At 43.3% G+C, this 70,876-nt stretch overlaps 4 protein-coding genes across 8 annotated transcripts; 1 reads left to right on the top strand and 3 right to left on the bottom strand.

The window, feature by feature from the left end:
• Positions 1-17,780: 17,780 nt before the first annotated feature.
• On the bottom strand, positions 17,781-41,038 carry LOC107396172 (carboxypeptidase Q). The gene is made up of 11 exons (XM_015975731.3): positions 40,912-41,038; positions 40,364-40,490; positions 40,012-40,227; positions 39,810-39,926; positions 39,530-39,737; positions 39,231-39,438; positions 32,397-32,508; positions 31,072-31,163; positions 30,505-30,600; positions 28,939-29,044; positions 17,781-18,138 (listed from the first exon to the last, which is right to left on the bottom strand). The coding sequence occupies exons 2-11, from the start codon at positions 40,488-40,490 to the stop codon at positions 17,978-17,980; spliced, it is 1,443 nt and encodes a 480-aa protein (XP_015831217.3). The 5' UTR covers positions 40,912-41,038; the 3' UTR covers positions 17,781-17,977.
• Positions 41,039-43,807: 2,769 nt separating this feature from the next.
• LOC107396179 (syndecan-2-B) lies at positions 43,808-52,318 on the bottom strand. Its single transcript, XM_015975759.3, has 5 exons — positions 52,057-52,318; positions 46,178-46,301; positions 45,383-45,585; positions 44,812-45,034; positions 43,808-44,656 (listed from the first exon to the last, which is right to left on the bottom strand). Exons 1-5 carry the CDS (start codon positions 52,114-52,116, stop codon positions 44,493-44,495), a joined length of 774 nt encoding a protein of 257 aa, XP_015831245.1. The 5' UTR covers positions 52,117-52,318; the 3' UTR covers positions 43,808-44,492.
• Positions 52,319-62,048: 9,730 nt separating this feature from the next.
• On the bottom strand, positions 62,049-70,554 carry mrs2 (magnesium transporter MRS2). 2 transcript variants are annotated; one of them, XM_015975762.3, is made up of 13 exons: positions 70,362-70,554; positions 69,742-70,184; positions 68,976-69,040; positions 68,806-68,842; positions 68,556-68,668; positions 65,525-65,686; positions 65,327-65,457; positions 65,127-65,243; positions 64,381-64,450; positions 63,609-63,691; positions 63,359-63,476; positions 63,141-63,254; positions 62,049-62,938 (listed from the first exon to the last, which is right to left on the bottom strand). In XM_015975762.3, exons 2-13 carry the CDS (start codon positions 70,088-70,090, stop codon positions 62,879-62,881), a joined length of 1,419 nt encoding a protein of 472 aa, XP_015831248.1. In that variant the 5' UTR covers positions 70,091-70,184; positions 70,362-70,554; the 3' UTR covers positions 62,049-62,878. The 2 variants fall into 2 exon arrangements, with proteins under 2 accessions (XP_015831248.1, XP_054596406.1); XM_054740431.2 differs by having other exon boundaries at positions 69,742-70,554.
• LOC107396182 (integrin beta-1-B) lies at positions 65,899-68,302 on the top strand. 4 transcript variants are annotated; one of them, XM_070551765.1, is made up of 6 exons: positions 65,899-66,449; positions 66,772-66,976; positions 67,076-67,184; positions 67,288-67,594; positions 67,675-67,907; positions 68,018-68,302. In XM_070551765.1, exons 1-5 carry the CDS (start codon positions 66,205-66,207, stop codon positions 67,886-67,888), a joined length of 1,080 nt encoding a protein of 359 aa, XP_070407866.1. In that variant the 5' UTR covers positions 65,899-66,204; the 3' UTR covers positions 67,889-67,907; positions 68,018-68,302. The 4 variants fall into 4 exon arrangements, with proteins under 4 accessions (XP_070407866.1, XP_070407865.1, XP_054596407.2 ...); XM_070551764.1 differs by having other exon boundaries at positions 68,014-68,302; XM_054740432.2 differs by having other exon boundaries at positions 65,963-66,098; positions 66,204-66,449; positions 67,675-68,302.
• Positions 70,555-70,876: the final 322 nt, after the last annotated feature.

The raw sequence follows: 70,876 nt of genomic DNA, 5'->3' as shown, positions 1-70,876 counted from the left end.
TTCAATGAAACCTCAGACAAAGATTTAGTCACTCTATTCCAATTACGATGCTCTCTTTCCTCCTCTATGCTGAGAGGCTCTGGATCCTGCTCATTTACGTCAGGTTTACAATCTTTAGGAGCTTCTTCTTTGATTAGCACCATCTGCTGAACATCTGCAGGGAAAATGGAAACAACACCAATCTCAATGTTCATTTTCTAATCACATATAAAACTAGTTTTACTGAGCCACTTAAGTCACAGCCCGGTCCAGTCCTGGATGTTGTAAAACCTTGTGAAATGCCTTCATCGCTGTAATAAGGCATCTGTCTGGTGATATTTAGATGGCGTGCTGACAAACTGTTAATGATACATGATGAACATTCATGTGTAAAACAAGGAAACATATTCAGAATACATCAGATATGTCCTCCGTGAACTCATTTTGTAGAACAAATGGTTTTAGGGGTTTCCTGCGAACTTTAAAAGCTTTTGATGAACGTTCTTGTTGCTGTATGCCTGACTTCCTGGGTTCATGAAGACCTTCATGGACTCTGAGATGCTCTAGCTGAGGAATCGTATCTGTGCATGAAAAAAAGACACGGCAAAGAATCTTTCCTGTGAGAGCCGCAGTGTTTATTAAAATAAAGTGAAAAACTCCATGAAAACAGAGTTTCTACTTTAGAGCATTTAGTTATTCCTGCTTTTTTTGGGGGGCTAAATTACTTTGCAAAGTTTTGAAAGTTAAAACTTGGTGTTTTTTATGACTTCTTTTAAGTGACCCTTTGTAACCTTTATGCCATTCTTCTATTTTAAGCATAGTTTGTCTGTTTACATCCTATAGAACTGTCTGTTGGGTCAGCTTTGAAACACACCCGCTTTTTCAGATCAGCAAGATATTTATTTAGATCTGGGCCATGTAACATGACTGTATCACAGCTGTCGTTAAACAAACCAGCAGCTAAATGCTAAAGTATAGGATAACAGGAGAAACACACTGGATGTGTGACATGCGGTTATTAACAGAAGTGACTTAGCAGCCAGCTGCTAAAATCCAGTGGCGGGCGGTGCATTCCACACCTGGGCCTTCAGTGATTTCCTATTCAGTCCAATCTAAATTAAACACACCTTAAAATACCATCAATAGGACATCACAGCTGGAGAAACCTCTCTCACACACACACACACACACACACACACACACACACACACACACACACACACACACACACACACTAGTGGCTGGGTAAGACGTCATTTCTGGAGCCCTTAAAATCAAGCTCACATTCCCACACATTCCCAATTGAAAGTAGGAAACTAAGACCACGGATACTGTCAAATCTCAAAAATTAAAGATGGGTTTAAGAGATGAGACAATAAAATAAATAAGTAAAGCAAACACATTATTTGCATTTGTTTTGGAGAAAATTGCACCGCGAAACAACTGAACATGTTGGCGCAGCTGCACACACCACGTCATACACAATATAAATTGCATAGAAACAGAACACATAGAATTATTTCATTTAGCCATTTTATTTCGTTACCATTTATTATTAACAAAATAAAATCACAAAACATTAAAAAAATACTAATAAAATGTTTCTACTCACCAACATAAATGTCCAGCATGGATCTCCTCCTCTCCTGCTCATTAGAAAATAAAATCCATCCTTCTTTCTTTCCTCAGGAAAACCTCAGTGGCTCTGTACAGTTTATCTGTGTGCTTCAGGTCCATGAGTGGATCCTTTTCTATGGACATGGAGGCTAATGCTGAAAGACGTGTCTGTCCGGTCGTGTTTCTGGTGTACGTTTTAACGCGCTTTAATGCTACCAAATCCATCTGATGCGAGCAACAGACATTCCCAGCAGAATAGCCTGCAGCGGTTCTCTGAAGCTGTTAGCCATGGGTACCGTTCATAGTTGCTTGCCTGAAAATGACGAACAAATCCTTTCCCCTGCTGGGACAAGCCAGCTAGCATTGGAGTCGGACGACCTGTTCTCACAATATCCATTTTTTCTTGAAAGGTCCGTCTGGAAAATGGTGTGGCAAGTAAATCTGCCACCAAGTCCGTCCCTTCTCCTCTTTCAGCCATCATGTGTTCAAAAATACACCGATAGCTGCCTATAGATACAAATCTCTGTGTTTAGTTTTGATATTTTTGCTTCATGCCGCTAGAAAAGTTCTAACTACTGCTTATCCAATCACAGGATGCGTTCACGTCAACTTTTGCGTGAGGCCAGCTAGCTGGCCTGAGCCACGCTGACTCATGAGCTGATTGGCTATCGCAACTGGCTCGTCTCTGTTCACTTACAGCGGACAGTGGTCTTCTCGATTGATTCTGAAGGCCTAGAGCAGACTTAATCTGCCTGAAAACACAAGCTAGCTTAAATCTGATTGGATAACACCCAGCCTTGGTATTTCAACACTGGAAGCAGCGCAGCCAAGTGGGTATAATAGGATATAAAGAAAATAGACCAGTGAACTTTTTTTAATTTAAAAATATTTACCAAAGGAAAATAAATACATTTACGTTTTTGAGTACGTTTAGGCCAGCAGAGAAGGCTTTGCTGGCCCTGACTGCCCACCACTGCTAAAATCACTTCAGACTCTTTACGTAGTTTTTCTGCTCTTTTTACGTTGTCATAGTTGTCAACCGGTTAGCACGCTAAGCTACAAACAGTTGATTGACACGTTGTTTTAAAGCTAAATCTATTAACTACCAGAAAAGTGTAGCTAATAACGTCACACACATACAAACCTGGTCTGTGTGGTGGATCGTTGGGGTTGAAAACAGCACCCGAACCTTCTGTTTTGTCGCTCATTTTCTTTAAAAAGCGTCTTTTCCTGCTTGTAATCTGCAGCTGTCCTTTCACAAGTCTCCAAAGGTCGGCCCACTGATGTACCCAGTCGCGTATGGGCCCACAGGTTCCACATTTCTGTCAGCTTTCGTTTGCCTCGTCCATCTACATTTTAGTAAACGTTTGCCGTCGTCTACCAAGAACTTCCGCTAATGCCATTAACACGCATGCGCACTGCAAGCCTCCAAAGAAAACAATCCAACAGAAAACTTTTGTTTTACTGTGGAAATTTAATTTTTCAACTTTTGATTTGTTGAAAATAGGAGAAACATTAAATAAGAGACGTTAATATATAGAATAATTAATATTTAATGAATGAAACGGGTGTATAATGTTGTTCTACATATCACAAACAACTAAACAAGCTTAACATATGGGCAGGCATGTCAACAGACTCAGTAGCCCACCTGCACGCAGGAAGTAACAAAATAAGTAATGTTTAAATTTAGTGTAGTCAACTAGACCATTTCATAAGTGTTCTGCCTTCATTAGGTAACAGAAAAAGGTTGTTTTTTAAGGATTTAAGGATTAAATCTCAAGATCTTCTAGTTTTGAAGCAATACGTTTTCAAAATGTTTACATATACATCTGACAAAAGACCTGGTTCCCATTTAAAACTATAACAAAGTAACAGAGGTGTGACCAAATCACTACTTTGCAAGTCACAAGTCTTTCCAGTCAAGTCCAAGCCAAAGACAACCAAGTCCAAGTCGAATCCAAAGTCAATGATCTGGAAGTCCAAGTCAAGTTCAAGTCCTTAACTTTGAATTTTCAAGTCATAATCAAGTCATCTGTCCAGCTTCAATTTAATGACAATGATAATAAATGAATTCCAGAAATAAAGCTTCTTAAAGCTTCATTTATTTGCTCAAACAAGCAGGAAGTGCAACTGAAACTGATTATAAACAAAGTGCTGCTGCAGTTAGCAGTGAATCAAACCCAGAGCCAAGAATGATTCATGATTTTTGTCCATATCGTGCCACTTTAGTGACAAAATATCAAACATGCTCAAGTCATCATCAAGTCAACAGATGCAAGTCGATTCAAGTCGCAAGCCATTGGTGTTCAAGTCTGAGTCGAGTCGTAAGTCTTTATAGATTTTATCAATTCAAATCAGAAGTCATTAAAAATAATGACTCGAGTCTGACTGAAGTCCAAGTCATGTGACTCAAGTCCACACCTCTGCAAAGTAATAAACATTATTGTTTTAACTTTAAGATCAGCTACTGGAAGTGAGTAGGACCTGGCTGCAGACATCAGCTGGTGTGTCGAGAGCAAGATGGCGTGTCATTACTTTTACCGGAAAATCGACGAGTGAAAGACCTCGGCAGGAAGTTGGTCTTTTTTTGGCGGCCGCTACGTTGTTTTTTTTTTTCAACCATACTCGGCGGGTTTCAATTAAGCAAAGGTAAGGATAAGGATGATAGATAAAGAAAGAAAGATAAGGATGAAATTAACTAATTGTTGCAACCGTTCTTAGTGCTTAAATGTAGGCACTGTAGCGTTTAAAGCTTTACCAGAGAATTATTGCAAAGGCACCGTGTTTCATAGCTAATTGTATCAATATTAACTAGGGCCCGACCGATATATCGGCCGGCCGATATTATCGGCCGATATAGGGGTCATTAACTCTATCGGCTATCGGCCATAAAGATGGCCGATATGGCCGATATAGCGCTACCTATCCAGCAGATGGCGCCAGCTTTATGAACTCATGTTGTGGGCTCCACTCCTCGGGGGGGTGGAGCCACCGTCACAGCACACATGCAGCGGAGCGGCGGAGTCAAGCAGAGAGGAGACGGTGATGAGAAAGTAGGAGGTAAGTCTTCAGTTTTAAGCATATTTGTTGTGTCAGTGGTAAGTTGAACGGTAAAATAAGCAATGACAAAAGTATGTTTCCCCTCAGCATGCTTCCTAAGTTTATTGTGTGCCTCGTGGCCTCGTATTGAAAAGTTAACCTGAAAAAATAAAATAAATACTTTCGCAGCATTACGCTCTATGCAGAGCTCACGCTGCTTCCCCTTTAGTCATGCAGGGCAGTAAGTAAGTAACAATGGCCTTTTTCTGGTAGACATTCTGGAATATTCTCAGACAATTTCCTCCGCTCTTCTTCAGCAGTCTTTTCAAACTCACGCGGTTCACCCGCAGCTTGCGAAAAAAATAATGCAGACACCGAAACTGTCGCTGCGCGGTGCGGGCGGAGCATGCAGCGCTTCGGCGGCCCATGTGGCCTGTAGAATATGGCGTTTAAGGCGTGCCACAACCCGTGCACGCGCATTGGGTCCACAGCGCGCGTGTGAACGGGACTCGCGAGCGCAAATATACATGGCAGCGCGCGTGTGAACGGGACTCGCGAGCGGAAATATACATGGCGAGAGGTCATTTGTGCACTGAGAGGGAGCAAACTGTGCCTGTGAGCGCACAAGGATGTGCACAAGTGACAAACCTGTGTGCGCACGTTGTCAACGAGCACACGGCGGAGGAAAACGTGCGCGCGCGGCAGCCTCTGTGCGCGCTCGGCAGCCTCTCTGCGCGCTCGGTTTCTGACTCCTGCTCGCTCGGCTGTAAGGGCTTTTGGCACTCTGGAGGCGTGGCCTGTGGCAGATCTTCTCTGTCCTCTGATTGGTTAGTTTACCCCGCACTGTATCCTCTATCTATATAAAAAAGTCTGACATTCAGTAGTTGCTGGCATAGCTCAGCTGGGAAAGCGGGTGACTCTCGCCCCAGAGGATGCAGGTTCGAGTCCGGGCAAGGAAAATGCAGTAGATGTCATGTTAGCTTTTCTTAATTTCAGGTATTTTACAGTTGTGACCGTTCAACTGTCATTAAACGTCCGAATGTTTGCTGGGCAGTGTTTTAAAAAGTGCACATAAGCTAGATGGTTTTAACCATATAAAATTACATTTTTTGTGATATTGGAAAAATACATACTGAAATAAAACTACTGATTGAAAACTTTATGACTGTGGTTGTACAATATATGACTCACTAATACACTGCAAACTCCCTTAGAGTGGGGCTTCCAGAGAGAGAGAGAGAGAGAGAGAGAGAGAGAGAGAGAGAGAGAGAGAGAGAGAGAGAGAGAGAGAGAGAGAGAGAGAGAGAGAGAGAGAGAGAGAGAGAGAGAGAGAGAGAGAGAGAGAGAGAGAGAGAGAGAGAGAGAGAGAGAGAGAGAGAGAGAGAGAGAGAGAGAGAGAGAGAGAGAGAGAGAGAAGTTCTTGCCTCATTAATGAATTGTTTATTTTTTTCAGTATTTAATTGACAAATTATCCTTTCAAATAATTAATTGATGAGTTACATAATTGTCCATTTAGAATTGTTGAATGGACTGAGTCAAGTTTGGTGCACTTTATATATTTCAAAACATGTTTTTTTTATTTTAATGATGCATATAAATAATTTAAATGTTAATTTAATGAAATATTTCTATTTTTTCATTACCTCACCCTTGTTTTGACAAAAACGGGACCTTGCTGGATAATATCATGGAGAAACTATTTGTTCACAGTACATGGCTCAGTGAGGATCTGTGTACCAAAGGAGGAGGAGATACTCAGAAATCTGTCTGCAGATTGTTACAACCCAGACTGGAAGTGGTGGGCTGTAATAAGAAAGGAGACCAAACAGAGGAGTGGGGGTTCAACAACTGATTTATTTAACAAAAGTAAGGATTTACTAAAGCAAGTTAGTGAACAGAAAATGGCCATCTCAAGGTTTTACTCGGATGTCCCTCAGCAGGGTGCAGCACTGTTGAAGGTCATCTGAATGAAAGCTTGATATGCAGTTTCTTTATGAAAGTGTGTAAATATGCAGTGTGGTTGCCGTACATATGTTGAGGTTCTCAGACATCAGGCTTCTTTGCCCAGGCCTTCACTAGTGGGCTATTTTAAAAGTTGGTAAGGAGAAAAACCACAGCATATAGCTGATTGTTTACAAATGCAAGGAGGGGAATAACAATCAAAAACCTAGTGTTCTTGGACCAGATGAATGGAGCGCTCCACTTGCACTCAGAGATGTTATGGCTTCTGTTTCTATAACTTTACATGCAGACATTTGAGGTTTGCCAGAAAGAAAAGCTGGCCTGTACACTTTGCAGGGCACAATGTCATCAATGAAGAAACCCCTGTCTACCATGATGACCATCTCTAGTTGTAGCATTTTCAACACACCAGATTCCCAGGTTGGTCGCTGATAGTTCCAGCATACAGTGCTGAGACAAAGGTCACTGGCCTATGTGGCACAATCCAAATGAGCCTCTTCAGAGTGCAGTTGAACTTGAGGAAAATATATGACTCTGGAAGAGAGGGGAATATGGCCATTGACACCTCAGATCAGTGCAGTCAAGAATTACTGGTGTTTGGGTAGTCCTGAACGTGTTGTGATGCCCCCACCATCTCATTGGGTTTTCATTTGTGTTTAATTGTGTTTTTCTTCTGTTGTAGGCAGCTCGTTAAGCAGCCTTGGAGGCACCTGGGCTCAGGGTGTGGTGCTGCCTACAAAGCCTACTGTTTTTCTGCTTTCACTGGGTCTCTCCTGTGTGGTGGAGAGTCCTCACTGGCCACTTTCTGTTCACTAACTTGCTTTAGTAAATCCTTACTTTTGTTAAATAAATCAGTTGTTGAACCCCCACTCCTCTGTTTGGTCTCCTTTCTTATTACAGCCCACCACTTCCAGTCTGGGTTGTAACAATCTGCAGAAAGATTTCTGAGTATCTCCTCCTCCTTTGGTACACAGATCCTCACTGAGCCATGTACTGTGAACAAATAGTTTCTCCATGATATTATCCAGCAAGGTCCCGTTTTTGTCAAAACAAGGGTGAGGTAATGAAAAAATAGAAATATTTCATTAAATTAACATTTAAATTATTTATATGCATCATTAAAATAAAAAAAAACCATGTTTTGAAATATATAAAGTGCACCAAACTTGACTCAGTCCATTCAACAATTCTAAATGGACAATTATGTAACTCATCAATTAATTATTTGAAAGGATAATTTGTCAATTAAATACTGAAAAAAATAAACAATTCATTAATGAGGCAAGAACTTCTCTCTCTCTCTCTCTCTCTCTCTCTCTCTCTCTCTCTCTCGCTCTCTGGAAGCCCCACTCTAAGGGAGTTTGCAGTGTATTAGTGAGTCATATATTGTACAACCACAGTCATAAAGTTTTCAATCAGTAGTTTTATTTCAGTATGTATTTTTCCAGTATCACAAAAAATGTAATTTTATATGGTTAAAACCATCTAGCTTATGTGCACTTTTTAAAACACTGCCCAGTAAACATTCGGACGTTTAATGACAGTTGAACGGTCACAACTGTAAAATACTTGAAATTAAGAAAAACTAACATGACATCTACTGCATTTTCCTTGCCCGGACTTGAACCTGCATCCTCCGGGGCAAGAGTCACCCGCTTTCCCAGCTGAGCTATGCCAGCAACTACTGAATGTCAGACTTTTTTATATAGATAGAGGATACAGTGCGGGGTAAACTAACCAATCAGAGGACAGAGAAGATCTGCCACAGGCCACGCCTCCAGAGTGCCAAAAGCCCTTACAGCCGAGCGAGCAGGAGTCAGAAACCGAGCGCGCAGAGAGGCTGCCGAGCGCGCACAGAGGCTGCCGCGCGCGCACGTTTTCCTCCGCCGTGTGCTCGTTGACAACGCGCGCACGCAGGTTTGTCACTTGTGCACATCCTTGTGCGCTCACAGACACAGTTTGCTCCCTCTCAGTGCACAAATGACCTCTCGCCATGTATATTTCCGCTCGCGAGTCCCGTTCACACGCGCGCTGCCATGTATATTTGAGCTCGCGAGTCCCGTTCACACGCGCGCTGTGGACCCAATGCGCGTGCACGGGTTGTGGCACGCTTTAAACGCCATAGTAGAATAGGATAACAAGGGCGACGAATGAAGGAGTCCCCGTTTAGCGGCGCTTCGGCGGCACACGACCGTTGTCGCAGCTGAGGACGGGCGAGGGGGGGTTGGCAACAAAGCAATGAAACGCTGTGCAGGGAGTCCCCCCTCCTCTCCCTAGCTGGGAGAGGAGGGGGGGCAGTAATACGAGAAAATAAACATCCCTCTGCAATAGAATAAATCTATTGTATTTTTTCAGCCTTATATTTTACATAAGGCTTATACATTGCCACATACTAATCTAACGTATCTTATTTTTATTTCCCTAATACTGTCGGCTTTGGAAAGGATCAAAACACAAAAGTGTAAAACTCAAAAGTATTTTAATGCCAAAAATCAGGTAGCTAGGATGCTGAAACCAGCAGAGTATGACCGAAACTGAACCGTATGCACTGAGGAGTGAGAGATGACAGAAGACTAGTTATGAGGAGGAGCTGTGAGTGGGAGCAGAGGACAGCAGGGGAACATAGGAGGAACTATAAATGAAAATAATTTTAAAGAAGAAAGAATCCTAAAAGGGAAAGAAGAATAACTAGAAAAAAAAACCTGACAACAAACGGAAGACGCATACTAAATGAGAAAACCTTAACAGCTGGGGAACCAAACTAAAACAGAGCCATTGGTTTTGAGCCACAATGTCTGATATAATTTATTTACATGATAATTTTTTTACTTTTAAGTATAAAATGCCACATTTAATGTATTTTACTTTGTCTTAGTATCAACAGATATATAACTGTACTTTTATGCTGATTATTTTATTACAGATGGAAAAAGACGGTCGTAGTAAGGTGTGGGCCTACTTCACTAAAGATCCATCCGGTGATGTCATCTGCAGCATCTGCTCATCTTCAGTAGTAGTTTGTGTGTTCTGTTGTTTTTGAGATTGCAAAATAAATCTTATTTGCATTACTTGGAAACCCTAGTGAGTTATTGAGACAGTTCTTTGGTGTGTAATATAGAAATAAGTTAGCATCAAAAAGGCAGAGAATGAAGGGTTTAATCTTAAGAACATTTGTATCTATTTTTTGTGAGGGAGATTTATCGGCCATTATATCGGCTATCGGCCTTTGTTAAAAGTTTTATATCGGTATCGGTATCGGCCCCCCAAAAAAAGCATATCGGTCGGGCCCTAATATTAACACGCAGTCTTAAAACGAATGCAGGGAGATCACAAGCTAGCTAACACAAAAGCTACATAAATAAAGATATCAGCAATTGTAGCTTAGCTTTAACTTAGCTATTTGATTTTTCTGGTCTCCCTGTTTGTTAAAACAGTTAAAGTAATAATTTTAACTATATATAATTTAGATATGATATAAAGACCACGATTTCTAATACTGACTTGACTGAAACGTTATTAATACCATTTTTTAATTAAAAAGCGTAGATTTTCAGAGATTTGTAAGTGGTTTCAATCACTAGTTTTCATACGAGGCTAAAGTTAGCTTCCGATTCGGGAAATGGCTAAAGGGCTAATACACCCAATTTTTCTCTACTCTGACCATTTTTATTCTGCTCTAGCTCAAAACCTACAATACATACACTCTTCAAACCTGTTTTAGATTATTCTGGGCTCGTAGGAATGCATAAAACATAGTTTGTGATTTGTGAAACCTTCCTCTGATTTGTGAAACTTCAAAAAGACAGATTTATGAATTTATTTTTCAGCATCTGGCCCACACTGGAACTGGTCCTGTGCACCCAGAAATAAAATGTATTTTCTGGACAAGCTTAGCTTTAGATATCTCTAAATATTTTTCAGTTATTGTGTGTGGTGTGCTGGGTCATTCTACTGTGGTTGCACAAATCAGGTGTCCTGCAACAGGTACAATAACTTTGAAATAGTAGCCGCTTCTCTAATTAATGCCGCCCTCCTTCTGATTCTGTTTCAGAATAATCCTATCCTTATAAAAAATAGATATTTTTGTCGACTGACTGCTTTGATCGGGTTTGGTTTATATTAATATTACCGGATTTAAGCACATGTAGCTGCAAATCATTCAGGAGTTACAGGCCTTAAATATAGATCTAAAATGAATATCAGACTTCTTCAAGTGACACTGACAAAACGCCTTACATGTGCTTGTATTCTTCATTTGCTAATAAGATGTATTTTTATCTAAATTACAGGACAATCAAGGCTTTGAAAAATGGAACCCAGGCAGTGATTTCAGATGGTGAAGTCAAGGTAATGTTTAATTATAATAAATTAAGACTCTAAAATTGGACATAGGATAATGCAATCTCTTGTTATCTGTGGTAATGTTGCTTATTTTTAACTCTTGTCTCTACTCAGACTGTGTATAAGGATCTCTGCAGCGGTGGAGTGAAGTCTGGCCTCATGTATCTGTGGCACAATCCAGGTGTCTCGCTTAAATTAAAGCAAAGACTAAAGCCACTGATGTTCCACTTTGCTGATGCACAGGTAAATGTATACTGACTTACAATAAGTTGCATCACATTTATTTATGTGGATGCATGGTCAGTGGGCCACCTGGGTCCGTTGTCTAATGCTGAGAGGAACGTTTTGTTCATTTTTATGTTAACGTGTTTTATAGGTTGACGAGCTGACGGAGCGGATTGGTTCATGCTCAGGAATAGATAAACTAATAAAGAAGAGAGTTCCAGTTTCTGGACTTGGTGTTTGATGTCCTTGTTCCAGAGGTACAAAGCAGTCTTCAGCAGTGATTGGTATAAAAGTTACTTTTCGAAAACATTTGACAGTGTATGAAGTAATCCTTAACAGAGTTTGGTGGCAGGAGAATCTCGTCTCTGCTTTTTGCGGATGATGTGGTCCTCCTAGCTTCACCCAGCTCTGACCTTCAGCTCTTGCTGGGTAAGTTCGCGGCCGAGTGTGAAGCGGCTGGGATGAGGATCAGCACCTCCAAATCCATGGTTCTCGACCGGAAAAGGGTGGCTTGCCAACTCCGGGTCGGGGGAGAGGTCCTACCTCAAGTGGAGAAGTTTAAGTATCTCGGGGTCTTGTTCACGAGTGAGGGTAGGAGGGATCGGGAGATCGACAGGCGGATTGGTTCAGCGTCTGCAGTGATGCGGACGCTGAACCAATCTGTCGTGGTGAAGAGGGAGCAGAGCCGGAAAGCCAGGCTCTCGATTTACCGGTCGATCTACGTCCCAATCCTCACCTATGGTCATGAGCTTTGGGTAACGACCGAAAGAACGAGATCGCGGATACAAGCGGCCAAAATGAGTTTCCTCCGTAGGGTGGCCGGGCTCAGCCTTAGAGATAGGGTGAGGAGCTCGGACATCCGGGAGGGACTCGGAGTAGAACTGCTGCTCCTCTGGATCGAAAGGAGTTAGTTGAGGTGGTTTGGGCATCTGGTCAGGATGCCTCCTGGACGCCTCCCCGGGGAGGTGTTTCGGGCATGTCCTGCCGGCAGGAGGCCCCCGGGTCGACCCAGGACACGTTGGAGAGGTTACATCTCCGATCTGGTCAGGGAACGCCTTGGGGTCCTGCTGGAGGAGCTGGTGGAGGTGGCCGGGGAGAGGATGGTCTGGAGCTCCCTAGTTGGGATGCTGCCCCCGCGACCCGGACCCGGACAAGCGGAGGAAGACGGCGACGTTGAAGTAATCCTGCATGTTTTTCAGGTAACAATAAAAGTGTTGGAAAAATGGGAGGGGATGAATCGATATGCAGCTGAGAAAGCCATGCTTCAGCAAATTCATTTGTACCCAAAATAAAATGGTTGTGAAATCAAGTGTTTCTTTGGTTTTATTGTCTTTCACTCAAAATAAATACCAACTAGCTAAATAGTTATCAGCTGTAGTAGTTAAATTCTGTTGCAATGAGCTGCTGTGATACACAATAGGACAGTGTTATGGATATTTAATAACTAATTTTTGTTGCTGGTGAGAGAGGAGTGTTGCTGAAATGTTTTTCACTGCTTCTGGGAGTCCTGTACTTTAGCAATTGGTGTAGGTCAAAAGTTCATCTTGGGCTTAACAATAAAACTGAATATTTAGCCAGTACTATTTTGTTTGCACATTTTGAAAAGTCTTAGTTTAACGTGTTCTCATTTTATCCATATGTTTTTTTAATTCACTTTACAGCCTTTTATTGTGTGTGTGTATATATACATTTATGTGTGTGTGTGTGTATATCTATATGTATATGTATGTATGTATGTGCTACTGTCATAAAAATTCCCTGTCTGAAGAACAAAGGGATTTAATATTCAATTTTCATGCAACGCAGGTAACAACGTTACCTAAGTTTGCCGGTCCAGATCTGAAGAGAAAAAAAAAATCCGAAATAAAAAGCTTTTTCCGGTAAGTTTTGTTTTTTAAAAAACTACTTCCAGTGAAAGTAATGACTTCTGGTTAAGGTAATGACCCACCGTGTAATTTTTCTCTTAAATGTGTACAAATCGAAGAGAAAAACGACACAGTATGGTTTTGACAAATCCAAACTACTTTTGTGCTTTGTCAATAAAGCGTATTCAAGAAAAAAAAACTACTTCCGGCAAAGGTAATGACCCGAAAAAAACTACTTCCGGCAAAGGTAATGACTTCCGGCGGAGGTAATGACACTGGTTTTTCCGGATACGTCATTTCCTGTCACGGCAAAGACGCCAGCTGATGTCTGCAGCCAGATGCTCTTGCTGGAAGTAGGCAGGAGCTGTTTGTGTGGGATTCCACTAGATGGCGCTAATGTCAAATCAGCACCACATTCAGTTCGTGCTGCTCTGCACTCTGATGCATTCAAATGAAATAGAACAGATCAGTTTGACTGATGCCCGAGCTTTATTTGTACACATGCAAACAGTATATATATATATATATAAAAATGATCGGCATGTTGTTTCACTTCCTTTCCCAGAGAAGTAAATGTAATTCTACCGTGGCCAGTTACAGTTACAAACACTTTGTCAAAACCTTGACGAAAAAATAAAAAATAACCTAATAAGTCAAGCATTTTGAAGGATTTCAAACACTTGTGTAAACATTCTGATGAAACAGAAATCTGGCCCCTAGTCTGTTAACGATGAATTCTGTGTTCAGAGGTTTTGGTCCTTAATCTTATCAAAAGTTAAAAATAAAAATACTAATAAAAACAGACCAAATTAAAGCCATAAAGTTTAAACAAAATAAACAAAACTCAGAGATGATCTGGAGAAGTTACATCTAGATGAGAATGAATTAAGATTTTTTTAATGAATACAATCCTGCAAAAGTGGTAAAAAAAATCTGTGCACATGGACAGGATTTGTCACAAACTATGAATTATTTCGTTCATATTAGTTTTTATTTAAAAACAGCATTAGAAGAATCCACGCTGACACCCCTGAGCTGACTGCAGTACAAACACTTTAGCTGATCAAACATTGACTCTTGTGTTGACATAAACTCTGATGTTCAGGTGATCGTGTAGCTTTTCCGTAGGTCATGAGGCACATTTGTATGTTAAATGATTCGGGCTGTTTTGGCACCAGCAGAATGAATCAGTGTTGCTGCTGACACAGGAACAACTCACCACGCACGTTTCTGCCTCCACAAAAGATTTTACTCTCTCCGTGTTTCTGACTAACTCAGCTGATCCATTTTAGGTCTCCTGTTTCCTCTGAAAATCTCCCTTAATGAAAATGATTTTCTCTTCCCTTATGTTTGTCTTAAATTTTCCCTTTGTCCACATGAAACTTTCAAATTCTCTCTGTTCTCTTTTTCTTCTTCTGCTTTCTAGAAACCTCAGTATCTGTTGCGCGTTGTGGCCATCTTGACTCATTTGTCCATTTGTGTATTCTGGCAAATGTTTGCATTTTTTCAATAAAAGGAAAATGACAAAAACGATTTAATCATCAATACTGTTTGCTTTCACATCTCCATACACACTCACTGGCCACTGTATTGGGTACACCTTGCTAGGCCTGGTTGGACTCTCTTTGACTTCAGAACTGCCTCAATCCTTTGTGGCATAGATTCAACAAGGTACTGGAAACATTCCTCAGACACTTTGGTTCATATTGACATGATAGCGTCTCACAGTTGCTGTACATCCATGATGCAAATCTCTCGTTCCACCACATCCCAAAGGTGCTCTATGAGATCTGGTGACTGTGGAGGCCATTAGAGTGCAGTGAACTCAATATCATGTTCAAGAAACCATCTGAGATGATTCGAGCTTTATGACATGGTCCTGCTGGAAGTAGCCATCAGAAGAAGGGTACACTGTGGTCATAAAGGGATGGACACGGTCAGCAGCAATACTCATGTAGGCTGTGGCGTTGCAACAATGATCAGTTAGTACTAAGGGGTACTAAGTGTGCCAAGAAAATGTCCCCCACACCATTACACCACCACCACCAGCCGGAACCGTTGATAGAAGGCAGGATGGATCCATGCTTTCATCTTGTTGACGCCAAATTCTGACCCTACCATCCGAATGTCGCAGCAGAAATCGAGACTCATCAGACCAGGCAACATTTTTCCAATCTTCTGTTGTCCAAACTTGGTGAGCCTGTGTGAACTGTAGCCTCAGTGTCCTGTTCTTAGCTGACAGGAGCTGGTGTGGTCTTCTGCTGCTGCGTTCAGAGATCCTCTTCAGCATACCTTGGGTGTAACGAGTGAATATTTGAGTTACTGTTGCCTTTCTTTCAGCTCGAACCATTCTGGCAATTCTCCCCTGACCTCTGGCATCAACAAGGCATTTTCTCCCACAGAACTGCCGCTCACTGGATGTTTTCCCTTTTTCTGGCCATTCTTTGTAAACCCCAGAGAGGGTTTTGTGTGTGGCAATCCCAGAAGATCAGAAGTTTCTGAAATAATCAGACCAGCCCATCTGGCACCAACAACCACACCATGTTCAAAGTCACACCTTTCTTCAGCATTCTGAAGCTCAGTTTCAACTGCAGCGGATCGTCTTGACCATGTCAACATGCCAAAGTTCATTGAGTTGCCACCATGTGATTGGCTGATTAGTGATTTGTGTTAACGACCAGTTGGACAGGTGTGCCCAATTAAGTGGCCAGTGAGTGTATTTTACCAACATCTTGTAAGAACCAACATTTTTTTCTGATTTTACCCAAGCAGCACACTGGACTTGAAGTACAGTAAACATATAAATATCAGAACTGGTCAAGTTGGCCTTGTAAAAGCTTTTAGAAAAATGAGATGCTTTTGCTGATGTAGAGGAAGAAGCTTCAAAATGTGACGATCTTATTCCTGACAACAGTGAATCTCACAAGGACGATGAGACCAAGCATCAGCTAGAGGACGCATCTTAGAGCTGTCAACAACCAGCTACAGGACAAGTCACTCAATGGGGATCTTCTTGACAGCGAAAAGAGCCACCCCATGTTTGCTGCTGTGATGTGGATGCAACCAGGGTTCAGTGAGGCTGGTGTCTCATCTGGACCGACACGGTTACGGTTTATAGCTTGTGTCTGTCTAAACTGACGTGAATGGATTCAATACAAAATTAAGTTCAAATTAAAAAGAGCTAATATAAAGAATTATGCTTCATTTGCAAATTTGTTTAATTTCACCCTTCAGAATTTTGATAATTTACTTTTTTATTAAAAAGAAAATTATTTGCACATTCATTTCTATATGTGATTTAAGAAGGTTAAAGGTCAAATACTAATATTAAATGCTGTTTATACGGCTTGTAATAGTGGTAAAGTAAACATATTTAACCTTTCTCAGTGGCCAAGTGGTAGAGTGTCCGCCCTGAGACTGGGAGAACAGGGGTTCGAATCCTGGTCGGGTCATACCAAAGACTTTGAAAAAATGGGACCCAATGCCTCCCTGCTTGACACTCAGCAGTAAGGGGTTGGAATGGGGGGGTTAAACCACCAAATAGTTCCCGAGCGCGACTGTGTCTGCAGCTCACCGCTCCCCCAGGGGATGGGTCAAATGCGGAGAACAAATTTCGCACACACACCAGTGTGTGTGACAACTAATGGGACTTTAACTTTATGTTGAATATTTTAATCAAAAATTGTTTTATTGAATTAAATACTGGGAAAAAAAAACGCTGGCTGAAAAACAAGAATATGAAAACCACACAAAGATAAAAGTTCGTTATTAAGGGCATTTCTTTATTTTGGTTGATCGGAGACCAAAATTATAGAAACAGAAGACTCCGTCTGAGTTATCTTTCAGATCTTTAATGTTTTTCGGTCACCAAACATTCTGAAGCCCAATATATGTTACAATACCTGAGAAAATCTGTAATAGTCCAAGCTCAAGTCTGTGACTCAGAACTAAAGAACCAGTATTGGATTTAAAGCCACAGTGTGTAATTTTTTACTTGCTTACCATCAAATTCTGAGTATCATGTTCACTAACATCTATTCTAAATTTTCCTATTAGCTTGAAATTTTACCTTTTTACATACATAAACTGTGGCAGACGCTCCATACATGCACTGTCTCGAAATACCGTAGCTGTTTAGAGACATACAAGATATAATGCTCTTGATTTCAAGTTTGCGCTTTAACATGAAAGTTCTCCTCCCTCTGAACATTGCGAGGGGTTGGCGCCGGTTCTCTCCATGGCAGCCTTGTTGGTTTGGGGAAATTCTGCTCCTTCCCCTTGGATTGTTTACCCTGCACTGCAATGATCGCTGGATTGAAAACTGGAAGTCGTTTATAACTGTGGCGGTGGGCACAGCTGAGAGGGAGAGGGAGACGAGTGACGCCACAGAAGCGGTCGACACCTTAGGCGTGGCAGTTTTGCTACGCACGGCAGAAGCAGCAGCACTGGAACGAGAAGACAGCAGCTGCTGCTAATGACTGATCGGCCCGTTCTAAAAATATATTCACCGGACACGGACAGAGGGCTCTCTAATCCCGGAGACACTGAAGGAAACAGCGGAAACAGGAAATAAAACTAGCTAACGATTGAAACTGGTGAGCGGTGTTTCCACATGGCCTTTTGACACATGTGGGCTACTGTAGCTGCAATACCTACTCTGGACTGTGTAGCGCTAAGGAGTCGAATATTTTTACACACCGGGGCTTTGAGATAAAAGTTTAAAAATATATTAGAAAATCCACTTAATAAATTCACCAAACAGGCCTTTTAAATGCCTTCACCCCCTTTCATCATGAAAATTACTTTGGATTCTTCAGATTAAAAGCAAATTCAGACATGTCACCTTCTGCTTTGATCTTCACATTCAAATTTTACATACAAATCAAAGTCAGTGTAACAAAATTTTTGATTTGTTCAGGTGCTGAGATCAGATGGACGTTCACATGCTACCTTGGCAGCATGTCCTGCAGGTCTGCCACCACGTAGGCAACCACGGCCCACAATGCCGAGCAGAGGTCCATGTCCCGAGGGTTCTGCACTGTCATGGTGTCCCCCTCACTGTGGTGGAACCAAAAGTAACGACTGTCTGCCACATGGAGGCTGGCACCTGGATGAAGGATGGGCACAGTCATATATTGGAGTAGCTTAAACTCTTGGTTTTAACAGCATGAAATCTCATTCATAAACAGAAGCAGCACCACTCTACAGTAGGGGTACTCAAGTGTAAAGCCTAATTTATATTTCTCCATCAGCTCTGCCAGGGAGAGGCGCACACGCACTGACAGACGTTTTGTTTTCGGACTTCTCCATCAGCTGGGGAGTGTTACAGCCCAATTCCCCACCAGGACAAAAGAGCGTATCGCTATTCTGAGGTATCCTGCCACCATTAGTCACGTATCCGTTCCACGATGGTGTATTTACGATCGTGTTTACCTTGTTTAATGTATTTAAGAGACTTTTGAACATGGACAAAATTGTCCCTCATTCCCCTCCACCTCTTCATGCGATCGGTGCCTCTAAAGTCACGTGTCTCATCCTTTTGGTCCATGAGTAAAATGCTTGCTGCATATCTGTCTACTCCTTCAGTCACGACTGAACAAATGTAAATATTTTCAGACTTTTTCAGTGAGGAATTCTGCCGCTAAATATATTTTTTGTTTGTTGAAGTGGCAAAGACGGTGCTGTTGACAAATGAAAACAGGAAGCAGCATCCTGACCAATCACAAGCTTGCAGTCTCTGTCTCTTTCGATGAAATTTGGGGCACGTCTCCATCTTCTTCCGCAAGCCTGTCATGGGCTCTCGCATCAACGCATAATGGAGTTGCGCGCGTCCGTCCCGACACAGAAGTTTCAATTAGGCATAAGCGACAGTCAGGGTACGTGCAGGAATCTTGGAAGTTAAATTTAATACATTTTCAAGACCTTCTTTTTAATACCTCACCGCCATTTCAAGGTGTAACCATTTACAGTGATCAGTGATACTTTTAACTCAACAGATTTAGTTTGTGATAAAGACTAGACCACTCTGATACAAAAATAAATAAAAATCAAAAAGGCTAGGATAGTAAATCAAAGCAAAGTTTATTAAAGAACAAAAACCTTTGCTCCACCCTCAACAACAATCATGCTGACATGTGCCTTAGTTCTTCTGATTTGGTTTCCAGCTGCTTCTCAGTTTGGACCAATTCATTCCGTTTTTCTTTACTACATCTTCTGAGGATGTTGGACTTTGTGATCAGTTGTGCCCTCAATGTCCCAGATTTCCGCTCTGCCTGGTCAGCTAACTTATCAGCATCTGTTTCGAGGGCGTCGCACACCTCTGTCTGAACAGTTCGTTTCCTTTTCAGGTCTTGTATCTCCTCTTGCACTGCTTTTCTTTTGAGGTCCTGTGTGGCACTCTGTTTCTTCTTCCGGTCATCGTCCAGGTAACTCCTGTACATTGACCTTGCACAGGCTGCTGAAGCCATGAGCTCCTTTGTGAGAACCTTCAAAACACCCCACAGACACTGATCTTGTCACATATCATCCTCAAAGCTTCCATCGACTTTTCAAGGTTGCTGCATGTTTCAACCTCCTTGTTGACGGAAAACCCTCTTTCCACCGTGGCTTGTCCGCGGGACAGAAGTAGTAGGCTCTGAGGGAAAACTTAGATAGCCCTGGATAGGACTTGCTCAAGGCTGAATGCAGGAAAACATCAAGTCGCTCCTTCAGTGGCTGGAAGGAGGAGAAGCTCTCAGCTCTCGCCTCAAGCGAGAGAAAGCTCTGGAACTGTTGTTCCATGACCAAGCAAAGCCTGGTGGGCCACCAAGCTTATAGAGCGCTGGGGGAAACCCTGGAATGTGTATGGAAAAAAACTCTCAACCCACCTGTGGCCACAGAATGGTAGCGGAAAGGAGGTGGACCCAGTCAAGGCAGTAAAGTCCTCCCTCCTAGCTGGAACATTATGAAAGAGGTAGTGGAGTGCTCGAAGGAGCTTGTCCATCTGTCACATGGTAAAGCCTGCCTTCAGAGCATTGTGGAGGGTGTGAAGCCCACAGCTTCCAACATTAACCAGATGAGCATCGTATAGCTCAGAGTGTTCAGTCTGGAAGAGGTCTGCAAGCTTCAAGTTGACGTTTGGGCCGTCCATACTGATGGAGAGAAGCTGCCTCATATTCATTGATGCAACACATTCCTGAGAATAAACACAACAGCAAGTATATTAATGGCAATATTCCTTTTATGCTTATTTTTTAATACACTGGCATTCAGTAAGCTATTAGACTGATTTTCACTCATGATATGTAAAATAGTTATAAGAAACAATGTTTTTGTGCAAATTCCTGGAGCAAAAATTAAAATATTAGCACACCAATATTTTTTAAAAGTGAATGTTCTTCACTGTTGATCCAGTTAATGTGCTCCAATTACTTCCGAGCCATTCAAGATAAACTGAACTGCTAGTCTGGTCAATCAACTTCACCCTCCAAGAATAATGCAGACAATTTCATAGTCAAAGAACCCACAGCATCCACACACTCACATGCATAATCAAATACATGTATGCGCATGCATGCATACACACACACACACACAAGCACATCTCCGATCTACACAACAGCAACCTTCATTGCACCACTGTGTGTGTCACATGTATACAAGTTTATAATTTCTGACAGACAACCAACCTCTTATCATCCATGGCTCCTCCTCCCCAATCCCATCAACATGTTTTAGTCACTTGCAACATCCCAGTCTCATCATTAATATACAGTTTAGCCTTACGATTGTCCATAAGTATCAAAATTTGAAGATGAAATGCTAGTAAGTTAACTTACTTTGATGTGATGCAACAGGTCGACAGCTTTTCCATGTCCAAAGAATTGAGAGCCAAGGTACCTAGCCAGAACAGATCTTTATTATTATGACACTCCTAAAAACACACCTACCTAACAGGTTATAATGAAATAAATAAAAATATAGTATCTAGAGCAGGGGGCTGAGGGGGAATTCCACACTGCTTGCACAACCGTCTCATCCTTATCACTAGGATAAATGCAATTAAGTTTATCTCTCGCCAAATAGAATATTTACTAAGCAATCACAATGTAACCATAGACACATTGCCTGGTGTGTGTGTGTGTGTGTGTGTGTGTGTGTGTGTGTGTGTGTGTGTGTGTGTGTGTGTGTGTGTGTGTGTGTGTGTGTGTGTGTGTGTGTGTGTGTGTGTGTGTGTGTGTGTCTGCTCTGTCCTCCATCCCCAGTGAGTCATGGAGGATGGCTGCTTATACTGAGCCAGGATCCTCTGGAGGTTTCTTCCTGTTAAAAGGGAGTTTTCCTCTCCACTGTCGCTTTATGCTTGCTTAGTATGAGGATTGCTGTAAAGTGCATCAAGTTACTAGTCAGTGACTTGATGCAATTTGCTGGGTTCTTTTCATAGGAAATATTTTTTCTGATTGGCTTAATGAACTGACCTGAATTGGAATGTTTACTATGTGAAGTGCCTTGCGATGACTCTTGTCGTGATTTGGCACTATATAAATAAACTTGAATTGAATTGAATCCTGCCATATATAGTAGGAAAGTGACAATAATGACCATGCCTATTGTTTTATGTAACTAGTCTTCTGATTTGGGGCACTGAAAGGACCTAAATATGTGCTTATTGCGTGTGTCTGATTTCCTGAGATATACGTGTGGAGGTGGAATGACCCCTTTCTGTACTAGTGTGTAAGGTTACTTTTACTTTTTTTTGAAGAAAAATAATGAACAACAGTTGCCTTATTCTCCTTTGCTATTCTTAAAGCACAACCCAACGGGGGCCTATATGCATTGATAGTAACATTCACAAGAAATGTGTCAAGGGAATTTTGTCATTAAAGCAGGGTGTGGAACTCCCCCAGCCCCCTATATATAATATATAGTACTAAGCAGAAAGTACCTGGACTGGTCATCTTCCCAGAATCAAATGTGGACATCAAGCTGTTTAGTTTTTGTTGACCGGCTCGCCAAACATTAACAAAAACTGACCAGCCTTGTTGATGGTGTCGATGAGCTCCTGCTTGAAGTATGGTGCCAACCCAAATCGCAAGATGTATCCAGTTTTGTCCTTGCCACAAGTGAATGACTTTGCTATATCCGAGTCTGGAAACATAGCCTTGAAAACTTCAGTCAAGTTTTCGTTTGAGTTAATTGAATTGTGTTTCTCTGCTGTGCTGAGACACCACAACACCTAACCACGCAACGTTGCTGTGCTGATGTCAGCTGCAGAAGATGAATAAGCAGAGGCAGCCCGGGTCGTAGCTGTAGCTTCAGGTGCTACTGCCGGTGATGTGGCGATGTTGGCACTAAGTTGTAGTGGTGCAACCCGATTATCACAGAAGCTAGTGTGATGGGACAGACAGATCCGGTCTGGTCCCATCTCAGTAAAGAGGCAGGTGGCTCGCATTAGACGGATAGCGGGGCGGGGCGAGCCATCCAATAACAGGCAGCTGTCTGCTCCTCCAGCAGGACAGCTCTTGTGTGACACCTCAGGTGCTAGTGTGTGTTGAGACTCCAACTACAAGCAGCTACTGGAGCTGCATATGCTGTTACAGCGTTAAACTGCACCCAGGTACTCCTAATCAGATCTCTCCCCATGTGTGTGTGGCAGCAGTATAAAGGCTGATCTGACTCAGCCGTGCTACGACCTGTGGCTGCCCGTCTGTGTGCCGAGAGCCGCTATTCCATTCAGCTTTGCCCGCAGCGGTGCCACCCAGAGTAGCGGAGCGTCTGACGGCGTCGGCAGTGCACTGGACTTCCTGTTGCTCCATCTCGCCAATTTCAACTCCAGAGCCGGTTGCGGGCCCAGAGGACTCCTCACTGCTGTTCTGTCCGTATGGGGGGGGGGTACTTAGTCATATCGCCCAGCCCTGCTTGTGGCCGTGTTCTAAAACATCTTCAGTTGTCCGTGACTTCAAATGGTGTTTTTCTTTTTTGGACTCTGGTTGTTTGTCCTAAAGCTAAAGTGGTAGAAGCCGGCTGTTTCTCCTCTGATATCACTGAGCGGAGAACCTCTCACACAGGTGCTGTTGTGTTGCTAAATACGTGAGCGTGTGATAATTGAGGACCCTGGTAAATGAAGGAGTGTGGTGGTTCGATGAGACCAACAATCCCATGGTCCAATCATTGGTTTTGGATCGAGTCGTGTTATCAGCTGAGGTATTTAGACAGACTCAAGAGAATCTCTTTATGTAATTTTTTTTATCTCTACAGTATGTTTAGAGCTAGAACTTTGTTTTGAGGCATGAAAAAAGTTTTTTAAGCTAGCAGGTTTTGCATATTTGCCATTGTAGCTTTAAAAGGTGAAACTAATTAAATAGACTTGTTCAATGCAAAGTGACAATTTTTAAGCTATCTATATTTGCTATATCCATCCATCCATTTTCTTTACCGCTCATCCTTGCAGGGTCGCGCGAGGGGGCTGGTGCCTATCTCCAGCTGTCTCCAGGCATGCAGGTGGGGTACACCCTGGACAGACTGCCAGTCCGTCGCAGTATAGTTGTTATAATTGTGATTATGGCTTACAGCTTACAAAAACCCAAATTCAAAATCTCAGGTGATTAGAATATTGTGAAAAGATTCAATATTCTAGACTCAAGGTCGTCGTCGTCGTCGTCTTCCTCCGCTTATCCGGGTCCGGGTCGTGGGAGTAGCATCCAAACTAGGGAGCTCCAGACCGTCCTCTCCCCGGCCTTCTCCACCAGTTCCTCCAGCAGGACCCCAAGGCGTTCCCGGACCAGAATGGAGATGTAACCTCTCCAACGTGTCCTGGGTCGACCCGGGGGCCTCCTGCCGGCTGGACATACCCGAAACACCTCCCAGGGAGGCGCCCAAACCACCTCAACTGGCTCCTTTTGATCCGGAGGAGCAGCGGTTCTACTCCAAGTCCCTCCCGAATGTCCGAGCTCCTCAACCTATCTCTAAGGCTGAGCCCGGCCACCCTACGGAGGAAACTCATTTGGGCCACTTGTATCCGCGATCTCGTTCTTTCGGTCATTACCCAAAGCTCATGACCATAGGTGAGGATTGGGACGTAGATCGACCGGTAAATCGAGAGCCTGGCTTTCTGGCTCAGCTCCCTCTTCACCACGACAGATCGGCTCAGCGTCCGCATCACTGCAGACGCTGAGCCGATCCGCCTGTCGATCTCCCGATCCCTCCTACCCTCACTCGTGAACAAGACCCCGAGATACTTAAACTCCTCCACTTGAGGTACGACCTCTCCCCCGACCCAGAATTGGCAAGCCACCCTTTTCCGGTCGAGAACCATGGTCTCAGATTTGGAGGTGCTGATCCTCATCCCAGCCGCTTCACACTTGGCCGCGAACCTACCCAGCAAGAGCTGAAGATCAGAGCTGGATGAAGCTAGGAGGACCACATCATCCGCAAAAAGCAGAGACGAGATTCTCCTGCCACCAAACTCGACACACACCACACCACGGCTGCGCCTAGAAATTCTGTCCATAAAGGTAATGAACAGAACCGTGAAAAAGGGCAGCCCTGGCGGAGTCCAACCCTCACCGGGAAAAGGTCTGACTTACTACCAGCTATGCAGACCAAACTCATGCTCCTCTGGTAAAGGGACTGAATGGCCCTTAACAGAAAGCCACCCACCCCATACTCCTGGAGCGTCCCCCACAGGGTGACCCTGGGGACATGGCCATAAGCCTTCTCCAAATCCACAAAACACATGTGGATTGGTTGGGCAAACTCCCATGCCCCCTTCATCACCCTTGCAAGGGTATAGAGCTGGTCCACAGTTCCACGGCCAGGACAAAAACCACATTGCTCCTCTTCAATCTGAGATTCAACTATCGATCGGACCCTCCTCTCCAGTACCTTGGAGTAGACCTTTCCAAGGAGGCTGAGGAGTGTGATCCCCCTATAGTTGGAACACACCCTCAGGTCACCCTTCTTGAAGATGGGGACCACCACCCCGGTCTGCCACTCCACAGGAACTGCCCCGGATGACCACACAATATTGCAGAGACGTGTCAACCATGACAGCCCTACAACATCCATAGCCTTGAGATACCCAGGACGAACCTCATCCGCCCCCGGGGCTCCGCCGCTGTGTAGTTGTTTGACTACCTCAGCAACTTCTGCCCCCGAGATTGGACAATCCATCCTCAGGTCTCCCGGCTCTGGTTTCTCCTCGGAATGCGCATAGGTGGGATTGAGGAGCTCCTCAAAGTATTCCTTCCACCGTCCGACTATAGCCCCAGTTGACGTCAGCAGCTCCCCATCCCCACTGTAAACAGTGTGAGCGAGTTGCTGCCTTCCTCTCTTGAGGCGCCGGACAGTTTGCCAGAACCTCTTTGGAGCCAATCGATAGTCTTTCTCCATGGCCTCACCAAACTCCTCCCACGCCCGAGATTTTGCCTCGGCAACTGCCACCGCTGCACCCCGCTTGGCTATCCGGTACCTGTCTGCTGCCTCCGGAGACCCACAGACCAGCCACGCCCTGTAGGCCTCCTTCTTCAGCCTGTCCACCAGCGGGTACGGGGGTTGCCACCACGACTGGCACCGGCCACCTTGCGACCACAGCTAGCAACAGCCGCCTCAACAATCGCAGAGTGGAACAAGGCCCACTCGGAGTCAATGTCCCCCACTGCTCTCGGGACGCGGTCAAAGCTCTGCCGGAGGTGGGAGTTGAAGACCGTCTTAACAGGTTCTTCTGCCAGGCGTTCTCAGCAGACCTTCACTATGCGTTTGGGTCTGCCAGGTCTACGCAGCATCTTCCCCTGCCATCTGATCCAACTCACCACCAGGTGGTGATCAGTTGACAGCTCCGCTCCTCTCTTCACTCGGGTGTCCAAAACATACGGCCGCAGGTCAGATGATACGACTACAAAGTCTATCATCGACCTGCGACCTAGGCTGCCCTGGTACCAAGTGTACCGATGGGCATCCTTATGTTCGAACATGGTGTTCGTTATGGCCAAACTGCGGCTTGCACAGAAGTCCAATAACGAAACACCACTCGAGTTCAGATCAGGAGGGCCGTTCCTCCCAATCACATCCCTCCAGGTCATGCTGTCATTGCCCACGTGAGCATTGAAGTCCCCTGATGGAGCACTATCTAGTACTCATCCCAGGGACTCCAAAAAGGGTGGATACTCTGAACTGATATTTGGCCCATAAGCACAAACAACAGTCAGGACCCGTTCTCCGACCCGAAGGCGGAGGGAAGCTACCCTCTCGTCCCCCGAGGTAAACCCCAACACACAGGCAAAGAGTCTTGGGGCTAACAAAAAGCCAACCCCAGCCCTCCGCCTCTCACCGAGAGCAACTCCAGCAAAGGAGAGTGTCCAGCCCCTCTCAAGGACTTGGGTTCCTGAGCCAATTCTATGTGTCGAGGTGAGTCTGACTATATCTAGCCTGTACTGCTCAACCTCTGCCACAAGCTCCTGCTCCTTCCCCACCAGCGAGGTGACCTTCCATGTCCCAAAAACCAGTTTTCTTGTGCGGGGATTGGACCGCCAAGGCTCCCGCCTCGGTCTGCCACCCGATCCACACTGCACCGGACCCTTCATGTTCCTCCTGCGGGTGGTGGGTCCACAGTTGGATGAGCCCATGTATCCGGTTCGGGCTGGGCCCAGCCTGGCCCCATGGGCGAAAGTCCGGCCACCAGGCGCTTGCTCACGGGCCCTAACCCCAGGCCTGGCTCCAGGGTGGGACCCCGGTAACCCTCCGGGCCAGGTACTCCGACTCTTTGAATTTACCTCCATGAAAGATCCTGTGAACTACTACTAAAACACTAGACTCAAGGTGTCACAGTCTAATCAGCTAATAAATACAGAACACCTGCAAACGGTTCTTGAACCTTCAGATCAGCAGTACTCAATCTTTGTGGGCACCGAAATGCGTGTGCAGCCCTCTGGTCCGACAATCCAGCAGCACTCCACCCCGCCCCCGGGCCGGACCAGACCGGACCTCGTGCTCCAAGGTCACTTTGTTGAGTGGTCCTCGGACCTTTATATTTCTGTAACCCTGCTTTAGATGGTCTCTCAGTCTAAGTGAAATTACTGATATAAACGAACTTTGGCACCATATTCTCATTTTTTTCTTTCACCTGTAGTTTACAGCTTTTATTTTATTCTCCACATTACTCCTCTTAGGACATTCAGTGGATTTTTGTTTAGACTTTGAAAATAAACTTTATTTTTCATTAATAACTTGGCAGAAAGATAATCTGGACTAATCTATCCAGGCATGTCTGCAGGACCTGAGGTGAAATTATGCAAAAAAGTTATCGTTATTGAAATAAAAGAACAGATTTTTATGCCGGCCTCCATTAAGGAACGAAAAAACTAAAAGAAAACAGCTTTTACACTGATCAAGTATCTTCTTTAAAACCTGTTCAAATAACCTGAATTGGGAGGCGATAAATAATAGAATCTGAGAATAAGCATTTCTACTTTTCAAAGCTTATTTCCAATGGATCAACTGGACATGCAAACAGGACAGAGAACACCCCTGGGATGGCAAACAGGTTCATGCACAACACGTCTGGATGAATCAGTGCTGGAGGAGGTTTACATAATCCTTACAGCTACACCCGAACAACCAGATTGCAGATTTTTTGTGCTGCTCTTTAAAATCAGCCCAGACAGAAAGACACCACATATCACATTCCAGTGGCAAATCAAAGCAGGAAAGAAAAAGTTTAGCTAAATTGTGCTAAACAGCGCAACCATGTGGTTTGACTTACAGGTATTGTGTTGCAGTAAAACAAATCCTGTCTGGTTATGAGCTTTATTTCTTTGTGATTTCATCACTATGCTTTTACACCATCAGGAGTTCTCTGTAAAAATGTCACTTCTAGTTCTGACCAGCTTACAGCTTTTCAGATTAATTCAACATCATATTGTTCTTTTGGCCAAATTAGGATGAAAAACAAACCATTTAGAAAAGGTTGACTGGTATCCAGCTCCTTTTTCATCTCTTATCCTACGACGTTAGAGGCAGGCTGATAATCAGACATGAAGGAAATCCACTGTAATTACAACCCTGGGCTGTGCTTTCTGTGCTGACGGGACTTTGCTCTCTTGTTGCAGCTAAATAAAACACAATGATAGGTTTACTTTTTACCCTGATGTATGTAATTGAAGTTACACAAATATGCGCTCCCAGCAGAGGTTGTGTTTGCACTTTCACCAGTTTTCTGATCGTCCCACAGCTGCAGACAGGAAGTGTTTGTTCTCAGATTGTTGCTGATTTATAGACATTCTTAAATTTGATATAAAAGCAACAAAGAACAACATGCCTGTCTAATAGTTACTAACAATCCTGTTTGGCGGTTTTCCTTGTGTCTCTTTCACACAGACACTGGCTGAACGAACAGCGGTGAAAGAAATACTGAAGAAAATCTTCTGTGAATGCCCCTTGAACCCTCAGCCGTTCCTCACAGAGCATCACTGCCATATTTGTTTAACCTAAAGGTTAAAATACAAAAACTTTATAAAAAAATAACAAAAAAGGCAAGAAACTGAAGCTGTTTTTCCCTCTGAGTCCACTGAAGATGTGTAAAGCATTTCACAAAGTGTTTCTTTTTTATTAATGTTATATAGTAGCGATTAATTTACTGACAACTTCATATATGTAACAAAATTCATCTTAAGTTTCATTTCTTCTTCCACTTCCTTTTATTGTTCCACAATCTGTTCATAGTTCAGAATAAAGAAAGAAAAGTTTTGTGCACAGCACTTTTAGTAGACGCGGTCATCAAAACCAGAACCGCGATAAAACGGGAAAGATATACATTTTTTACAGTTACTCTTAAAATAAAGTCAAGTTTGGTGTCTGTCTCAGGTCTGAACTTCCACGTTAGGATGTTTACACGGACGTGTTGCTAAAGACCCACAAAGCTAAGGATTAAGCTGACCTGGTACGCCTGCCTGCATCCACGGTGAGATGTCCGTCCCCTCGCCATTCAGCTCCAGTTTGGTTGTATTAATGGGAGCTAAAAGTTTGACAACTTCTTCCATCACCTGTCGATACGAACAGAGAAATGTATTCAACCTTCACTCCAAACTGAAAACAGTGTCTTTAGTTGCACGATACTTTATCCAGTTTTTAAACAGAACTACGAACACTGAACTGTAAAATATTAAAATTGGTTAAAAAAATGCAGCTTAAAGCCACAGTGTGTAATATTTGTACCTGTTTACTATCAAATCATGTGTATCCCGTTCACAAAAATGTCCTTTTTAATTAATATGTCTCATCATCAATAAATTCTAAATATTCCTCTCAGCTTGAAGTTTTACATTTTTAATTCAATTCAATTCATTTCAATTCAAAAATACTTTATTAATCCCAGAGGGAAATTGATTCCCTCCCTTAATGGTCGACGCTCGATGGTCATACGCCATCTTGGAATACGGTAGATATTAAAGGACATACAAGCTCTGCGTTCCGCGTTTGCACTTTGACCGTAACCTTAAAGAATCAGCAGAGGGCAGCAGTATGCCCTGGAAGCAAGGAGACTGCCAAACCAACTTAGAAGAAGAAGAGACTCCCTACACTGCTTCTGTGTACTCGGTTAGTTTGATTAACAAACGATGAACTCAATGAATGTGTAAGTGTGACAGGATCCCATCATGTCCAACTCTCAGCAGCCACATACGACGAGCTCCCTGCCCGCCAAGAGCTGGACTGTTGCTCATTCGTCTTTCATTCATACTAGAGCTCCTGGTCCGGTCCAGACGTATCAGTTCCAAAGTCCTTTTTCAAGACGCCTCGTAAAGTTCCTTCGACTCAAATCTCGTTTCCTCCCACAGCCTGTCGTGTCCCTCCTAACACGCTCTAGCTAGTCACTAGCCGGTGGCTAAGCTAGCATTGATTACTTCATCTCCACAGCGCCTCTGTTAGCTGGTAGCTAGGCGGCAGCCAGCTTGTTTACTCCACCGCTGTTTCTCGAGATCCACGTGACACCGAACTGCCTGGCTGACGCAAACCCTTCTCCATGTGTAAATCGGTGATAGCTGTGCTCTTCAAGCGGCGTGACAGAACTTGCCTGCTTCCTTCATGACCGGTAGACAGTAATAATTAAAAATGCACTCGATTGTGCGGGTTAGGCTAGCAAGATTGGCAATTGATTACACTATCAAGCTTGTGCTATTTAAAAAGAACGGACCTGATCGCTGGAGTGAAAGCTGGAGGTTGTCGACATATTGCCTTTTTGATGTGTGGGCTACCGTAGCTGCAACTCTCAGTCTGAGCTCTGTGGCAATAAAGAGTCACGTTTTCAACACACAGGGTACACACTTACACACTGCCCCTTTAATGTTGCCAAATAAACCTAAAAAATCAGGAATGGTTTTCTCTATTCACCCTTCAGGGAAGTCAAGATAAAGCCAAAAGTAAATAAGCATTTGTACAAAAACATATTCCCAAAAATTGTATTTCATCTAATCTTGAGGGATTCACATCTTGTACTAAAAGTCACCTTTTGTGCTGCGTCACTGCCAGTAAACCGCAGCCCAACGGGGGAGAACGTCCCCAGATCAGACTCCATAACAAGGTCAAAGTTGGACATGTTCACCTGTGTGGAGAAAAGTTAAAAAAAGAAGTAAAAACCACAGAGGTCTGCACAGTTCAACGGCCACTAGGAGTCACTACAGAAGCTGATAGTTGAGCCAAATAAAACTCTAATTAAAAGAATGTGAGCCACATATTTGGTGGCTATGGTACACTGGTGAACAGTGTACATGTTGAATTCAGCTCAAATGCACCAAATGTGAATGTCTGGTTAAAGGGCTGTAGCGTGTTGTGGGGTTTGAGCCTGGTAGGCAGCCAAAGCTCCAAGAGGAGGAAACTGTAAGATTGTTGCGTAGATCCTTGGCATGCAAAAACCTGGGAGCAAGCCAAGGCCTTTCCAGTTTGCTGAAAGCACATTTCCACATTCCTTCACTGCTTTCACAATGCTCTGACCCCTCCAGCCTCTTATGGAGTGGGAAAATATTTGCCTTACAGTGTTTTATTTTTTTTTTTTGGTAGCTTACAGTAACGGTACCTTATGTAGATTAAAGTACTGCTGAGCTCCGACTCCACCCTGCTCCTCAGCTGTCCACAGCACCGTCCGCAAGGTTCTTCTTGGGCGCAGACCTGTGAACAGATAGATTCATACGAGCCAAACAAAGATACAAATAATAAATACATCAGCTGTAATTACAACCCGTCCCTGCCTGTTATTGAAGCCTGTCAGCTTATTGTTGTCTGCAGCCATGAGGCTAAAGGCAAGCAGCATGACTTGTATGTGTGTGTGTGTGTGTGTGTGTGTGTGTGTGTGTGTGTGTGTGTGTGTGTGTGTGTGTGTGTGTGTGTGTGTGTGTGTGTGTGTGTGTGTGTGTGTGTGTGTGTGTGTGTGTGTGTGTGTGTGTGGTAGCAAAAACTCATAAGCTGCTGGACAGAAATGAAAGAAACTCAGGGATCGTGCATAACAACTCAGTGCTGTTCAACTGAATCGGAGGCAACTGGTCTTAAAAATGAAAAACAAAAACAGCGTTTGTCCTCTGTGTGACTACAAACCCTCTCATAAGTATTATTATTACTAATAACAGTGAAAAAGTGGATTCTGGAGGTTTATTTGTTTGTATGTCTTGTCCTGATCTAGTTAGACCTAAAGAGCATTCACTTAAACTTGTTTTGAATGTTTACGTTTATGTTGTTGTCATTTAAAACACAGCGAGCCGGGAGGCCTGAATGTTCCTGCAGTCTGAAGTTACATTTAACATTCTTCTCTTTTTCTACGTCGTTTTCTCGGAGGAAAACAAAGACTTGAAACTGGATCAGACTCTGAGGCCTACGTGGTTCATTTGGTTACGAAACAACTGCATTCATGAAAATAACTGGACATGGGTCAGCTTTACTGCTCAACACATTTGTGAAGGGTTGAGCCATGCTTGCTTTACGTCCCATCTCACAGAAACACTTCTGAGGTGTTGTTATTGATGGAGAAATCTATCAAAGACATGGATCTGTGTTGGAAACAGCTGCTGTCACACAGTCAGATACAAACAATGGAAATGTTAGAAGTCAGGGCAGCCAGTGAAACTCTGTCATCCCACATCTCTCCTGGGTGAATGTGTGCTTTCCAGTAATCCATGCAGGATATGATAGGAGATTTAATGCAACACCTCTTCGGGATTTCCAAAAATCCTCATGACATGACTGGAACTCTGCTCCAGACATCTCAAATATCAGAAAACATAGAAAACTGTGTGAAAGTGGTGAAATGAAGTTAAAAATGAGGAAAATGTTTGCATGAACTCAGTGCTGAGTCCGTTTTCCCGTTTCTACATTAGGTGTTCATGCTGGCTCTATCTGTCTCTGAGTTACCTAGGTCCTTGATGAGTGACAGGGCCTCCCAGGAGATCATGGCTCCGCCTCCATCATCCATCGCACCCTGGCCCACATCCCAGCTATCCAAATGTCCGCTCAGTAAGACGACCTAAAGAAATTTACACAAAACCTGTATAAACATCCGTGCCGGGCGCAGTTCCTAAACGCAGCTTCAGTTCAAACATGTTTAAAACTGACATTGTGATTAAAATGCTCAGGCGCTTTTTATCAGCCAGAGGAATCAAAACTCTTTAACAACAAGATCAGAAGGTGAAAGCACACAATTTCAAATGTTATGCCCTCTTCCAGGAATTGGAATGGGGGGGATTCCTGTCACAGGGTCAAACCTGACCTCCTGTTCTACAGTGGAACAAATAAAATAAAACGTCCTAACCAAAACAAACATCATCTGGACAACGACCCAGTAGCCAGACAGGGGGCTGATGTTCTGTGCTGCAGAGGTTTTATAGTCAAGCCTTAGACCTGAAAACGACCAGAGCCCGTAATAACGCAGGAACAAAACGATGGGAGGTTTACTTTTGAATGATTCAAATCTAAGATTGGATGTAAATTTTAAAACTAGTTGAACATAAACCCATTTTTTTCTTCCTACGACTAAAGTCGGCTATTCGGTTTGTAGCTGGACTGTAAATGCACCAGCAGCGTCTGAGTCAGCTGATTAAACAGGACTTTCTTATGCTGTTCAACATCCACGTGAACCTTTTTTACATTGTTGCAGCAGCTTTTTTTGCTTTAGTCGCTGTGAGACTCGGTCAACTCTGTTCAGTAGAACTGGTCGAACGTCTGGTGACTCTTTATTTGTTCGTTAAACCGATCCATGAGGAAAACGGCAGACGGACGTGCTTCATACCGAAGAAGACACGCGACGGGTGAAAATCATTTACAAGAAACACGTCAGACAGTTTAAGGCCGCTTTTTATTTGAGAAGACACACCAGGGTTGAACAACCTAATGCAGATTCGTTCAGCAGAGGCTGTCAGCATCCTTTCAACTTCTATTTTCAAAGAAAAGTGGTGGGTGGAAAAAAATCCATTCAGCTCAACTCAGCAGTTCTCAGAAAGCTCTGAAGAGCAGCTTCAATTTGGAAATGAGTCACTAAACCTCAAATGCACATTTTTTGGGAAAGTACACACACACACACACACACACACACACACACACACACACACACACACACACACACACACACACACACACACACACACAGCTGCTGCTACTGTAAACCAGAGCACAGAGACTCACAGCCAAAGATGATGTCAACCTCACAAAGTGTTTCGGTTCTCTCTTTGGTTCCAGATCAGGATCGGTAGATGCTTACATCAGCTTTAACCTTTGAGTTTATGTTAAAAGGATTTTTTTTTACTTGGATCATCATTAGAGACTGAATATAACTCGTGAAATTAAACTAGGCAGACGAGGTCGGTGCTCTCCGCTCTAACAAACTGGACTAGCAGATGTAAAACAACATATGGTCCCTCCTGAAAAGATCCACTGAAAGCTCCATCTACCAACATCTATCCAAACATTAGGTTTTCTTTTTCTGTGTCAGAAAACAAAAATAATTGGAAAAAAGCATCTGATTCTTACCTGGTTTAGAAATGAACTAAATCCAAAATCTGAAAGATTAGTAAAAAATAAACACGACATATCATTTAATAACAAATGGTGCAGATGTTTGACTATGACAGCATTTAGGGTAATAACAATACAATTCACAGTTTCTCAACAGCAACCTCCAGCTAAATACAGTCCCCAGAATGATTCACATGATGGAAACGTCACACATTAAACACGCGTAGGTCATGCAATGTAGTCGCATCGAGCTAAAATCCCAAAATGCGTTTCTGCACGTTTTAATCCCTCATTTTATCTACAACTCCAAACTGCAGTTCCCAGTTGAACTTAGAAAACACTGATTAGACTGAAGCAACCTTCATGCCACAGCAGAGGCACAAAGGTTTTCCATTAAAGGTGTGGAACACCCATTTAATCAATACCTTTGCAGTGGTCGCTGGTAGGAATGAACACCTTGTGAAGCCTGATTTATACTTCTCCGTCTGCGTCGGTGCAAGGGCTCCATGATGGGTTCACAGAGGGTGACAAAGACATGCCCAAATTTTTAACCATCCGTCGAAAATGAGGAAGACCGCAAGCTTGAGATTGGTCAGGCCGCTTCCATTTAAACCATCACCGCGGTTGCCCCATCAAAAGTGACAAGATATTTAGCGTCAGACAAGGAAGAGATTGAAGAACGCATCACGGAAAAGGTCTTAAATTATGAATGTTTGTTCACCTGTGAGTAACGTTTTATTAGTGGGTGGAAATGACAGGAAACATGGGTTTAGAGATGCCGACCGCATGAAGAGGTGGAGGAAAACAAAGGAAAACTGTCTGTTATAAATTCTCTGAAATATATAAACACATTGCAACACCCCCTGAGTGATGGAGAAGTCGGAGAGCAAAACGTCTGTAAACGCGTAGGCGTCGCTCCCTCGCAGGGCTGATAGAGAAGTAGGAATCAGGCTTACCGTGCTGCCCAAAAGGACCCAAACACGTCACCGTGTGCGGGTGAGGTGAGCGGAGGTGAGGATCCACACGCAGGTGAAGAAAGCACGCAGGCAGACGGGAACAGTTTCACAAGGTTTAATTAAGAACACGCTTGACAATGAAACAATGAACTGACATGACAAAAAGGACTGACGGGGTTTAAATACAGGAGGAGCTGAGACCTTGGGTGATTGGGTGATGAGAGGCAGGTGGGAGCAATTAACAGGACTGAACAGAATGGGGAGACCGGACAGAGTGTGACACAACACACCGTTTTTTTATGTTTTGAGTTTGTTTTATATTTCAAATTCAATAAATATTAAGACTTATTTCATTAATATTGCACACAGCGAGTGTTCAGTTGTCTTTCACAATCAATGTGCTGCTAAAACATATATAACGATCGGCTTTAGAGATCGCCATTGGCAACAAAATTCTTTAAAAATCCGTATCGGCCTTGAAAAAACCATATTGGTCAGCCTCTACTTAGAACAGCTTGGACTCTTTGGAATTGTTTATAACTTTGGATTTTCCCAGAGACTGACAGTTTCTGAAAGGTATGAATAATCTTGGACATGACACCTTTTGCTCAAATGTAAATAAAAGCTGAGAAATGTTTTGGCCACCATAATGCCTCTTGTACAGCGTCTTATTATCTTTAGTGAATGCCTGTCATTTCCCGTCAAACAATAACTTTGTTGAATGAAAGTAACTAAGTCAAAATTTGCCAGGGGCATGAATAATTATGGACAGCACTGTAAGTCGTACTCTAGGTAAACAAAGCTCCAGTGGATCGTTTTCAGAAACTAGAAAACTGCCACATCAGAGCTGAGCTTCAGACGACAAGATTTGCAGTCTTAAGCCGGGCGTACACTGTGCAACTTTTTCACTTTTCTGAGCCAATTTTCCACTTGTGCAAGAAATCGGGGCGAGTTTTGCGCTGAGCGTGGTGTAGTATACAGGGGGTTACGAGGCGATTAACACCAGGTGACCAGCTACCGATCAGCAATCGTGAGCTCGCACTGACTTCTGGCGTGTTTGATATTTTGCTCGTCCCTCGTGAGGGTATCGCACTGTTGAAGCGGTGCTGCGACCCAAAAAGTATCAGAACCACTCACGGCGCATGCGCAGACATGAAAGCAGGCGTCTTCATCGACACACATGATGGCAAGAAGAGCCAAAGACAAACGTCTTGTTTTCAAGGGCATTACTGCGGTTAACAGCGCGCATGCAGGCGCTTTTCTGCTCTGAACCGAACGCGTGTCTTTGCTTTTCCTGGTGTTTATTTCCGGGGTTTTCTTCTTCGTGCTTGTAATTCCAACGTGTTGCGTCATCTACTAGCTCATTTTTAGCTGCGGTAGTTCATGCCAAAGGTACAGTTTGAGCTGAAGCTGAGTGCTACGAGTGAAAAAGTCGCAGTGTCCGCCCAGCTTTATTTGCTCTGCAATGTTGATGTTTTATCTCCACAAAAAAGCCTGAAGGAGTTCTGCTGTGTGGTGGAGTTGCTAATGCTAATGGTTAGCAGCTTCTATTAGCTGATCTCTGCTGTTTCCTGGATGCTAAACGAACAACAGCCTTCCCCGTCATGAGCCAAGATGGGTGAGTCCATGAACACTGAGTGACAGTGTGACATAAATCTGTCCGGCTTTTCTAATCTTAGAGTTTCACCGTCTATTTTCTATCAGAATCTAACGCAGGAGATAGCAGGGGTGGACATTAACTTCAAAATCAACCGGCCCGCCGGGCCGGTACCTCTGAAAATCTGCCGGCCCCGCCAAAACGAGTCAAAATAACAACTGAACCGTTTTAAATGTAGTAAACCTTTATTTTGTACACATTCACAAACATAATAAACTGTTCTGTATATATTTACATATTTGCAACCAGCACTGTGTCAGTCTCTGGCACCATTGTGATGCAGGCTGAACATTTGGCTAGTGGTGGACTAGTATGTTACTCCACCTCAAAGTTCTTGTCAAGCTCGTCCTCGTATTTCTTGCTCATCATGGAGAGCAAGCGGCTCTGACCCACGCACATGAAATCTTCCTCTGGCTCTGCGTCGTCCATCTCAGCAGCAGTGGAAGTCTTTCCATCCACTAAATGAAGACGCCTTCGCCGTTGGACATCATGACACCACATGTTTATGGCTGGCTGGAAGAAAAGGTGAAAATAATTTAAAACGGAATGTTTTTGTTCTTTAAAAGGAAATCTTTAAAAAGAAGCAGAAGATGGCAGTTAAACAGATTTTTTTTAAATCAAAGATGACTTACAGTGCATCTTTTCTGGTTCTTTTTTCCTACATCAAACAATGAAATGGACAAAAACACATCGTTAAACAGATTAAACCCAGTATTTTGGTACTTTGTTAAATAATACTTACTCGCCTTCCTTTCTTTGCAATGGCGTGAGCCGTGCGAAACAACTTTTCCAGTTTGTCGTTGCTGTGCTTTCGTCATCGCCACGAGGGCCTTTGCAGCTGGAGACTCTCCTACCGTTGCTGTATTTGCAAGAGCAGTCTTTTCTGCCTTCATGTGGCTCGCTGTTTTTTCATGATCTTTAACGTATTCTAGTTTGAATTTGTTTGTTCCCTCAACAAAACTCAATTTTGTCGTTGCATACTTCCGGCATACAACGCAGTACATCACCTCCTCCGCTTTGCTGTACTCGAGCCATTCTCGGCACCTCCCGTCTTCTATAAACCGCCAAGAATCATTTCACCCATGCACACGCTTCTCTGCTTCATACTGTTTCGAACTGTCTCGCTTCTCCTCACCAGTCTTAAACTGTTTTGCCGGAGGTTTCATCAAGAAATCCCATCCCTGTGGCGGCGCCATCTTCCTGCGTGCTTCTGTGTTTCTAGCGTGGTTCCACTCCGTCTTTTATAGTGAACTCGCTTCTAGTCACGTGAACCTGCGCAGTGCCGTGCAATTATTTACCGCCTGACGAGAAAATGTAGCGCCACTGGCGCTCGGGCGCTTTAAAGGTCCACCCCTGAGATAGGTGTAGGAGACTATTTTCATGTTCAGCCTGCATGAAAAACTCAGAGTGACTGATTATAAGCAGAAATAATCATTAAAAATGTAAGTATGGGCTTGGGCACGTTCAACACAGGTCTTAAGGCTGTCGTTGCCACTAAATGCACTATGATTTATTATCGTGTGATTGTTCAGTTGAACAATGTTGATTTTATATTTCACCATCAGGTTGACGCGGTGATAGCTTGCTCCGGATGTATTGTTGTGTGTCCCTTTTTTCTTCTTCTATTCTTTCTCTTTCTGCAGGTCTAGAAGCAGACTCTTGTTAATTATTGTTTATTTTTGTGGGACACCCCCCCCCCCCCCCCTTCTCCCCACCTTTTGTCTTTTCCTTTCTCTTTCACCTCTGACTCCGTGTCTGGTCGGAATTACAAAGCATTCAAAAACAATAACAATAAAGTTTTAAGTATCAGGCGTGACATTAAAAGCAGACGCTTTGATGCTCCACCTGAGAGTAAATCTGGAAGGCTTGTTACCAGCATTCAGACATCAATTCTGTTTGCTTCACAGCCAGACAGGACACGGTAAAAAAAGAAAAAAAGTTTTTTTCAGTGTTCCTCACCAAAATTCTTCCTCTGCAGTAGTTGCAAAAGTGATGGGAAATCATTTCTGTCACCTTACCTGTTCTGCAGGACTATTTATAGCTCCTTGTCCACATATGCATACACAACCTGTGATACTGTAAAGCAGAGCAATAGCCTGGATCTGCTTCTCTGTTCACTCACAATAAGGAAAAGCTCCTAAAACAAAGGATGTTTTTTCCTTATTAATTTACAATTTTGAGTCAGACCTTAAATAAACTGGTTCCTGTAATAAATACAAGTCTCACAAAGTGTTGAGCCAACTGACTTAAAATGATTTTAAAAGCATTTCTATCTTGTTAAATTCTTAAAAATTTTTTTACTATTTTTTCAGCCTGTGTTCAGTCAACCAGTTCCCTTATCAAGATGCTTTTAGAATAAAGTTCGGTCTGGTTTTAAGTATTCCGTAACTTCCACGAACCCGTCTAAAAGAAGTAATGAAAAGTTTGGTTTATTTTTTAACAGATCTAGGATTTCAGTTGCTATCTTGTGATTAAACATGTGACAGGTTTGTGAAACTTGTAATCCAGGAAATAGACTGTTTACACAACGAATAAACCTGCCTGACTTTATATTGGTCCCTAGAAAGATCGGATAAGGGTCCAAACCCCTGTGGGAATGTCTGAGGCCAGGTGAGTGAGTGGTACCTGCTCAGGGTGCTGCCAGCCTCTTATCTCAGCCACCGTGTTAAAAGAGTCAGCATCCGGCAGAGTCTTGGCTCCCATCTTGAGTCTGACTACAATCTTCTGTTTCCTCTGGGAGAAACGCCACATCAGCTCAGCGTCCTCCACAGTGATGCAGGCTGTGGGGATGCGCTTCACTCCATCTTGGTAGTCCTGCCAACCTGTGTGGGGACTAAATGGAGATGACAACAAGTTACTAATGTAGATAAGACTGACAGAAATCAGGAGGCTTTAAAAGACCAAAATAGTAACGGGATGAACACCTGTTAATAGAGTACGGAGTGACAGATCGAATGAGAGTGGCCACAGCTCCCAGTTTAGCCGCTTCTGAAGCCCCGTAAGCCCGGTAAGCCACCGTTTCTCCATAGCTGATGAAAGGCTGGTTGAAAACCACGATCTTCCCTGTGGCCTCACTGGCTCTACACTTCAGTTCCTCAAAAGACTGAACCACCAGAACCTCTGCCTCAATACCTGAGGAGAAAGGAGAAAACAGAAGTAAACCACAGCGAGATCACAGATTCCTTTGTGCAGTTGAACGTTTACCCTCAGGAGGAGTTCCCACGCTGCTGCCCAGTCCCAGTACAGCCAGGTTCTTAACCCGGGGCTCTATCATCTCTGCGCTCTCCGTCCCTCTAACCCAGTGTGGGATCTTCACTGGTTCTGAACAGGAAAACGACCATTCAAAGACATTTTAGTATATTTGCCTCCAGTATAAAACTATCTTCAACCCTCCATGCAGACTCACCCAGGTGCACGTCCAACCCATCCTGCTTCATGACACTGAACATGTATTTAATGGCCATATCCAGGTTCGGCGAGCCACTGACTCGGCTCCCGATGGTGTCGGCAAAGTCAGCCAGACGTTTATAGGAGCGGTTCTGAGCAGCTCCAAACACAGCCAGCTCAATGATGCGTTTGGCCACATCAGCGTACGCTGCTACCTCCGCCACCGTGTCTGAAGCTGGGATCAAAAAGAAAACTGGATCTTTACCACGAGTCTCGATTTTGACTCAGTTTTACAAAAACGTTTCAGCTGAACAACAAGGTTGTAATGCTTCATTAATAACAGCAACAGCTGTTGCGCAGGTTTAGGTTACCTCTCTTTACAGTTTCATTAGACGCAGCTCTGATGGCAGGTGAGTGAGGATGACTGTCAGACACACGTGACAGCAAGCTAAACATGAAGAGGAGGAGGAGGAAGGCCAGTCTTCCCTCCCCATCCATCTGTGAGCAGAAATGTAATTGTAAATACACAATGACGGGGAAAAATAACTGTAACCATGGCAACGTCACTGAGCTCACAATGATACAGTGAAGACAGTTTAAATACTCAGCAGAATTACTGTGTAGTTACTGAATATTAAACACAAAGAAGTGAATTAAGATTTTTCTATTCAAGGCAATCAGGTTTACTTTCACTTTGTACCTGAGCAGGTAAAACGAAGCTCTGATAGTAAAATGATATCAAATATTAATAATAATAATAATAATAATAATAATAAAAGACTAAATACATCCACATAATAGTAATTATGACAAGTTACCTGCTAAAATGTATCGTACATTAGACATCTGACTAAAGTATTTTAATTCAGACATTATTATACAATCTAACAGACAAGTCAGAGACAAAGGGAACACCAACCGTTCAGCAGGAGTCCGTGTCTGTTATTATCCCGCTGTGATGCTCTACTAAACCATTAAAAACAACCATAAAAGTCACGGGTTTAAACTCCGTTTCCGTATTATTCTTGATAATAAACGTAACTTCCGGTATGTGTATTTTCACAATAAAAGCACACCGAATTTATATTGTTTATTTTATTAACTGTCATTGTTATTATCATCATCATTATCATTGTTATTATTATCATTCTCAGTATTATTATTATATTATTATTATGAACATTCTACGCATACACTGTATTTCTCTTTTATAAAGTACTAATAAACTGTTGTGAAGTCACTTGTGCTAATTCTGTTAGTTTAGTTTGCAACTCCAAGATAAGTCAAATTTAGAGCTTAAAATTATTTATTTTGTGGTAATTTTACATTTACAAATGAACAATTGCAAAATACTCAGTCAAGTCGCATGAACCTTGCAGAAGTCGTGCTGCACACATGTCAGAGTATGCATGCTGTATACCTAAATGCTTGGAGTAACTTTTGCATTATGAAAGGTCAGTATTTCCTCAATTACCACAGGGTACAAAGGGTTTAGTCTTCTTGTAAACATTTTAGTTGCCATGAGCCGCACTGTAGAAAACACACCACTTATCTGCCCACATCCCAATCTGTGGTTCTTCAGCCCCCATTTTTCTTTACCACTAATTTTCAGCATTCCTCTGCAAGCACTGCTATCCATTTTAAGAGTTCCACCCATTTCAGATTAACTCAGTTTTATACAAATTGCAAAAGTATATGTTTTGTAAGCCTTCATTTACTTTCAGCTATTTACTTTCTAATCTTACTGTTATTTCAGTGTGTTTTGCATTTTAGGTGGTTATACTACTTGGCCAGGTTACAAGCTCAGTTACGTGCAAGGATAGATTTTGTCCTGCAGATGCAGGAAATAAATGCTGCAACTAGGTGTTGGTCTTTTTTAACGACATGATGAATATTTATCTCTTGAGTCCAAATAAAAAAAAACATAAATTAAAAAATATATTTTTCTCACAACTGACACAGTAGATTTGTGTAAATGACGAGTACATTAATGAAAGAAAACAATGCATCCTACAGAAATTAAAGCCACATCTTTTACTCAGTGTAAAGTAACACCAAGAACGTCAGCGGCAGCTATCTCATGCCCCCCCCCCCCCAATGCATATGTCTTTTTGACAGACTGGCACTTATTTGTGGCTCATTATTGTTTATTTGATCAAATCAAAGATTCATTCGTGAAGATAACCATTTATCTACATACAACCAGTTGTTCTACTTAAAATATTTACTAAAAATAATTATTAAAAACTAATATTTTACATATAATAAAGATGCAAATAGAAATAAAGGTTGTAAAATATCCCAAAAACCTGAATTTGAACCTTTATAAAGAACCAGCTCAGCTGCATGGAGACCTCTGTACCACCTTAACTATCCGTGACATTTGTTTACTTTTTCTATCTGAATTAATGAATTAAAGTTAGACATAAAAAGAAGTGTATTCTACATGGTGCATAGGCTTAAAGTGATCAAATGTCAAAACACCTACTAGATTAACAGCAAGTGTTAACCTGTTTTTAGGTCAGATTTATGCAAGACACTGCTGGTGCAGAGACAACTTGTTTCTGATCCTGCACAGCCCACGGTTCAGAGCCTGACGCTCATACGGCACCAGCGCTGCAGGCTGAAGTGAATGCAAGCACTGTAAGGCACTGAAGAAGAGAGCCAACGGGAAAAACAGAAACCACCTTTACACTAAGGCACACAGGCTCGATGACCACAACTTCCTGTTTATTCCAGCCATGGTGAATAGGTAGTTTGCATTGGAAAAGTTTTCAAAGTGTTGCTTCAAAAAACAGATAAAAGCACTGACAAACAATTTTAGCAACACAAGAAAGACAATGACCTTTGACTCAAACATAGCCGACAGTCACGCAAAATCCAAATGCAGAGATCAAAGTGACATGTATGCGGACTTTCAAATGACCTGAAATCGGACTCACTTTGTAGATCTGAAGCTGAACGCATGCCCGCTTCGACTGCAAAGCCACAAATCTGAGTCATGCTGTCGACTAAACACTGGTTTGAAACATGGCAACATGACGCATTTAAAACATCTGCATCAATAAAAGGCAGCTGTGACACCGTCCTGATGCTTTAGAAGCAGGTGGCTAAAAATCCATACAGGAGATTTTTTACTTTTATACAAAAACAGCTTCAGCAGCAGAGCGTAGAACACCACCACCCTTTTGTCGTGGCGGTTGACTCCAACTGCAGCTTCTACATCCTTCTTTGGCTATATGAGGTAATCTGAGAATTTGCTATGAAACGACTATTTACATATATATTTGCTGATGAAAAAGAAATAATATATATCTCCTTTAATACTAACTGCATGTTATATTCTCTAACCTGCTTTAGTGTTTGAAATCTAAAACTTGAAACGCCGACACCGTCTCCTCACTGAAACCACCATGGAAGGGACGGTGAGGGAGGAATGTGATTTGGCTGTCTGCAGACACTTTGGCCACTTCTCTGGGTTCTGAATTATAGTTATTAGTTGTGGCTTAACTGTCTCCCATCATGCCTGCAGAACAAAGTCACCAAGTAAAATAATCCCTAAAGGTATTACAAATGTTCCAGAGGTGCATACCTGAGGGTCTTTTTACTCTGGAACAATAGAACAGAAATCTCTTTGAGCTCAGCTTACATATCTTCTTAACACAATAAAACACTTTTTAAATCTACTAAAATTACTTTCATAAGACAAGTAAAGCACTTTTATATTTGGTCGTTCCTTTAAGTGTCAGATATCTGTAGGAATACACACGTTTGTACCGGCAGAGTAACAAAATCTCTCAAAGCAATACTGGACAGCATATGAAGACATATTCATTATCATAACAAAAATATTCATTTCAATAAGGAAGAATGAAGAATATGATACATAACACACACAGCTGTTAAACACATGACCTCAAAAGAAAAAGGGGGACAGATCTGAAGGCCCTTTGTAATACTATTTGCATATGTGGTACCATTTCAATGTAAAAGCAAACAACAAATGAAAGACATTGAATCTGTCTTTCTTAATTCGGTCCTTCGCGTTGTGCTGTAAAGCGGAGCTGCACGGCTTCAGCTGTAGGTCCTTTAAAAGCAACAGTGGATTACAGCGTGGTCCAACTTACAGAGGATCTAAAGGCACAGTGTTATCAGAGGTTTAAAGTTGACGTTGGAGCAGCTGAGATCCATCGAGATAAAGAAAAGATTCCTTTCATAAAATGTAAAGTGACATTTTTATACCAAAGTCCTTCTTAGATGAGAAAAGACAAATATGTTTGTGTCCTAATGAGTTTTTCTGCAGAGAAAGAGACATTGAGTAAAGAAAAGCATCAAACGATGGCAGAGGTGGAAGGGATGGGACAGTAAAAACCAGATGGTGTGCTGGAGAGAGCAGAGAGTTCAAAACTTCATCTAAATGAGTCGTCGTCAGCTGCTGGTAGATGGATTCGCTTCCGTCCTGATTGGCAGGACTCCACCTCAGATTGGGCCCGTCTCACTTCAGGCATAAAACTCCTTGGTTGGTGCTTTGTGATACGCTGTGGCAGAGAGTTTGATGTCTCCTAGATCGTAACTTCCTTCATCCTTCTTCTTCATGCGGTAGGCGAGGAGGAGGAGCAGGAAAACGGCACAGAGGAATCCAACCACTCCACATGCAATCACAGCTGAGAGAGCAGATAAAACACTTAGTAGACTTTATTCCACATTTGTTGCAAATGTTAACAATGGTCCTTCAGGACTGTTCTGCCTTTTGTAATTCACGTTTAGAAGCAACACAACGTTTATCACAATGGAAAAAATAATGAACATGTGTCCTTACCAGCAAGCACGTCGGTCCTTTCCCACAAGTTCTCAGAGGTCACCTCCTTCGCAGAGTCCACTTTAAACTTTCGCCCATGCCGTTCTCCTTCAGCAGAACTTTTTCCATTATCCACCCTGTTCTGGATTTCCTCCTCAACATTTTTAGACTTGGGGAGGTATTCAGTTGCGTCGATGAAAGGCGTTTCAGTAGCGGTGGGCACGGTTGTGTCCGTTACTGGAATCTGTGGGAGAATTACACGACATGACAACAAAACACACACTGGAATCAGTCTGAGCGATCAGCTGGATTTAGATCTTTTCTCACTGGAACTATGTTAGCCATTAAAGTCAAAGCGAAACGCTGTCAAGGCACTTCAAAATTGAGATTATTATTATCTCACAAACTAAAACATGTTAAACGAATATATGCAGTTACTCAGAAAATGGATCAAAAGTTTAAATTATTACAAAAATAATCAGAATTCAAAAACAAAACTCCTGAAACTGTTGTAAACCGTTAACATTTGCTTTCCTTAGACAAATCAAACAAACAAAATGTCACTTTAAAGAAAATGGGTGTTTTTTTTTACCAGATCATCTTCATCCCTTCCATCCCAAGGGAAAGAGTTGTCCTGTTCCTCTGCTGATGGTGTCGAGTCCTGCCTGCCTGCCTCTGTGGTTGCTGGTTTGTGGGCGGAGTCTGTTGGCTGTGGTTGAACTGGCAGATTTTCTTCTAAGGCGGTCCAGGTGAAGTTTAAGAGCCCTGTGATCTGTTGTTCTTCATCACTGAAAGCTGAGATAGAAAGCAGCATAAACCATCACGAGCACATTCCCCCTTCTGACTCTCTGATCAATAATTTATGGCTCCAGTTTAAATGAAAATCCACAGACAGTATGTTCACAATGAAAGAGTAATCTGATTTTTTTTAATGGTCATCACTTCAGCAGATGTATAAACGAATGGGAACTGTGTGACTTCCGGCTTATTTCTATAAATATTCTGGCGTGAACATTTAGTGATTCATGCAGAGACTAAGAAGGGATTATCTCACTTTAGAGGCTTCAGAGAAACCTCGCCTAGTTAAGAAAACATCACCAGAGGACAAACACCTGGTTTATTGTCTCACTGTACAATGGCTCTGCCTGCTGTACCCCTCACTCATGTCTACATGGAAAATCATGGCTGTTTCAAACAAATCATCATGATACATGTTGGACAGGAAGAAGATTCACTTTAAAATTATTGAGAAAATCTATGCAATAAAAATGATTTTGATCAAAACACTATTTATAATGAATGAAGGCAAAGCACCACTCAGTGCACTCATAAGCTATTGTTATTATTTTATTTCTAAAATATCCGACTCTACTTTTATCATCCTCACCATAGTCTCCAGATCCTGAGCCTGATCCGTCATCGTCACCTTCATCATCTACAGGGGAGTCCCCTGATGCTAGGCCTTCTATATACAGGTCATCTGCAGTGGGGGACAGAGACGAGACAAAGACCTGCAAGAGAAAACAAAACATTCAAGAGAACAATCCCTGAAAACAAATGTGACAAAAGGGGGAAAGAAAGAGAAATTCACACGTGTAGAATTCTCCCCACTAACTGGATCCATGTGAGTGTCTACAGTTTCAGGGTAAGACAATCCCTCTGATAACCAGGGATGTATGCTGGCCAAATATGCAGAAGTGTGCACCGCTTTGAGCAGAACTACAGCTAGTACTGCTTCCATGCTATTGTGTGCACAGTAGATCTGAGCTGCATTCGTGCTCATTTCATGTGTCATGGTAGTAATTTGTGATTCTTTGCAGAGCCAGACATCAGAGACCCAAATGGATTTTGAAAGGAGAAGGAGGAAGAGTAGAGGAGGGGAGGGAGCTTCAAAGACAACATACAGCACATGCAGGCTAAATAGCCCCCCCCCCACACACACACACACACAAAGAGTTTTGTCAGTCTGGAAGAGCTCCTTCTAACCCAAACGCTGCACAAAGCATGGTGATAAAAACCAAAGACATTATCTAATCAGTCAGGAGTTCATATCAGAAGCAGCTCAGGGAAACAAATGTAAAAAAAAAAAAAAAAAAAAAAAACAGACTTGAAGAAGACATGAGAGGGAAAACACAGATGGTGTCAAGAAGAGACACAAACATGGATGAATATGGCCCATTGAGACTGGAAGTATGCCTGGTATGTATACTATGCTTCTACTAACACAGGTGCTGAGAGATATGAGAAGGAGAGCGACTAGAGAAAGGAAGAAGACACATGTGGACACTACAGTGTTTGTCTGAAAAACAGGTGCTGGGGTCAATAATGGAAGGTGTAAGAAAAATATTTCTATTTTACTGCCCTAAATATTACTTGAGGGAAGTTATTTAAAAACAACAGAAAAGTTTACCAGATCTATTTACTACAAATCTTTAACAGCATGTAAAATGATTACATCAAGAGCAACCCAAAATGTCACGGTGAGGAGAAGTCAGACAAGTTTCTAACTTCCATTCTAACATACATAACAGAACATTTGACAATAAAAATGAGTAGTTTTTTTTGCTGTAGGGGCCTCCGATAGCCAGTGCTGAGCTCTCAGACACATTTATAACATAACAACAACATAAGACAAGCCAGATGTTGCGAACACATTATAGTGGAGTCAAAACACTATTACCATCATTTATATTCCATATTATGGAAAATCCACTTTATGGATATTTTCAACATGTAATATTGTTGTTTCCTCATGAAAAGAACACCCAACCCCGGTTTGGCTGCGTTCATGCATTTTCCCATTTCAGCTGCAAATTTAGAATTTTATTTTGAAATTCCTGAAACTGCCTAATTTATAAGTTGTACATCACTCCATCTTCCTGCTTCTCTCCCGGACGCTAGTCTCTGGTCTGAAACCTGTCCCCCTAGCCAGCTCAGGATATGTGGTGCAGGTGTCATGTAGGAGACTTGGTGGTCTAGCGGTAAGTGTGCTGGGCTGGTACGCAGCTTCGGTCTGAGCAGTAACTTTTTAGCTGCACTTGCCACTATTATGTTCTCAATCCTTTAATGGTAAACTGTCTACAGTGTAAGGACTAATGTGTTTTTGTACTTTATTTAGCCAGTGCGAGTCCATAAGTGAGCAAAGTAAATCAACTAAAAAGCTGCTTGGAAACGACCAAATTCAAAGATGTTTAGAGACACAAAATATTTTGCAGGAAATTATCAAAACAACTAAAATATAAAAGCTTCAGCTGACTAAATGACTGCCGACACACCGGGATTCGAGCCCACGTCAGCACCAGGCAAAGCTGAGATACCAGGCAGACGCCTTTACCACTGGACTACTATAACCTATACAGTAACCAACCGACCTAGTCGCTGTTGTAGGCACATCAGAGCGGGGGTGGGCGGAGTCTCACTGAAACAGAGCGTTTTATTTCTGGGTATAAATTCAGGTGGACAAAAACAACTCGTATTTAAGATAAACAACACATCAACAGTGCCAACGGTAACATTTGATCGTATACTGTGCCTAACTTTGCTCTCAAAGATTTAAAATAGAATGATCTGGAACCTTTAAAGACAGATCATCACAAAGCAGTGAGACTGAAATACAAGGGGAGCCTCCCGATTCCCGTTCTTTAGTCAGGGATTCATAATCCAGATCCTCTTGTCAGAACATACAAAGAAAAAGTGGGATTACATTAAATTATCCTTCAAATGTTCAAGCCCAGCTGGGATGTTAATAGTCTCCTTTGAGAACAGGTCAGGATCAAGTCCACCCTGAAGTATCTGTCTCGATGAAGGGAAGATCTCCTTGTAAGACCAAAACAACGGTTCTGACTTTCACCTCGGGTGATACAGAACCGGACCACCAACCAACCAGTGACTCTAAACATTCTCCTCCTGTCTACCAAGAGAGATTATCAGATTAAAACCACGGGGATCATTTACACAGAAGGAGTCTTTATTTAAGAAAATGAGGCTCATGCGCAATTAAAAATCAAACAAACTCATCAAGAAAAAGACATTTTTGCTTTTATCTATGATGAAAGTGAAAGTTATGCTGTGAGCTGGCTGACTCGATGCAAACAGAACATTTTGGAATGATTAATCATGGCGGTGTGTTTAAAACTAGTTATTTAGATACAAATGCGTGTCATTTGATTGTTATGATTTGGGCCAATTCATAAGTTTTTACTTTGTTGAAGATGTCAAATTTGACTAAATATTTCAAGTTTCTCACAAAATCAAAAACAACAGCAGAATAAATCTGTTTCTTTGTGCATCGGCCTTTCCTTGAAGCAATGACATTAACACTTCACATCTGGAAAACATACACACACACCCCATACACACACAGTACATATATCAATGTGGTTTCCTATAGAGCTTTGTCAAATTGAAGAATGTTTACTGGAAACAGCTGGATTACGGTGGTAAAACTCTTCAACGGGGGTAAAGTGTGATGGGAGTTTTATGAAATCTAGAGATTACAATCATAATCTGTGCTGGGATTAAGAGTTCGATCATTTTCCAACGAGCTGGAATTCTGTGACACGGGTCAAAAGTGACCTTGTGTAATAATCCTTCAGCAGTGGCAGTACGCAACGCTGTGTATTTGTGTTTGATAAAGGCTAAAAGTCAAACAACGTTTCACCCCCACAGCAGTTAGACATATTTTAGCTGTTTCAGTCTATAAACTATCAGACACAGAAGCAAACAGAGCCCTTTTGTTTCTGCTCAGCAGGCCTGGACAGCGCTTCATTAGAACAGCGTTCTCAGACATGTGACATATTATCTACTTCTGCCGTGAATGATGTTAGGAGGTTCCGCACTGAGATAAAGGTAATTTGAAGCTGCTGACCTCAAACTAAAGGTCCTTGTTCACACAGCTTTGGTTTGCTGTGTGCTGGTAAAAAAAACAGTTGCCCTGTTATATAAACGTCTGTTTCTGTGGAAAGCTTTGTTCTACCAATAGGACTCGTGAAATAATTGGCCACAGCTTGAAAATACCCACCGAGCCCATAGAGATGGGAAGCTGGATACTATGGAACGGTTTTTCACAGCCACAGATGTGTACACATGTGTACGGTCCTCCCGTTCTGCATCAAACAATGTTGTGACTAATGCTGATAACTGAGCACTCCGAACTTCAGAAAGGCCAAAATGTTTACCACTTCACAACCACGAGGAATCTTGGCCAACATTTATTTACGTTACCATCTAACCATTTCACATTTGTCCTCCAGACATGTGTTGGAAGAGGAGTTTAGCAGCCGTTTAGCTAACTGGCCTCAGCGGCACCAAGGAAACAAATGTAAACAATAGTGTGACGAGGTGTCACTCACTTCCTCCAGCCCTGTGCAGTTGGATGGAAAACTACATGTACTCCACGCAGACACATGCTTGCCTGGACAAGCCCAGTGGGACTCGCTCTGAGTCATCCATCCAGAAAATGACAACCACCAGCTCACAGGCTGCGATGAGCTGAACGGCTTTCTCAACGTTCAGCTTTCAGATGAGAGCTGCATCATAGACTAAACTCAAATCTATCCTACCAGGAGAAAGACGTTTGATTGGATGACCCAATCCATCACACCCAGCAAATAGGAAAAAACCTGCATTAGATGCGTAAAAAGATTCAGAATGACCATCAGTCAGTAGTGTCATGCTGGTGAAAAACTTAAGTAGCTGGAAGATTTGAAAGAACAATCTTTGCTTTTCAGTGGGCCAACGTTGTTTTATTTGCAAATGTTCATGTTTTTAAATGTACTCTGAATTTAACAGATTAGGAAAAACCATAAGAGAAAAAATATTAATTAGGCTGAAAAAAGATTAATTACACAAATCATGAGGTCTACAAGGGAAAAATAGCAAACTCGTGATGCACTGATTGTGGTTTTGAGCAGATCTTGGACTCTTGCTCATCACTGATAGTAATTTTAACCCCTTCTGATTTACCTCAGAATTAAATATTCATAGAAGATATTTTTTAAAACTGTCTGGTTACTTAAAAATGTGTTAATCTGGAAGTAAAAAGACTTGATGATGAGTTCACGGACCAGGAAAAAATTGGATTTTCTTTATCATTGTGCAATGATTCAGATCTATTTTCTAGTTGTAGATCCATATTGCCCCCACACACACACACACACGCTTGTATTTATGTGTCTGTGTGGACCGCCATTGATTTCCATTCGTTTTAGTGACTCCACTATGCCTAACTCATACCCTAACCATCGGGGTTCTATTCCTAGCCCTAACCTAAGCTATAACCTAGACTCAAAGTTAATTCACACCATAGCTTTAAAACCAAGTTTTAGGGTGCTCCACATTGTGTGGACCAGCAAAATGTCTACACGTTACTGGTTAAAGTCCAAATTTGTCCAATTAAACATGAAGACACACACTTTTTTGTCCCATTTGACATCATCTTTCTTCTCATTTATATCCAACAGCACAGTCTCAAGTTTCATCTTTTACTTTCACAATATGAAGTCGATAAATCTTAAATGTTCCTTTCTGCTGGTGACGTTTATTGGATCACTTGGGATTTTTACACTCAATAAATCAAGCAGCCAGGGCTTTGTATTTCCCCCCTCATTTGTGACAGTAAACATAGCTGTGTTTGAGCTCGTCATTTCCAGGTGTTTCCCACTTTACAATCCAGACAGACACGGAGAAAAACTAAGAAAATTCAAATTAAAGATCCACTGTAATCCATTATTTTTATTTTAGAAAAATAACTCAGCGATTTGTACAACCTAAGCCCTGTGTGTATGCTTCAGGCCTGGTCTGGAGCTTCAGGTTTAAATGTCACAGTTGTGAGCCAGAGGCTAAACAGACTAGTAAACTTGACACCAGCTGGAAGTCTGAACTTGGCTCGAATTCGCACCGCGGGTTGTAGGAATCCAGCCTGTCCCAGGCCAATCGCAAACCTCTGATGCTGTTGCTAAAAAAAACAATAATTTATTTCATATTAATCACCTGTAGGACATGAAATCTAAACTAGAAACAAAAAAGAAAGCTAAAAAAAACACAAAAAACGTTTTAAATGTTCAAATATTAAAAAAAAAAACATTTTGGGAAAAACGGCAAGAAGAAAAACAACAATTGTGTGATCAAACGTTGAGGAGGTTTGGCTGTTGCTAGCGATATTCAACGATTTATAAAGTAGATTTTATCTAAATAAAAGACACAAAGTCACCCGTGTCCTTCCCGGGAGGCATGTAAAACAAAATCTGTCATTAAAAGCTCGTTTACCTTTTCCCTGATGAATCCAGTCGCGAGCCCGACGAAGAAGAAAAACCACAAATTCCTCATCTTCACAACCAAAGAACAAAAAAGAACAAGTGAAAAAAAAGTTGGACCACTTGGGAGAAAAGTGAAAAAGATCAAAAGAAATTCACTCGGACAGAAAGAAGTGAGAAAACGGTTTAAACGCTCTTTCTAAAACTTTCCTCTACGTTTAGCTAAATCTCAGCAGCCTCCGCGCACTCCTCTCCTCGCGACGGTAAGTTACACTGAAGTTGTTTGGAAGCTGGCTGTTAGCGTAGCAACGCGCTGACGTAAGCTGAACGTGACTGTGCGTGACGTTCATTGAAGAAGGTGGGTTGGCGGAAATGGGGGAGGTGGCGATGATCTCACAGATCTGTTAGAAATGGCAGCTGCTTAGACCATTTTATAAACACTGTACTGCATTTTAAACGTTCCAGCTCGTGTTTTATTGTCACCAAATTAAAGAAAAGTGTCTTTTAATTAATATTATTATTTTAATTATTACCTTCTATTATAACAATCATAATAAGAACATAATATATGTTGATTGACTGGTCATGGTATTTTTTTTACATGAAAACAATACATTTATCGCAGCGTTGTACAAAACTGTGAGTTCTCATTAGATTTTAAGAGCAAAGCATTTTTCAGTCCTTGCAATTTTTGACCATTACTTTTTAAAAACTTTCTAAAGTTAAGGCTCATCTATAGACTACCTTTTTCCACTCATGTACTGTCTACCACTAGTTTTCTCATGGAGTTTTTTCTTTTGTGTGTTTTTTTGTCACTGAGCTGAGAATCAATCGACAATCTCTTAAAGCTAAGGGATGAATCTAAAAACTCGAGAGTTCAGGTTTTATGGTTGAGATTATTTTTTGCCCATTTATGGAGCGATCTGCCCTTTCTGCAACTTGGCTTACATTGCACCTGACCTTCACCTTTCTCATTGTGGTTGGAGGGCCCAGGAGCTCAGAGGGGGCTCAAGTTTTCTTTATTGGACTGAGCATGGACAAACCCAAAGAACCCTCCCAGCCTAGCTCCAGGTGGGAGTCCTGGCCTTAAAATTTCCTGCGTACATCCACTAAGAAGAAACATGGGCGCAGACTCAGAACTTGCTAGATTTAGCAAATGTATAGGTCATCCTTTTGTTACTACCCTGTAAAAAAAGGTTAAAAAAACATATTAGCATGTTTTTTGTTGAACAGTGACAAGCAGACATGTTTTGCTAGGTCCTGTCTGAGGTCTATTCAAGATTCTGACTTGTTTTCTTTATTTTTCCTAATGACAAAATGATCAGTTTCTGTTCATCTTCTGTTCAGTTTGTTCAGGCCCAACACTTCTGTCCTCGACTCATCCACTTTTTTCTGTTTCTAAGCACACCCACTGCACAACACACTGTCATAATTACAGTGGGATGCAAAAGTTTGTGCATCGTCAGGATTTTCCTGTATAAATAGTTGGTTGTTATACGATAAAAACTTTCAGTTAAATATATCATATAGGAGACACACAGTGATATTTGAAAAATGAAACACAGGTTATGGGATTTACAGAAAGTGTGCAATAATTGTTTAAACAAAATTAGGCAAGTGCATAAATTTGGGCACCGTCATCTTTTTATTGATTCCAAAACATTTAGAACTAATTATTGGAACTCAAAATTGGTTTGGTAAGCTCAGTGACCCTTGACCTCAATACACAGGTGAATCCCATTATGAGAAAGGTATTTTAAGGGGACAATTGAAAGTTTCCCTCTTCTTTGAATATTCTCTGAAGAGCAGCAACGTCGGGGTCTAAAACAACTCTCACATGAGCTGAAAACAAAGATGGTTCACCATCGTAGTTTAGGGGAAAGATTCAGAAAGCTGTCTCAGAGATTTCAGCTGTCTGTTTCCACAGTTAGGAACATACTGGAAGACCACAGGCACAGTTTCAGTTAAGGCTCCAAACAGCAGACTAAGAAAAATCTGGGATAAACAGAAGTAAAGAATGGTATGAGAACAGTCAGTCAACCCACAGACCAGCACCAAAAACCTACATCATACTGTCTCGTCTCGTCTCGTCTCGTCTTCCTCCGCTTATCCGGGTCCGGGTCGCGGGGGCAGCATCCCAACTAGGGAGCTCCAGGCCGTCCTCTCCCCGGCCTTGTCCACCAGCTCCTCCGGCAGGACCCCAAGGCGTTCCCGGACCAGATTGGAGATGTAACCTCTCCAACGTGTCCTGGGTCGACCCGGGGGCCTTCTGCCGGATGGACATGCCCGAAACACCTCCCCGGGGAGGCGTCCAGGAGGCATCCTGACCAGATGCCCAAACCACCTCAACTGGCTCCTTTCGATCCGGAGGAGCAGCGGTTCTACTCCGAGTCCCTCCCGAATGTCCGAGCTCCTCACCCTATCTCTAAGGCTGAGCCCGGCCACCCTACGGAGGAAACTCATTTCGGCCGCTTGTATCCGCGATCTCGTTCTTTCGGTCATTACCCAAAGCTCATGACCATAGGTGAGGATTGGGACGTAGATCGACCGGTAAATCGAGAGCCTGGCTTTCTGGCTCAGCTCCCTCTTCCCCACGACAGATCGGCTCAGCGTCCGCATCACTGCAGAAGCCGAACCAATCCGCCTGTCGATCTCCCGATCCCTCCTACCCTCACTCGTGAACAAGACCCCGAGATACTTAAACTCCTCCACTTGAGGTAGGACCTCTCCCCCGACCCGGAGGTGGCAAGCCACCCTTTTCCGGTCGAGAACCATGGTCTCAGATTTGGAGGTGCTGATCCTCATCCCAGCCGCTTCACATTAGGCCGCGAACCTACCCAGCAAGAGCTGAAGGTCAGAGCTGGATGAAGCTAGGAGGACCACATCATCCGCAAAAAGCAGAGACGAGATTCTCCTGCCACCAAACTCGACACACTCCACACCACGGCTGCGTCTAGAAATTCTGTCCATAAAAGTGATGAACAGAACCGGTGACAAAGGGCAGCCCTGGCGGAGTCCAACCCTCACTGGGAACAGGTCCGACTTACTACCGGCTATGCGGACCAAACTCACGCTCCTCTGGTAAAGGGACTGAATGGCCCTTAACAGAAAGCCACCCACCCCATACTCCTGGAGCGTCCCCCACAAGGTGCCCCTGGGGACACGGTCATAAGCCTTCTCCAAATCCACAAAACACATGTGGATTGGTTGGGCAAACTCCCATGCCCCCTCCATCACCCTTGCAAGGGTATAGAGCTGGTCCACAGTTCCACGGCCAGGACGAAAACCACATTGCTCCTCCTCTATCTGAGATTCAACTATCGATCGGACCCTCCTCTCCAGTACCTTGGCGTAGACCTTTCCAGGGAGGCTGAGGAGTGTGATCCCCCTATAGTTGGAACACACCCTCAGGTCACCCTTCTTAAAGATGGGGACCACCACCCCGGTCTGCCACTCCCTAGGAACTGCCCCCGATGACCACGCAATGTTGTAGAGACGTGTCAACCATGACAGCCCTACAACATCCATAGCCTTGAGATACCCAGGACGAACCTCATCCGCCCCCGGGGCTCCGCCGCTGTGTAGTTGTTTGACTACCTCAGCAACTTCTGCCCCCGAGATCGGACAGTCCATCCCCAGGCCTCCCAGCTCTGGTTCCTCCTCGGAATGCGCATTGGTGGGATTGAGGAGCTCCTCAAAGTATTCCTTCCACCGTCCGACTATAGCCTCAGTTGACGTCAGCAGCTCCCCATCCCCACTGTAAACAGTGTGAGCGAGTTGCTGCCTTCCTCTCCTGAGGCGCCGGACAGTTTGCCAGAACCTCTTTGGAGCCGATCGATAGTCTTTCTCCATGGCCTCACCAAACTCCTCCCACGCCCGAGATTTTGCCTCGGCAACTGCCACTGCTGCACCCCGCTTGGCTATCCGGTACCTGTCTGCTGCCTCCGGAGACCCACAGACCAGCCACGCCCTGTAGGCCTCCTTCTTCAGCCTGACGGCTCCCCGAACCTCTGGTGTCCACCAGCGGGTACGGGGGTTGCCACCACGACTGGCACCGGCCACCTTACGGCCACAGCTAGCAACAGCCGCCTCGACAATCGCAGAGTGGAACAAGGCCCACTCGGACTCAATGTCCCCCACTGCTCTCGGGACGTGGTCAAAGCTCTGCCGGAGGTGGGAGTTGAAGACCGTCTTGACAGGTTCTTCTGCCAGGCGTTCCCAGCAGACCCTCACTATGCGTTTGGGTCTGCCAGGTCTACGCGGCATGTTCCCTTGCCATCTGATCCAACTCACCACCAGGTGGTGATCAGTTGACAGCTCCGCCCCTCTCTTCACTCGGGTGTCCAAAACATACGGCCGCAGGTCAGATGATACGACTACAAAATCTATCATCGACCTGTGACCTAGGCTGCCCTGGTACCAAGTGTACCGGTGGGCATCCTTATGTTCGAACATGGTGTTCGTTATGGCCAAACTGCGGCTTGCACAGAAGTCCAATAACAAAACACCGCTCGAGTTCAGATTAGGTGGGCCGTTCCTCCCAATCACACCCCTCCAGGTCAAGCTGTCATTGCCCACGTGAGCATTGAAGTCCCCCAGCAGGACAATGGAGTCCCCTGATGGAGCACTATCTAGCACTCGTCCCAGGGACTCCAAAAAGGATGGGTACTCTGAACTGATATTTGGCCCATAAGCACAAACAACAGTCAGGACCCGTTCCCCGACCCGAAGGCGCAAGGAAGCTACCCTCTTGTCCCCCGGGGTAAACCCCAACACACAGGCAGAGAGTCTCGGAGCTAACAAAAAGCCAACCCCAGCCCTCCGCCTCTCACCCGGAGCAACTCCAGCAAAGTAGAGTGTCCAACCCCTCTCCAGGTCTCGGGTTCCAGAGCCAATGCAATGTGTCGAGGTGAGTCCGACTATATCTAGCCGGTACCGCTCAACCTCTGCCACAAGCTCCGGCTCCTTCCCCGCCAGCGAGGTGACGTTCCATGTCCCAAAAACTAGTTTTCTTGTCTGGGGATTGGACCGCCAAGGCTCCCGCCTTGGTCTGCCACCCGATTCGCATTGCACCGGACCCTTCATGTTCCTCCTGCGGGTGGTGGGTCCACAGTTGGACGAGCCCATGTATCCGGTTCGGGCTGGGCCCGGCCGGGCCCCATGGGCGAAAGCCCGGCCACCAGGCGCTCGCTCACGGGCCCCAACCCCAGGCCTGGCTCCAGGGTGGGACCCCGGTAACCCTCCGGGCCGGGTACTCCGACTCTTCATTTTAACCGCCATGAAAGATCCTTCGAACCGTTCTTTGTCTCACCCTTCACCTAAGACCAATTTGTCATGGGAGACCCTACCAGGGGCACTAAGTGCCCCAGACAACATAGCTCCTAGGATCATTAGGGCACTCAAACTCCTCCACCACGATAAGGTGACGGTTCAAGGAGCATCATACTGTGCATCGTTCAATTATTTGGTGCACTTTACACAAGGAGATGATGCACAAAGAGTGATGCAGAAGAAGCCTTTTCTCCTCCCACAGCACAAACGGAGAAGCTTGAGGTTGGCTAAAGCACATTTGGACAAGCCAGCCTCATTCTGGTGCTGTGGACTGATGAATCTAAAACTGAGTTATTTGGGCATAACAAAGGGTGTTATGGAGGAAAAAGAACACAGCATTCTAAGACAAACACCTGCTACTTACAGTAAAACCTACAGTAAAACACTGTGGTGGTTCCATCATGCTGTGGGGCTGTGTGCAGGGACTGGGAATCTTGGCAAAGCTGAGGGACACATGGATTCCACCAGGATTCCACTCAGTATCAGCAGATTCTGGAGACCAATGTCCAGGAATCAGGGACAAAGCTGATGCTGCACCATGGCTAGATCTTCCACAAAACAACAACCCTAAACACTGCTCAAATTCTACTGAGGCGTTCATGCAGAGGAACAAGTGTAACATTCTGGAACGGCCATCTCAGTCCCCAGACATGAATATTATTGAAAATCGGTGGTGTGAGGTAAGGAGAGCTGTCCGTGCTCGGAAGCCATCAAACCTGAATGAACTAGAGATGTTCTGTAAAGAAAAATGGTCCAAAACACCTTTAACCCGAGTCCAGACTCTCAGTGGAAGCTATAGGAAGCATTTAGAGGCTGTGATTTCTGCAGAAAGAGGATCTTCTCAATATTGAGTTAATTTCTTTTTTGTGGTGCCCAAATTTATGCTCCTGCCTAATTTAGTTTAATTATTGCACACTTTCTGCAAATCCTATAAACTTTATTTCACTTCTCAAATATCACTGTGTGTGTGTGTCTCCTATATTATATATTTAACAGATATTTTTATCAGAACAACCAGCTATTTATACAGGAAAATCATGAATTAACAAGGTTGTCTAAACCTTTGCATCCCACTGTAGGTACAGGAAATTAGAAAAGTCCGCCAAAGTCCAAAGGAAACCATCGACAGAACATTGTAAAGAACTATTGACCACTTTAAAAGACCAGAAGAAAGCAAAGCTGGGGCGACGGTGGCACAGGAGTTAAGTGCTCGCCCCGTAATAGGAAGGTTGCAGGTTCGAGCCCCGCTCAGTCTGTCGCTGTCGTCGTGTCCTTGGGCAAGACACTTAACCCACGTTGCCTGCTGGTGGTGGTCAGAGGGACCGCACTGACAGAGGCAGCCTCGCCTTTGTCAGTGCGCCCCAGGGCAGCTGTGGCTACATTGTAGTTCATCCCCACCAGTGTGTGAATGGGTGAATGACTGATGGTGTTGTAAAGCACCTTGGGGGGTTCCAGGACTCTAGAAGGTGCTATATCAAATACAGGCCATGAAAGACTTTCCCACAAGACTGTATATGTTCCTTCTACACCCTTAAAAAGCAAGTCACCTCCAAATCTACTTTTGCTCTTTTATTAAAGAGCAAAAGTAGATGTGATGTTACATTATTATGTAACATCACGAATGGCCTGATTTTAAGAATCACAGGTCAGATACACCGCCTGGGCCACCTTGCCCTGGCTACGACTCCAATCTGCAATAGAGTCCTTCACAGGAGACTTAAAGTCTGCTACCACTCCTTTAATCTATGCAGCTGTCTGCTTATCTGACTGCTATTCCATCCACAACAAGAAGACATTTCAAGAAAAAAAAATATTTAAATAAACTCTTTTTACTGCTAATCATCAAGGTTCATTATAACTGTGTTTAATTATTGAAATGAATTATTCTTTGATTAATAATTATTTATGATAATCAGTAATGTTTAACTATGACAAGAATCATGTGCACTTAGTCAGCTCACACAGGTCACAGTAACTAAGTTAAAGGTAACTGCACTCACATGATCTTGTCCCATAACACCAGAACTTCCTATCTTCAGGGAGGCGTGTTTCTGGGGTTTGTTAAATCTTCCTTCTACATGTCAAAACCTGATTCGTTAGAAATGATAATAGCCATCTTTTAAAACAGAACTCTCATCAGTTGCGAGTGAGTTCTAGAGAAGGCTGGGACGGCCGCCCAACGCCCTTTAACCAAACAAGCAATTTCTGTCACGCTGGCAGGAGTTACTCCAACACAACAAAACGACACCTGCAGAACAAAGCTGATGCTACGAGATTCCTTAAGAATCTGCAGACGCAAACCAATTCCACCTGTGTGCCTGCGGCATCTCTAGGACCGGAGAAGTCGGTACCATCGGTCTTCCCTACCGGACCCAGTACGCTGAGGCTGTTCAACATCCTCCCCTGACCTCCGGATCCACAACAAGGGTCACCTGACGGTGAGGTAGAACTCAGATTGCGTCTGAATGCTCTTTAATAAGAACAACTTAGCTTATTGACAAAACCAAATTCTTTCTCCACCCAGAACGCGTCCTCTCTTTAAGATACACGTTCTGATACATGCCCTCACCCGCAAACAAACACACTTCACCTTAGATTCATCCAGACACAGGGTTGCTTCTTAATACCAAAGTCTTTTTAATACCAAAGCTTTTATAAATTGTTTTTCAAATTGTTTAGTAATAAATTTCTTAACCTTTTTAAACTTGACTCTTTCTTGGAATAAACACAGAGTCGGTGTATGTTGATCACTGAACATGCAAAGTTCTTTAGATCTTCTGAATTAACAAATAACGTTTGGTATTAAATATTTAAAAATAAATATTATAATTTTTTGATTAACATAGACCAAGCAAGTTGGTGTATGAATTTATATCTATTATATATATATATATATATATATATATATATATATATATATATATATGTAGATTTCATTCGTTAATATGTTTGATCTTCTCAGGAATCAAAACATAAGCTGATAGCAACAACCTTTAATTCCTAGATACTGTGTGTAGTTCATTAACCCTACAATAATATTATGCAACATATTTGGTTTGGTAAATTGGGTTCTTTAAGAGCTCAATATATATTTTACCTCTACTTGTGACCAATAAGCTGTGACACTCTATCTAAATATAGAATATCAACCCTGCTTGGTCTGTGTGTGTTTATTGGAAGATTCTAGGATTATTTATTAAGGGCTTGTACACACTTGGTTTTGATTCAGAAAACAGTCAGGTTTATAAAAGTAAGAATTTAATTGACAAACAATTAAAACATGACATGTTAACTAACATTTACTGTGAGTGGATGGAACTAAATGTGATGTATGAAACCTAGGTGTGAATGCGATGTTATCATAACTTCCATATCTAGGAGAGCTGAGTTCTGGATGCAAAAGAATTTGGTTTGTGTTAAGCTATGAAGTTGATTATGTTCAAAAGCACATCAGACGCAATCTGTCATGTCTACATACCCACTTGAAGACCCTCGTGATATCCGGAATGTCGAAGTCCTCGGACTTCCAGGCGCCAAGGTCCGTAGAAGAAATTGCGGCACTACTAGACCAGTCTTAGAGTTGTCTCCAGGTCACAACAGATGGATGGAACCACGCGTCTGGGACTCTTAAGGAGTCTAAACAATATCAGCTCGTTCTGCAGAACCGTTTGCTTTATCAGCTTCGCAGGTGCAAACAGGTTTTGACGATGTGTCGAAAGCTTTGATGGTTAAAGAGGGTTTTGCTTCAGATGGCCGGTCTGAAGCTTTCTCTAGAACTGAGGAATCACCAGAGTAATCTGGTTTTAATGTTCTCATGTTATGATTTGTGTAGCCAACCAGAGGTTGACATGTTTGAGGAATATTACCAAGAGTCTCAGAAACACGCCTTCTTTGATACCAGACGCTCTGATCTGGGGTAGAGGACTATTTATGTGTCATGAGTTTGACTTAACATTACTTTGTTCTTGTGTGAATGCAAATGGTGACGACCTTGTCACATAAACATGCTGAAACATATATCAATGTAACCATAACATAACATTAATTTTAAACTTCCATCATTGAGCACAGATTAATGAAGCATTTCATTATATTATAATTATTTTAAGTAGCAATAAACAAATGTTTATTTAATGATTATCTAGCTTATAAGTTTTAAAAGTTCATATTTAATTTAAGAAATCATTCTTTGATTTAGCAACCAATCCGGGCTGCGAGTGTTCCTTATTGGAAGGCATGAAGAATCCTGTAGAATGACAAGGGAAGCTTGGACCTTGAGGAGAGATCATTGCTGACATTTCATTAGCATGTGTTCAGAGCTGCAGAGAGGCTCTGAGCTCCAGCTGATGGGATGAAGGCAGGCCAATTTAAAGGGAACATGCGGTCTCGTGTCTCCTTTTGACCAGATGTTGAATGGTCAATCAGTACCTAAAAACTGACCATTGCTGGACGTTACACATAAATAATATTACACTGCATGTTACTGAGTCAAATACACTATTACCGATGCTCCTGCAGACACACTGCCCTCTAGTGAAGATTAGCAGCAATGGCAGCCAATCTTTAGATATGAAACTACGATAAACAAAGCAGCTGTTTGAGCCTTTTCTGATTTATTTGCACCAACAGAAAATGACTTCTTGGAAGAAAACTCTTAATAAATCACAACAATAGTGATGTTATAACCTTTAATTTGCATCATTTTAATGTTGTAAAGCTTTGTGTTCTACTGTATCAGACTTTTGACGTAAACAATGTCGTTACATTTAAAACGTAAGCTTTATTTAACCAGATGAGTTCACTGTGAACCCGTTCTCATTTAGGACGATGACCTGGCCAAGAGGCAGCAGCAGCAGACACGCTATTGGCTTTACACCAAAGAACAACAGATAAGACACAAACAGGGATTTGAGGAGGTGGAAAATGCAGGTTTTAAATTATTAATAGACGTTTCAAGGTGGTGTTTTTAAATGTTAACAGAAACTAAATCTGTTTTTAGATGTTTTCACGCCTCCACTGGCTCTGATCAGCAAAAAGATTAAAGTGGTTTAGGAAGATTTTCTATTTAGGAAACAAAAGTAAGCTGATAAATCTATAAAATGAGTTTCTTTACCCTGTCCTTCTTATCTAACCCAGTCAGATTATTTAGACAAACCCTTTGCAGTTTGCAGATTATGAAGAGACTCCATAAACAGTTCCTGTGCATTAGTGCATTTATTAACTTACCAAATGATCATCTGATAAATAGTTTTATGTAAGGACTCTGGTTTAAAATAAATGGGAGCATTTCTGTGCATGCTGAGTGCTGACTGCACTTTAAGCATTACACACACAACATTAACTTAAATAATAAAAATCTTGTCATTGAAAAGATGTTCAACAACATGGTAGGATAGCCTCATGGCTCTGAGACCAGGTGGTCCATGTGCTAGTCACTGCTCAAACTGATGACAGATCCTCTTTAAAGCTGCAGTCTGAGATTGTTTTAGAGGGGAAACAACACTTCATCTGACTCCTGGTTTTATGTCTGATGACTTCAGATTTCTCTTCCAAATGGGAGGGATCTGTGTCAAAAACAGAGGAAATCGCCTTTAAACACAAACTCTTCAGGCATTAGCCTCAAATTCTGAACAAAAAGGATTCATTACAAGCTCAGACGGGGCTAAAATATAAAAAAACACTGTACTAGTAAACTACAATCTTATGGATTAAAGCATCTGCTAAATGAATAAACACGATCTGTTAGTTTGGCCTAAATATCGTTACCGGAGGGAGAACTGAAGGCTCCAGATGCCGTCCCAAAAACGACAGAAGTCGTCTCCATATCAACCCGCTGCCCAGAAACATGAAGCCAGTTACCAGCCAGAAAGCACGGGGGTCCTGTGGTAAACACAGACGTGCAGTTACAGATAAACCTTTAGTTTCTTAGAATTTATCATCAGACTCTAGTTCAGCTGGATGTGTTTGGCAGCAGAGTCGCTCACGTCCTCAAAGGCTGTTGTTAAGTTCATCCCAAAGGCAACGCCGATCAGGCCGAACAGCGTGAGGGAGAAGGAGCCCATCGTCAGCTGCAGATTCAGACGCATCATCACGTTACGATGGCTGAAGGGACACGGCGACAGACGCAGACCAACAAGAACATTCAAATAAAAACAACTAAAGAGAATTAACAGGGTAGTTTTCATATATTTGAAAATTTAACATTGTCGTGTGTGTGTGTGTGTGCGCGCACACCTGTCCAGATTGATGAAGATGACACTCTCCGAGTCGTCTATTAGTCCCTTCAGCTCTCTGGCCTTGTTGCCCAGCTCCTCAGCCTGCATGCAGCACACAGTGATATGAACACGTACAAAAAGTTCATCTTCTTTAAAGTTTTATTTGTCAAACAAAACACACACACACACACACACACGTCAGAAAACCAATGCACTAAGTGGAACTGTATGAAAAAGAGGTTTGGACACCAACATATGGTAGGAGTGCTGTGTTTGGGGTCTGTACGCTCCAGACCAGCTAACTGTCCACACGCCAGCCTCTATGGAGGTGTTTGTTGGGTATACAGGTAACGTGTAGGTATACACACGACTATTAACCTTAATCATACAGTAAGAGTTTAGTCTTCCAGATGCCGTCTCTGGGGTTAGTATTATATTAGGATAATAAAGAATACTCCATTTGAAGTTGTTTAAAAAGTTCATTTTAAGAACCAAATGAGTCTTTTTCTGTCCCGATGAACTCATTTTAGAATCAAAATCAGCTGTGTTTAACACCTTTAGCATGAGTTCAGCAGCAATCTGACAGTCTATCACATGCACAGCGGATTGCTTTTGTACTTAAATGAAAACAGCATAAACACGATGGCTTTTTAACGGGCAAAGATGGACGAGGAGCTCGTTGTTGGATCAGAATAACAGTGGATTCCCGTCTGTTCAGGTGTGATGATCTGTGTATGACAGGAGACGGATCTAACAGGCGTTTTCATTATTTCTGGAAGAAGTAGCTCTACCTGCATGAAGTAACTCTCCAGTAGAAGTTCCATCTCCTCAGCGTGGTCTATACCCAAACTGCTCTCCTCACTAAAACACAAATACTGTTAAGGGTGCTCGAAAACCTTTTAGTTCAGCAACAAAAACAGATCAGATCAGTGACGGGTGGCGACGAGGCGAGTTCAGCTTTCATTAGGTTATCAGTGCATTTGGTACACGGAGGCAACACGAGCTCCCTTCAAATGCCTGAATGGTGCCGAGAGAACGTGTCTGATGTTGCATCAGAAGATGAACGTCTCAGCTCCTGTCCTGATCCTTGGCTGAGATGAGGAATTTCATGTTTGAGGTCATTTTCTGGCAGAAACAAAGGTTGAGTTAAAGAGTTCACAGAGTTTCTGACCTCAGCCTCACTATCAAGCCAGGCACACGCTAAACACGTCCTCTCCGAGATGAAGAAGGCTTTGATCTTTTGTTTTCTTTTAACTAACACAGAGGGCCATTCCTGATCCTGCAGGGCCAGTTTACCACATGTTTTAGTTGTTTCCCTGCTCCAACACATCTGAATTTAATCGGCTGGTGATTTCCAGGCTTCTGCAGAAGATGATAAGCTGCTGCACAGGTGCTTCAACCATTGAATCCAGTAGAGGAACAACTAAGACATGCTGGACACCGGCCCTCCATGACCAGGATTGGACGCCCCTGAACTAACACAACCCGCTTCCACTTCAGGTTTTATGGAAGTGTATATGACTGTAGATTCACTTACAAAACTCTTGGGTCTGTCCATTTGGTGAGACAGAGTTCTTCAATCATCTCATCCTCATCCAGGACCTTCAGCAGAGAGTCCTTGAAAACCTTTATGTCTGTTTCCAACTCTGAGAGGCTGCCAGACACACCCAGACGAGTGTCAGACACAAAAGAAACGTGCTGTTATCCGTGTTCAGGTCTGACACGCGTGTGCTTTACCTCTTGCTGTTCTGTAACAGTATGTGCAGCTTGCTTCTGTCAGCAGAAAGGATTTTAGGATCCACGAGGGACTCCAGATTGTCCAGGAGTCCCGGTTCAAGGTCGTTCAGCCGGGTTTGTAAAGTGTTTACCTGCCGACGGAGTAAGGCGATAAGCGTGAACACATCTAACCTCATCTTAAAGCTAAGCTTCAGGCACCTTGTGCTGCAGGATGGCCTCCAGCGCCCTGAACTCAAAGGGCAGAGAGTGTGTCTGTGATGCTAGCTGAGGGGCGAGATCCAGCACCAGCCAGCGCTCCAGTCCCAAACCACGAAAATCCAACACCAGTAGGAACGTCGGGGTCAGGATGGCTTTCAAAGACTGCAAAGAAAAGTGAGCGGATTCATTTTTAAGATGTTTTCTAATCACCACAATCGATGCAGCATCAGACTTCAGCACCTAAAGTTATTTTCATTAAGCTGACTTTGTTCCAGAGGTCCCTCTGAGTTTCTCTAGCTGTGTTACGTTGTGCTTCATGCCCACAAGCACATTTCAAAGTCCGTAGTCTCAGTAGCTGACTCTGACCTGTAAATATTTGCAGAGATTGATGAAAGCCCTCTGATACCCTACAACAACGGGGTTGTGTTGATTTTCTATAGCAGGAAACGGGCAGACCAATCAGAATCAGCTCCTGCATCCTGGGTCTGTAGGTGATATAAGGCAGCTGTAGGGAGACGCTGCAGATGCGGATCTCACCACACAAATAAAACATCAAAGGCTGTCGATGCAACAGGTAACGCACCAGCCCTCCTTCAGATCATTTTCACGTTGACCGCTCCATGTTGGATTAAATCCATTACCCACTCAACACCAGCTAAGGAGTGTCGTCTGACTGCAGGATGGCGGTGGAGCTGCTCGGCCTGCTGCTTCTGCTCGCTCTCAGCCACGCAGAAAAAGACACGTGTTTAAAATCTGCTGCCAGTTGCGACGAGTGCATCCAGTCAGACTCTGCGTGTGCCTGGTGCACCTCCCCTCATGCTCAGGTTCGATGTTCAACTGCGGCCGGGCTGCAGAGTGCAGGCTGTCATCAGAGATTCATTTATAACCCTAAAGGCAGCACGCAAGTGGTCAGAAATGACACCAGGTGAGCACTGACTACTCCGTGATCTCTTCAAGTCTGTAAACAACATTTCCGCTCGTTTGAAACGGACTCGGAAATCTAATGAAATGTTTTTTTTCTAATAGGCACTTGAAAGCAGTGAGAATAGATGTTAAACTTCTCTTTTACCTGCCGACATTTATGACTTCTCACACAAGCCTTCTTCATGGGCTGTCCAGATGTGATGTGCCTATTAGAAGAAACCATTTCACTAATTTCCCTACCGAGGCACAATGAACCTCACCTCCACGACTCAGAAAACTTCGGGGACATTTAGATCTGATCACCTCCCTGGTGATTTCTGCAGGAGTGGTGCAGCAGATTCCAGAACTTTCTTCCTGCAGCCCCAGGAGGTCTCCCTCCATCTGAGGCCAGGAGTAAGACAGTCTTTCCCTCTCACCGTTTCCATGCCAACAGACCAGTCGTATCTACCCATGGACCTTAGCGACGTGCCAGCTGGGGTCAACATCACATTCAGACGCGATACAAAAGGAAACCTCCACCTCTTACAGGCCAGAACTTTTGTTTTCCTTAGAAGGTGTTACTTCCTGTTTGTGTTCTTTCAAAAGAACCAAAGTGATTTGTTATCAGTCCCTTTCGTTTCCCATTAGGTGACTGTGGAAGCTGCAGAGTGTCCCAGTAACGGGACTGGACCCTGGTCCATTCTTCTCACACCCCGACACATTTCCCTCAGTGTGAAGTTAGAAATAACACTCGTGTGTAAGCAATCAGAAACTCAGCACACGAACAACAAGCAGCACCGGGGGGTAAGATGGCCGGCGTGTCCTCGATGTGACGCAGAGTGTAAACGTGTTCTCTGCAGGTCGGTGTAACTGCACAGGAGGCCGGGAGGAGAACAGCCCTGGCTGCAGCGGCCGCGGGGCTCTCATCTGTGGCCAGTGTGAGTGCCCCGAGCCTTACATTGGACAACAATGCCAGACAAACAGCGACCCTCCTTCATCGTGGGATGAAATCCTGTGTCGCTCACACCCAACTGCACCGGTGTGCAGCGGCAGGGGCAGCTGTGTGGAGGGCATGTGTGAATGTAACAGGAGGGGAAATCCAACAGAAGTCTACAGCGGGCGATACTGTGAGTGCAGCAACTTTGAGTGTTCGTACCACAACGACAGGTAGAGTACAGCAGTGTGATCTGTAAACAAATAGTTTCTTAACATTTAAAATGGGGGAAAAAAACATTTTCACCCAACAGGCTGTGCGGAGGGAAGGGGAGGTGTGAATGTGGACGGTGCGCGTGTTCTCCCGACTGGATTGGCGAGGCCTGCAGTTGCTCCACGGACACAACTTCCTGTGCGGCAGCAGCAAACCCGATGCTGTGTAACGGCAAAGGCTTGTGTGTGTGCGGCAAGTGTGAATGCGAGCCACCATACAGCGGCCCCACCTGTGAGGACTGTCCCGTTTGCTGACGGGAGCTAACACAAACCGGTGAGAACAGATGTTTACCTCCCAACATCTGTGCAGCTTAGAAACATTCGCTGACGCATCGATGTTTCTTTGTGCTCTGGTAACTTCTGCAACGTGCACGGGGCAGGAAGACATTTCAACTCCCCCGGCAGGTGAACGTCTCATCTGTACTTCTTACCATTTCTGCTGTTCTGCTCGTTTTAATATTGGTGTGGGACACTTCTTCACTTCTACGCTAAAGCTCTGCTGTGCGACTTCCCTGCTGTGGAAACAGTGGAAGCTAAAGAAGATCTTCCAATAAACACATAAAAATGGTAAAACATGCAGTCAGGATCATTCGTGGTTTTATTTTCTATCCCACCATCTCCTGTCACCATCAAATATCATAATAAATCCAAAGCCTTCCTAAAACTGAAGACCTAGTGTTGTGTTTATGGGGCTAACTCCAGTTTTATCACTCTGCTGCCCTCAGACTAAAGACTTTTTATGCCTTTAGTCTCAAACTCAGCTGTACTGAAATGTCGCATTAGTGGGATTGTTCCTGGAAGGACTAGTCCATGGCTGAACCGAAGTACAACCATCTGCATGCACCTCTAATGGTTTGGATTGAACTGATAATAAGATGTTTTCAGATAAAAAGCCAATCAGAAAACTAGAAAATGAACATACAGCCATTCGTATGATGATGCAGTTGTTTCTGGTAGAGAGGCTGGTGCTGTGCTGGAAGCGAAGGTCTCTGGCCTGAAGACCCAGCTCCTGGTAAAGTTCTGTCTTCTTCTTTTCTGTGAAATATGACGAGCGTAACGTAGACACATCCACCATCAAAGGGTCACAACGGCAAACACCCGCCAACATATGAACGAGCTTTTATCATATTTGTATAAAAAACACTGAATATGATAAATATACTGACACTTACCGAATGATGTCACATTTCCATCCTGGTCGAACTTCATCTGTCACAAAACAAACAGAACTAATTCACATCGTTTAAGTTTAACCACAACAGAATGAATGCTGCTTACTAGATGAAAATTCATTTGATTTTTGACAGTTTACAAAGCTTCTCAAAGACAGTTGACTCCTCACCACTATAAAGGTGGGAGACACACTGGAAAGAGGAGCATCTGTCACCCTCCGGCGGATTATGGATGCTGTGGAAAGAATGATCTCAAATATAAAGCAGAACAAACCAGCAAAAATATTTTAAACACTTTTCTATTTCCAGTTTGTCAGTTGAGAAGAATAATCTCATAAAAGTGTGAGAATCCATCTTCCTGTCCTGTGTGACCAGTTTCTGCAGCGCTAAACTAAGCATTTGTTGTAAACCTTCTCCAGATTATCCAGGATAAGCTTAGATCTGACTTGTTGGTAGATTTCATCTCGATATGAAATGATCAAAGTGGCTCGTACAAAAAGATCTCTACTAGTTTAAGGTGATTTATAAGATTTTTCTTTAATAGAACTGTTGCAGAACATTTAGCCCCCCCCCCCCCCCCCCCCTTAGTTTGCAGGTGTCGTTCATCTAACAGAACTGACCCAAATCTTGATACTACCACCTCCGTGTTTTAGAGATGGGACTGGTAACATTTTTAACAGAACAGACCCAAACCTTGATACTACCACCTCCGTGTTTTAGAGATGGGACTGGAACATTTTTATCTAACAAAACACATCACTTTGTTGGGTTGCACCCCTGTGCTGTGTACATTTTCTCAGTTGTCTAAATTCACTGTTTTCTTATGAACACGGTAACATTTTGCCCAGTACTATATGCATGATGGTGTTTTTAAAATAAAGATATGTGATTCATCTGGGATTGTCTTTGCTTTACTGGTGATGGTGTGAATCTTACCTGGCCATGCTGCACCTCCTTGCAGCAGGAGCTTCCTTCTCAGCACCGCACATCTCGACAGGGACACATTTGTGCAAACATCTCTGTAGCTCCTGCTGAACACCGCCGCCTTCCCGTTTCCAAAAGGCACGCTGTGCTTCAGCTGGTGACTCACAGTTCGGACACTCCAGAGGACGAGTGTCCCACCAAGTCTTGATGGCAAAGGGCAGAGAGAGCTGAAAAGGCGCTTCGGAGGAAACCTGCCAACAACAGATATCCTGGAGGAGTTCTCGCAGCCAGCCAGCAGCAGTCTGTGAAGTTTAACCTCAACACCGGCAAAACACGCAGCCTTCACACAGGCTGCAGCCATGCTGGAGGTTATCACCGCAGCGAAGAAGTCATTAAAGCCGTGTCAGCAGGGAATAAAGAGACGCTTCTGCCTCCATGAGAACATGAGAGTCCAGCTGTGGGTTAAAAGTTCCTACGAGTTACCCCAAAGTTGTTTTCAGGGAGTCCAGCCTCGTAAATATCAACGACAAGACAAAGTTATAAGTGTTAAAGTAATGCTGGAGGAAGTGGAGCTGTGTATTATTTACACAGTTTAAAGCTCCTCTAACCTTTTTACCAACAGCGCTCTTTACCTCCGCGTCTTGTTTCTTTGCTGGTATCACGGTTCGCGGTGACATGTACCAAAAACACAAGAGGCACCAGTGGCCAACTGGTAACCAGCGAGTCTCCCGAATCAACACGTGAGGTGGTGTTTAGGTCGGAAAACGTAACTCTTCAAGTTAGCATAACAGCTAGTAGCGCAGCGACAGCAGGGGTTCGCACCATGTATGTCACAAGGCTCCATGCGGCGTAACATGCAGGCGGGGGTAGTTCACTTCTACAGCCTGAGTTTAAGAGCAGATACTGGATGTCTAATACATGTGTTGATATTAAATTATCAGTTTTATTGCAACAAATGTTCCCGTTGGCAAATGCTTCCACGCAAATTAAAAAGCCAATTGGTACCCTCGCTGCGCGCAGTTTCTTTAGCTGGGTTGTGAAACGGCAGATTGTAAAGGAGTGTCCATTAGAGGCCATAATGCACCGCGGTATTGCCAAAAACCGGATATCACTATGTGCCATGATTTAAAAATACTCAAATTATAAT

This window comes from Nothobranchius furzeri, chromosome 5, assembly GCF_043380555.1.
Source record: "Nothobranchius furzeri strain GRZ-AD chromosome 5, NfurGRZ-RIMD1, whole genome shotgun sequence".
NCBI classification, from domain to species: Eukaryota; Metazoa; Chordata; class Actinopteri; order Cyprinodontiformes; family Nothobranchiidae; genus Nothobranchius; species Nothobranchius furzeri.
Note: the sequence above shows the minus strand (reverse complement) of the source record. Positions and strands in the feature narration are given on the sequence as shown.

Bases quoted from the DNA above. Each gene is read 5' to 3' on its own strand.
- LOC107396172 (XM_015975731.3), bottom strand. From the start codon at position 40,490: ATGGATGGGGAGGGAAGACTGGCCTTCCTCCTCCTCCTCTTCATGTTT. The intron at 40,228-40,363 runs GTAACCTAAACC...TTTTGATCCCAG, and splicing joins TAATGAAACTGTAAAGAGAG to CTTCAGACACGGTGGCGGAG. The intron at 39,738-39,809 runs GTAAACGTTCAA...CTTTCTCCTCAG, and splicing joins CGTGGGAACTCCTCCTGAGG to GTATTGAGGCAGAGGTTCTG.
- LOC107396179 (XM_015975759.3), bottom strand. From the start codon at position 52,116: ATGAGGAATTTGTGGTTTTTCTTCTTCGTCGGGCTCGCGACTGGATTC. The intron at 45,586-46,177 runs GTGAGGATGATA...TTTCTATCTCAG, and splicing joins CTCAGGATCTGGAGACTATG to CTTTCAGTGATGAAGAACAA. The intron at 45,035-45,382 runs GTAAAAAAAAAC...ATTCTCCCACAG, and splicing joins GAAGGGATGAAGATGATCTG to ATTCCAGTAACGGACACAAC.
- LOC107396182 (XM_070551765.1), top strand. From the start codon at position 66,205: ATGGCGGTGGAGCTGCTCGGCCTGCTGCTTCTGCTCGCTCTCAGCCAC. The intron at 66,450-66,771 runs GTGAGCACTGAC...TGATTTCTGCAG, and splicing joins GTGGTCAGAAATGACACCAG to GAGTGGTGCAGCAGATTCCA. The intron at 67,185-67,287 runs GTAAGCAATCAG...TGTTCTCTGCAG, and splicing joins GTTAGAAATAACACTCGTGT to GTCGGTGTAACTGCACAGGA.
- mrs2 (XM_054740431.2), bottom strand. From the start codon at position 70,090: ATGGCTGCAGCCTGTGTGAAGGCTGCGTGTTTTGCCGGTGTTGAGGTT. The intron at 68,843-68,975 runs GTGAGGAGTCAA...GTTTTGTGACAG, and splicing joins TGTCTCCCACCTTTATAGTG to ATGAAGTTCGACCAGGATGG. The intron at 63,477-63,608 runs GTGTGCGCGCAC...GTGTCCCTTCAG, and splicing joins ATCTTCATCAATCTGGACAG to CCATCGTAACGTGATGATGC.